The sequence below is a fragment of the Hyperoodon ampullatus genome (assembly GCF_949752795.1).
Source record: "Hyperoodon ampullatus genome assembly, chromosome: 18".
In the NCBI taxonomy this organism is placed as follows: domain Eukaryota; kingdom Metazoa; phylum Chordata; class Mammalia; order Artiodactyla; family Ziphiidae; genus Hyperoodon; species Hyperoodon ampullatus.
Window position 1 is genome coordinate 51,852,354 of NC_136931.1, and position 70,385 is coordinate 51,922,738.

The following is a 70,385-nucleotide window of genomic DNA, read 5'->3' on the forward strand; positions in this document are numbered from 1 at the left end:
TAAGGGTTCTCTTCAGGAGGTCAGTTGCATGGCTGGCCTCCCTCCCACCTGCACAAATCAGTGTTGAGGTTTATTTGCATGTATATTCTGGTTATCTATCGCTACTTAACAAATCACTCTCACCCGTAGTGGCTTAAAACAACAACAATCATTTTACTAACTCTTACAGTTTCTCTAGGCTGGGAATTCAGGAAAAGTTCAGCTGGACAGTTCTGGGTCTCTCATATAGTTACAGTCAGAGGGTTGCTGGAGCTAGAACTGCAGGGCTGAGGGCAACTAGGGGCTTGATGAGCATCTCATACATGTAGAATCCAGGCTTTTCCATGTGTTCTCTCCACATTGGTTAGATTGGGCTTCCTCACAGCATGGCTGCCTTGGGTTTTTTTTGGTATGGTGGCGGAGACTCCAATACACTGAATAATGCAGAAACAAGGCAGCAACTTGGGCTAGTTGGCCCCCTTCTCTCTCCATGTAATCTCCAAGCTTCTCTGTGTGATTTCTCCTCGTTGGTCAAATTGGGCTTCCTCACATCATGGCTGCCACCATCTTTCCATGGCAGCTGAAGAATTCAAGAGCAAGTATTCCAACAAACAAGGTGGCAGCTGCATGGTCTTTAATGACCTAGCCTTGGAAATCACACCTTGTCACTTCTGTCATGCTTTATTGGTTGAAATGGTCACAAAAGTCCATCTGATTTCATGGAGAGGAGGTATAGACCCTCACCTCTTGGTCTTAAAGAATTTGCAGATGTATTTTTAAATCATCACTATTTCTTGCAGATCGTTGGAGCAGAGGCTTTTTGAACAAAAGGCTTCGAATAGAACCAAACTGATCAGAGAATAGACTAACTATGAAGGCAGCAAAGTGAAAGAGAGAAGTGGCCTGGGCTTCTGTTCCTGGCAGTCTAGCCTGGCAGACTAGATTCTCGGAAGGGTTTTCCTTCTGCAAACAGTGGCATGCTGGAAAGGTGGAGGTGGGAGGAGCAAAAATGGGGGGAGTGGCCCACTCCAGTGGAGAGAGGTATTTTATCACCACCAGTGTTTAGAAATGCGGGAATATGGTGATAATAAAAAGCAGATTGACTTTCAGTTCATTTTATTGCTGTTTTTAACTGCTCTGCAGACAATACACCCTCTTATAGCCTACTTCCAGGATGGATTGCTCCCACCACCATCCCCCTTGGTACCGTTTACAGATGAACTAGATGCTGTCAAAAAAGTTTTTCCATGATTTTGGGGGCCTATGGAAAGTTAGGGAAATTTCCAAGGGTCCCCAAATAAAACTAAAATGTGAGCAGAAATCAGAAGGAGATCAGTGAGTGAAAATGAAAGGCACAGTGGCCCTGAGAGCGGATGCTGGGAACAGCCTGGTTTAAGTGACTAGGTCTTGGGTCCACAGCATGGTTGGGCAGCTGACTCTTTAATCCCCACATAAGCCAGGGACCATGGAAGGAGGCTGAAATGATCCCAAGTTGGTAGCACCTCTGGCTCTCAGTATAAGCAAAGGCAAATTGTCTCCAGGGAAAAGCCCCCAGGACTCCCACAGATTGACATCAACCAAATGTGAGCTCACAATCCAGAGCCCATGAAATGCACAAGGAAACAAGCCACCATGAGTGATAGCAGAAGAAACAAACAGCAGATAGAGGTCCACAGGGAACTCAGCTATTATAATTAGCAGCTACAGAACACAGCACAGCTATATGTGACATACATGAAGGAATAAAGTTAGAACCCTCCAAATGAGCAGGCAACAAGCGGTTGTAAGAAATGACCAGATAGATTTGAAAATGAATCATAAAGAACAATCAAGTGAGCTGGGAACTTTCAGACAGAGAAAGACAGACATCAAGTTGGGAAGGCTCAAGCTCTGAGTCTCCCCCTCAAGCTTCCCCCTGTTTCTGCAGGGGGCCCCCAAATCCTGAAGGGCTGTGCTACACCAGAGGTCTGCCACCTGCAAGCGAACACCACCCTGGGCCCGGAAGCGTCTGGATTTCATCTCATCACCAAGCCTGAATGCAACTACGTGTCTCCTACCACCCACTCAGGTGCTTTGAACCCTGACTTCCTGACACCCTACCCTTTCTGCCCTCTCTGGATCCCAAATGCCCTTCCCGATCCTATGTGTTCCCAGGGTATCCCCTCCCCCTACCATCATGCTCCCAGGGAGTGCAATTAACCATAGGCGTGTGCACGCGCGCACACACACACACACGTACAGACTCATACCACCTGACACCTGGAAGCAGAAAATCCCATTGGCATATATCCACACCTCCACAGACATCTACACTTACATCCCAGCACCCAAAACACACCTACAGAAGAGCATGTACTTCAAAACACGAACATCCTGTTGTGTAAGTGAGATTAGACATCTAAACTCGATTTAGATAAGAAATCTAGCGGTCTTTCCCTTTTCTTCACTTCCTTGCTTGTGAAAGAAGCCAGATTTGCCAATAGTCTTCTTTCAGCTTAACAAAGAACACTGACAATAATTTTTGTCTTCCAGAAAAGAGAGATGTTAATTGAGATAGTATTTACCAGGGCAACAGCTTTTTTTTTTTTTTTTTTTTGCGGTACGTGGGCCTCTCACTGCTGTGGCCTCTCCCGTTGCGGAGCACAGGCTCCAGACGCGCAGACTCAGCGGCCATGGCTCACGGGCCCAGCTGCTCCGCGGCACGTGGGATCCTCCCGGACTGGGGCACGAACCTGTGTCCCCTAGCATCGGCAGGCGGACTCTCAACCACTGCGCCACCAGGGAAGCGCCTGCAACAGCTTTTTAAGTGAGACAACTGACCAGAATTACAGACATTTCAGACCAGCAGAGAAAAATTTCAAACCTGGACAGAGCAGTATCCCCTCAGCTCCGGGGATGTAGAAGATGCTCTTCTTAGAAACCCGCACAGCAAGGACAGTTCTGTGATGAAGGGGATCTGTTTGCTGAATCTGCAGGCAAAGCAGGAACATTCTCACCTTCACTTTCTCGGATTACCAGCTGCTAGGCGGTTTACTTTTCAAAACTGAGCAGAGGATTAAATGAATGATCATGATGAAGAAAAAAAAAAAAAAGGAAGACTTGGGAGCTAAAATTTACAACGTGGAAAGGGAAAAAGGGCAAAATAGGATTACTAAGCACTGGAAGATGGGACTTGGAATTTTTGTGTATACAGTCCCTGCGGGTATATAACATATCTGTGCAGGGACACATCAGTTGTCAGATCCAGACACGTGGACAGGGAAAGAGACAGTTACAAACACACAAACATACAAAAGTATAAAATATACACAGACATACTGAAACACTTTACTAACATCCATATCTGTGCGCCAACATATATATCCAAGCACTCCAAACCTTGCTGGAAACACGGACCCCCCCCAAACAGCCTCCTACATATACACGTAAACACAGACATGCTCATAGATACCTATACACACAGGGGCCCATGGAAGCGGACACACAAACATCCCCAGTCCTCCTCAGGCAATTCCAGAACACACAGAGTGCAATGTATGCACGCACAACCACGTGACCACATGTGCACACAGAGAAACAGACCTGCATGATCCTACACACAAACTGCATCATCGCAGTAGTGCATCCACGCAGCACAGTCACAGGCATATAGCTGTGTGCCCAGAAATGTACACACACACACACACACACACACACACACACGTTGTCCTCCAGCCAGTTCATCTTCCTCTCTCCCCAGGTCCCCATGTACCTGCGACCCATACCAAGGCTAAGGTCACCGTCTGTTTCACCTGCTCAGGCCTCCACCACTGCACCCCTCTCCCCTGCACGGAAGATAGGAACCACTGCCTTCAGACAACAGGCATCACAGGTGGGTGCCCCTGTGGACAGGATTGGGCAGGAGGGGAAGAAATGGGACCCGAGACACCCAAGACCTCTCCTGGCCCTCCTGTGTTTGCTGCCTTGACTCCAGTCATGGTAGCCCTTTCCTGGCCATGGAGGACAGAAGCTGGCTGCAGTGGAGGATGTGAGCTTAAAATCCGATGTCACGCTTGTCATAGTTATTCCTGAGTAACCAAGCAGCTCAAGATGTAGAGGCTTAACCAGGCACAAAGGATAAATAGTGTATAATTCCATTTACCGGAAGTAGCTACAGTAGCCAAAATCATGGAAAAAGAAAGCAGAACGGTGGTAGTTTCAGTTTTGCATAATGAAAAATTTCTAGTGATCTATCATACCACAATGTGAATATCGTTAACAGTACTGAACTGTACACTTAAAAGTGGTTAAGAAAGTAAATGTTATATTATGTGTTTTTTACTACAATGATAAGAAAAAACTTTGTGACTTAAAACAATGATGATTTTGGGAATTCCCTGGCAGTCCAGTGGTTAGGACTTGGCGCTTTCACTGCCATGACTTGGGTTCAATCCCTGGGTGGGGAACTAAGAGACCACAAGCCACACGGCAAGGCCAAAAAAACCCAAACCCAAACCAAAAACAATGATTTATTATTTCTCACCACCCAGTGGGTTGACCAGGCTCAGCTGGGCTGTTCTTCTGCTCCAGGGGTGAAGGCTGAGGTCCAAGGGGTGTGGCTGCACTCAGCTGGGAACTCAACTGAGGCTGCAATGTTCAACACAGCCGCTCACCTTCCGAGGCCTCTCTCCATGTGGTCTCTCATAGTCTGTAGCCTAGTTGAGCTTCCTTACAGTATGGTGGCTGGCTTCTGAGCAGAGAAAAGTGGAAACCACTGGCTTCTTAAGAGATAAGCCCAGAACTGGCACACTGTCACTTCTGCCACAGTCTATTGATCAGAGCAAGTCACAAGGCCAGTTCAGATTTAAGAGGTGAAGAAATTGATTCCACCTCTTGATGGGGGAGTGGTAAAGTCATGTTGCAAAAAAGCATGTGGGATGGGAGAAACAGTTGCAGCCATCTCGGCATCTACTGCAACATTCTGGGCAGGGAGCCCCCAAAGTTCCCTGTCGATCTGCATCATAAAGGGAAAAACTGGACTCTTCTGTAAATGGGAAGAGGAATTAAATTAGAAACCAGCTCTTCTCTGGGATGAATTCCAAGATGCACATGAATAGCTGAAATAGGAATTCCAGCAATATAATTAGGAATAGTAAGGATAATGTACCAGACCAAGTGCTGGGCGTTTCTGGGGTCCTAGAGAAGCTTCTGGCTAAGCCTACGTGAGACTCAGGGACAGGTTGGGGAGACATTGCAGGTACAGAGTCACCTTGTTCATTGAAACCCTAAGGGGAGAAGGCAGGGGTCTATGCATCTTTTTTCTTTTTTAAACATCTTTATTGGAGTGTAATTGCTTTACAATGTTGTGTTAGTTGCTGCTGTATAACAAAGTGAATCAGCTATATGTATACATATATCCCCATATCCCCTCCCTCTTGAGCTTCCCTCCCACCTTCCCTATCCCACCCCTCTAGTTGGTCACAGAGCACCGAGCTGATCTCTCTGTGCTATGCAGCTGCTTCCCACTAGCTAACTATATTACATTTGGAAGTGTATATATGTCAGTGCTACTCTCTCACTCCGTCTCTGTTTTCCCCCCGAACCGTGTCCTCAAGAGGATTATATGTCTTGAGGCTCAATGACATCAAGTCCATGAGGGGGAATCTCAGACAGAGTGCATGCCAACAATGGCACCCAGAGGGATCTGGGGGGCTCAGTTGGGTGGTGGCTGGTAATTGCTTCTCCTCATGAGCCTGCTCTCCATATCTTTCCAGTCTTAGGTGCAAATAACTCTGTTTCCTGGAGAAATGGTTCCTGTGTGGCCCCCAAGGACTGCACATTTGACAACTCCATCTTTGCCTTGACCTACAATATTGGTTTTGGCTTCTGGATCAACACCACCTGTTGCCAAGGCAACTGCCAAGAGCCCACTCTCCTCGGTACGCTGCCACCAGAAAGCAGTCAGATGGGTGGCCGAGGAGGTGGTGGGGTGACTTTGGAGGAGAGTTTGTCCTGCGTTGAAGAGGGCATGCACTCAACACTCATTCTCCAGCCAGGCTATCCTAAGGCACCCTGACCCCAGTTCAGTGGGAAAGCCCATTAATGTCATTCCCTTGTAGTACAGCCTATGAGCGCACGAAGGGCCCTGGGAGGTCCTGAGAGTCCTCCCGGCTGACTGTCACTCTCCCCTACATAGCCACCCTGCCGGCCTCAGGCACCTTGAGCAAGTTCTTGTGTCCTACATGTCCTGGGGGTCACTCAGGGCCCTGCAACCACTTATTCTACATGCAGTGTCCCAGTGGGGAGACAGAGTGTGTCCAGATGAACCTGGTGTCTGAAGAAGGTAAGGTGTGTGTATGTGTGTGTGCACGTGTGCACAAGTGAGCCTGGGTGCACTGGTTTTGGATACAGGCATGCCTGGGTTTGGGGGTCCATCTCCATCATTGACTCTGTGTGACCCAAGCCACGTCATCTCTTTGAGCCTCAGTTTTCCCCTATGATAAATGGGGATGCTGGAAGAACACCTCACAGGGTTTTGTGAGTATGAAATTAGTTCATGAGAGAGGTGATGGAGTGGAGGGCATAAAGCAGGACTCTGGGGCCAGGCTGCCTGGGTTCAAATCCTAGCTCTTATGAGCTGGGTGACCTCGAGCAGGGGACTTTCTTTCTCTGTACCTCAATTTCCCCATCTGAGAAAGGGGATAATTATAGTCTCTTATCCACAAGACTGCTGTGAAAATTAAATAAGATAATCCATGAAGCTTCTAGGTGAGTGCTGTCCAAAAGAAATACAATGTTCACATGTGTAAATTAAAAATTTCCACTAGCCTTATGTAAAAGGTAACAGGTGAAATTAATTTAATAATATATTTTATTTAACCCAATATACCCAACAGTTATCATTTCAACATGCAAATGATATAAGACCTCATAAATGAGATATCTTACGTTCATTTTTTCCTACTAAGTCTTCGAAATCTGGTGTGGCTTTTATACTCACAGCCCATTCTAGTTCAAACCAGCCACATGGCAAGTGCTCAAGAGCCACATACAGCTACTGGCTACTGTATTGAACAGCTTAATTCTTGAACATAGTTAGGACTGTGTATGGCATTTCAGCAAATCTAAGATGTTACCGATGGGAAGACAGGAAGACAGCTCTATTCAGGAATGTTAAAATGTGTGTGTGTGTTGGGGGATGTGAATGTGAGTCTTGGAATTGATGACTTTCAGTGTTAGTGGTCATCATTGCTATGTGTGTATAAGGCTTATGTGGACTGGACAGACCTTCAATCAATCACTGTCCAGGGAACGGATGTGCTGGGGAACTTGTGTTTGTGCGCACAATGGGTGTATGTGTGTGTGTTTCTGGGGGAGGGGTGATATGACAGTGGGCAGGGAGGCTGGGCATGTTGGTGTGGATTGTGTTCTGGTCTCTGGGGCATCATGGGAGCTGTTTGTGATTGAGATGTGTGTGTGCATGCATATGTGTGTGTGTACATGTGTGGGTAGGTGTGCATGATAGTGGGTGTGGGACCAAGACTCACAAACATGGCTCTTTGAGGAAGGATACTCCAGCATACTCCAGGTCAAGATGAGACAAATACAGACAGTGCTGTGAGGCTTACATTTCTTTTTAACTTTTGTGTTATGGAAAAATTCAAAGATAAATAAAAGAGCGAACAGTTTAATAAGCCCCATGTACCCTTCACCCAATTCCGAGAATTATCCACTCATGGCCGATCGTGTTTCATCTCCACCTTGGCCCCATATTATTTTGAATACACACAGGTATCATATCACTTGACAATAAGTATTTCCACATATGGCTAAAACTTAAGGACCTGAAAATAACCAAGAGTTGTGGTGAGGTGTTTTTCTGTTGGTAAAATAACACTATTTCATTTTAGCATTTCCCATCAAGTCCTCAACAAACTGGTTACATTGGTATATTTACATTTATATATAAATATATCACATCCTATCATATTATATCGTATATGGATGGTTCCGAGGACGCATAGGAAATAGTTGGGAAAGGAGGTTCCCTCCGAGGTTGGCTGGCTCCCATGTTCTCTTTCCCATGTGTCGAAGTCTTTTAGGAAGGCGACCCCGCGGGGCTGGAGGGAGTTTCAGGGCAATCTGCTCGATTGGAGGAACCCCCGGAATCTGGGGACAGCGACGCAGGGCTGGTGCCAGTGGTGGCGTGCGTGTGCCAGGAGCGCGCGTGCAGGGGGACACCTGCCAGCGCGCATCCTCACGTCCCCGTCCTCACCCGCGTCTCCGCAGGCGGCCGGAACCTGAGCGTGCGCGGCTGCGGCACCCGCGACCTGTGCCAGATCCAGGGGCTCCCGACGCTCCCCGGCCACCGGCTGGCCCGCTGGCCGGTCTGCAGCACTACCCAACGCGCCGTCCTGGACTCCGAATGCCACTCGGGCACAGCGCCTGGCCCCCGCCTTGCTCTGTCTGTGCTGATGGTCGCCCTGGGCACCGCGGCCCGCTCCTGAGCCATCCGACCGGGACCCCCGACCCCCTCCCCGGAGCCCGCCTGCTTGTCCCGCTAGATGGCGCCCTGGCTCCCCTCTGCTAGGGCATCTCTAGGGGGCCCTGGAAGGTCCTAGTGAGAAAGTCAAAAAACAGGGGTGGGCCTCCTCCCTCAGACTAAGAGCTTACCCAAGGCTAGTCCTCTTTCTTCACGCCAGGACCCCAAAGGCTGTACCTCCTCCCTCAGGCGAGGCTGTTTTTCTTCCTCAGATAAGAAAAGCCACCATGGTTACACATTCTCCTTCAGATTGGGGGCCCCAAAGACTAAGCATCCTTCCTCAAACTAGCGGTCCCCATCACCAGGCTACTCCCTCAGACTAAGGCTGTATCTCTTCTCAGGAACATTGGGCAACAACTCCTCTTTCTCTCTCCCTCTTCAGGGTCTAGCAAAGTCCTGGGCAGTCAACCTGGGGCTTGAGGACCAAATACCGCCTCCCCCACCAGGCTTTTAGAGCAGCGCATTCCACGCCCGCATGGGCCCTCTTCTGTCTGGCTCAGTCTCCCAGCTGCAACCAAATCTGAATGAAACGCCTTGCACAATGCCGAGAAGCTTCTTGAGTTTCCTTTTTCTGACATTGCAGCCTCAAGTGGGGCCTGGATGTGGTCTACTCTCACCTCTGGGGCTTCTGGGACCTGAGGGCACCTGCAGAGGACAATGTCTGGGAGCCAGAGTGGGCATAAGATCAAATGCTCAGTCTGGAGTGAGCGTCATTTTAGAGCAAGTACTGGATCCAAAGGACTGAGCAGAGAGGTAAAATCGAGGAACCGGACTTCCCTGGTGGCGCAGTGGTTGCGAGTCCGCCTGCCGATGCAGGGGACGCGAGTTCGTGCCCCGGTCCGGGAGGATCCCACATGCCGCGGAGCGGTTAGGCCCGTGAGCCATGGCCGCTGAGTCTGCGCATCCGGAGCCTGTGCTCCGCAACGGGAGAGGCCACAACAGTGAGAGGCCCGCGTACCGCAAAAAAAAAAAAAAAAAAAAAAAAAAAATCGAGGAACCCACAGGAGGCAGAATGCCAGGAACATTTGCCTGCAGCTGAAAGAGTAATAGAAAGTCCAAGGAGGAGAACTGAAGCAATTCACTCAGCATTCATTTAACAAGCATGTATCGATCACAATGCTATGCATCAAGCATAATTCTAGACACCAGGGATACAGAGTAAACAAAATCCCCTGCTTTCAGGAAGGTTATGTTTTCGTGGGGGAGATCATAAACCTCTCATATGATATTCCAGATAGTAATGAGTACTCTGGAGAAAACAGGGCAGGGAAGAGAAGTGGGGATACTTCCAAAGGGGTGCACTTTTATGCAGGGTGGGTTAAGAGTGACATCTGAGTAAAGACCTGAGGGGCTGAGGGAGAAGGCAGTGCAGATGTCTGAGGAGTGAGTGGGGGGCATGCCAGGTGGAGGGAATGGCAAACACAAAGGCTTTGGGGTAGGAGCATTAAGGAATACCTCATATTATACAGCATGACAGAAAGAATGGAGATGGACATACCCATGGGTCATTAATTCAGCCGTTCCAAGGAGTCATCGAGAACGTACTTTGCTGTCCTGCTGTCCTCAGCATGTTGGTGTTTGCACGATGACGGCCAGAGCTCCAGCATCAAGCCCTCTTACAACCATATCCAAAGCTGGAAGAGGTGGCTTCCCATATTTGTCTTGTCAGAAACCCCATCACCTAGCAGACATCTCTTACGTCCCACTGGCCAACCCCTGGCACGGTGATAGATTATTCTGAATGACCTTGCCTAATTAAGAGTCAGTCCCTGGGGTGAGCGTCCCCAGAGAGAGAGAGAGAGAGAGAGAGAGAGAGAGGGAGAGAAGCCATACTGCCTGTTATGACCTAGTCTATGAAGACAGGCAGGATCACTTCTGCCATATTCTCTTCATCCAGGCTCAAGGAAAGGGGAGCTGGACTCCACTCTTGATGGGGAGTGAGGGGTGACAAGGCTCTAAAAGAGCATGTAGGATCAGAAATACTTTTGGAAAAATACAATCTGCCATAGGGAGTATTCCACTGATTAGCAACTGCAGGTAGCAGGTCCCACCCCTCACGCCAGGCAAACCAAAGGGAGGAGGTGGTGTTAGCACACCTAAGAGCCCCTTGCTGCTGTACTGCAGGGCAACTTGTGCTGGAACCATGGGTGGGGGGCTGTGTGGCAAGGTCTGGGGCCACAGAGGAGGCACCACATACAGCCACGGTTCCATAGATAATGCTATAGGCAAGGGCGGGGGAGGCTCTTTTTACCCTCTGACCTGGAGTGCTTCCTCTTTGCAGGAGTCAGGTGGCAAGGGATCCTGGGAAATGTAGTTTTCAAAATCCCCCAGCTCCAGCATTGCATTGCAGAGAAGGGTAGATATGGAACTGAGGGACCATAGGTAAATAACAATGACATTAAACAGGTCCCTTCCTGCTCAGTTTCTTCATCTGTAAAAGGGGAGTAGTAACTGTTCCTGAAAAGGTGAATGAATATAGAGTGCTTAGTAGTTAATAAGCATTCATTAGATGGCAGTTGTTAGAAGGCTACTTGTCTTAGTTGGCTCAGGTGGCCATAGCAAAGTACCACAGACTGGAGAACTCATAGACTGGTGATCCAGTGGTTAGGACTCTGCAATCTCACTGCTGAGGGCCTGTGTTCAATCCCTGGTCAGGGAACTAAGATCCCATAAGCCACAAAGTGCAGCCAAAAAAAAGAAAAAAGAAAAAAAAACCCAAAACAAAAAACCATAGACTGGCTGGCTTAGCCAACAGAAATTTATTTTCTCACAGTTCTGGAAGCTGGGAGTCTGAGATCAGAGTGCCAACACAATTGGGTTCTGGTGAGGACCCTCTTCCTGGCTTAAAGGCAGCTGTTTTCTCATCGTGTCCTCACATGGCAGAGAGAGCAAGCTCTGGTCTCTCTTCCTCTTCTTATAAGGACACTAATCCTATCATGGGAGTCCCACCCTCATGGCCTCACTAAACCTAATTATCTCCCAGAGGACTTGCTTCCAAATATCATCATATTGGAGGGTTAGAGCTTCAATATATTAATTCTGAGGGGACACAAACATTTAGTCCCTAACATTACTTAAAGGAAAGAGGGAAGGAGGTAATATTTCTGATTAGCACTGTGTGGGTGTTAAACAGAATTAATCTTATTTAATGCCCTATGAGTTAGGCATTATAGACCCTCATTTTGCAAATGAGAGATGAGTCCTTGAGTCTCCATCTCAAGGTCAACCATCAAGTAGCTGGACTCATCTATGATTACTGATTCATGTGGGTTGAAGTGTCATCAGGCCTCGTTTGAAAGAATGGGGATGTCCTTGCAGGGCCTCTGAAATGTGGGCAGAAGCAACAGGAGTCCATTCTGGACAGAAGTTTTAAGAGCCTTAAGAGTGGTTTGCTGTATCCCTGCTCTCTCTACCTGGATGACCACAAGGCAGAGTCCATCAGGCTGACCACCATGGACATGTGATGTGAGTGAGAAATAAACTCTTGTTGTAAGCCACCAAAGCGTTGTGGGGCTGTTTGTTACTGTAGCTTCACCTGGCCTATCCTGACTAGTACAAAGGTCACAAGGTAATTAAAGGCAGAGTTGGAGTAGAACCAAATATCTCACACTGTTGCCTTGGGTAGGGTAGTGGTTAAGATCTCCGGACCTGGGAGACCTGGGGTCCTGACCCGGGTTTGTAGTGCAGATTCACAGATTATCTGTTGGACAAGGCTCATAACCTCTCTAGGCTCTGTGTTCCCATTTGTAATTGGGAGATATTTAGAGTTTGACCTCCCATTATTGTAAGGCATGTAAAGCTTAAGGACTGGCACAGTCTAAGCTTTCCACAGATGGAAATACTCATCTCCTGTGGTTGCTAATCATCATGATAACTGTACTATGATTTATCTGCTTTGTGAAGAAGACAAAACTGAGACTCAGGCAGGATAAAGGACTGCTAATGAGTGTCAGCAATGGGATTTGAACCCACATCTGTCTGACTCCAGAAGATAAAGTTTTTTCTACCTTAAACATTAAGGAAATGTCAACATAGACAAAAGTGGAGAAAATACCTTTGTGAAAATGTGTTAGGGAAACCTAACTCAAAACTGGAGCTGGGAAGCCACAAAGGGAGGGCTCTCACGCACGTCACGTGTTGCCGCTTGCATAGTCCGGCAGGAAGAAAGAAGATTTCCTCTCTTGGTTGGCAACAGCGAGCTGCAGGTGCCTGACAACAGCAAGCCGTCCTTGTCTGCAGTCAGTGAGAAGCCACCACCACCTCAAACTCTCATTTTCCTTCAATGAACTTTTGCTCAAAACAACCCCTCCCCAACTTCCTCTTTTCTTCTGTAAAAGAATACTTTCCTCCTTTGTTTTCTGAATTTGCATATGGTTCTCCATGGTTTGCTTGTTCTGAATTGCACTTCCTCAGCTATTCCTGAATAACCTCACTTTTTGCTTAAATAAAATTGCCCTTTGTCTGATTAAGGTTGACATTTCATGGTGTTGATGCCGAAAGCTCAGCTTCTCTGTACATGGCGCCAAATCGAATCTCCGAGACAGAGTTTTGGGTGAAGTAGAAAAGGATAGCTTTATTACATTGCCAGGCAAAGGGGGACACAGCAGCCTCCTGCCTCGAAAAACTATGGGTCCCCACTTGGAGAGGATAGTGAAAAGTTTTATAGTGATTGTTCAAAGAGAGCGTGATTGGGCTTCCCTGGTGGCGCAGTGGTTGAGAGTCTGCCTGCCGATGAAGGGGACACGGGTTCGTGCCCCAGTCCAGGAAGATCCCACATGCCCTGGAGCGGCTGGGCCCTGAGCCATGGCCGCTGAGCCTGCGCGTCCGGAGCCTGTGCTCCGCAACGGGAGAGGCCACAACAGTGAGAGGCCCGCGTACAGAAAAAAAAAAAGAGAGCGTGATCAGCTCGTGGACATTCTTCTGGTGGGTTGGTGGTGAGGTAAGTGGGAGTCGGCATCATCAACCTCAGGTTCCAACTAGTGTGGTGTCTACGTGCTTGTGGGCAGCATACCATCATTAATTGCTAACTTCTCCCACCTGGAGGGGGTTTCAGTATCTGCAAAACAGCTCAAAGATATTGTTGTGTGTATCCATTGGTGGGGAACCAGGACCTTGCCCCAAGGCTGCACTATTGTTTCTCTCGACTGTTTGTTTCTCCCTTGTCTCGCATCCCCTCCCTTCCCTAATGAACAGCTGCTTGAATCTGCCCGTTGGAACTCAGGGTCATGGAGGCTGAATGCAGGCTATTTCCTGTGATCAAAGAAATGCGGGACACAGAAAGGCTTTGTGCCCAGGAGCCCCACAGGGCCCTGCTAGGTATAAGTGTCATAATTGGGATCCGAAGGAAACAAACTCCTGAGGAACTAACAACCCCCAGAACCATGTGCGGTACCCATTTAAGCCCCTTGTGCTCTCTGCTTCTGTGAATCATCTTCTTCCTTTTGGTTTGGTAAGTCTTCTCTTGGATCAGCGCTCCCTCCTTTTTTTTTTTTTGCGGTAAGCGGGCCTCTCACTTTTGTGGCCTCTCCCGTTGTGGAGCACAGGCTCCGGACGCGCAGGCTCAGCGGCCATGGCTCACGGGCCCAGCCACTCCGCGGCATGTGGGATCTTCCCGGACCGGGGCACGAACCCGTGTCCCCTGCATCGGCAGGCAGACTCTCAACCACTGCACCACCAGGGAAGCCCACGCGCTCCCTCCTTTTGACTGAGCTCTCTAACTTTATTCAGGATCTTTTTTCTCAAAGCCATCGTCTTTTTGGTGAGTATTTATGTGTTTTCTGAACCTCTGATTTTGAAGTATGGGATCCCAATCCTCTAAATTATCTCAGGAGGGTCCTCCTTCTGGGATCCTGGCCAGCTTTATATTTAAAAACTATGGTCCTTCGTCATGCGCATTTTATAGCTTTTTTTTTTTTTTTTTTTTTTGGCTGTATGTGGGCCTCTCACTGTTGTGGCCTCTCCCGTTGCAGAGCACAGGCTCTGGACGCGCAGGCTCAGCGGCCATGGCTCACGGGCCCAGCCGCTCCGAGGCATGTGGGATCTTCCCGGACTGGGGCACGAACCCATGTCCCCTGCATCGGCAGGCGGACTCTCAACCACTGCACCACCAGGGAAGCCCCGTCATGCGCATTTTAACTCTATGGATTAACCTAACCAAAGATAATTTAGAACTTCAATGACCACTACGGCGCATTTTTTGATCTCCCCAAACTTGTTTTTCTCAAAACTAAATTTGAAGACTGTGGATCTAAAATAAAACAAATGGAATGGGATGCCTATCTCTTTACAAAATACTATTCTAAATTGAGGTAAGTAAACAATTGAAAGAAAATAAAAAGGCATCTTCACCCCCTTTACCCCCACTGCACTAACTTCCTCTTTGGCTACTGTACCTGCCCCATGTCCTTTGTACCCTCCACTTCCCCATTCTAATCCTCTCCCTGAGCTTCCCCTTTTCTCTGAACCTCTGGCTGTCACTTCCTCTCTTGACCTATAGGTTCTCCTAAAGTTGATGAGACTCCAAGAGATTTCCTGGTAAACTGCTACATGATTCCCTTAAACCACTAAGGGAAAACTAAAATTAAAAATTAATAAGAAAACCTTGCCAAATTCTGGTAAACATTGGAGCTACACTATCCACTTTAAACCCCACTTAGAACCTGTAGATGCAATCCTTAAAAAAATCTGGCAGAAGCCAACAAAAGGTGAAAATTCTTACCAAGATCAGCTCTCCCAAATCTCCATCTGTAGTGGCCAGTTGAGATAGGAAAATAAAATTTCACGTTGTCCCTTTTTTCCAGGTCCAGACCCATTCGTGATCCATCCTTTCTCTCCTAGAGATAGCTACTGCCTCCTTGCTTGTCTTGTTTTGCATCTGAAGACCTTGGCTTGGCTTTCTACCTGCCTGGGACAAGCAGCTCTTGGTTCCTCCTTTTGGTTATCTTTAGGAGTGACTCTGGATCTCGGGAAGGTAATAACCTTTGCACCTTCTTTGAGGACACCTCTTGGGTCCATGGAGTTATTTAATACTTCCAGAAATATTTACTGTTTGTCCCAGCTAAAACCTGACAGGATATTTGAAAGGATTTAGTAACTTTATAATCAGAAATTTGGCCAATCTGGAAGCTAATATTCAGATCCTGATACGAATTTTCTTTTAAGCTAAAATATACCTGGGTGGTGGAGGAGAGCTTTAGCCATCTGAGAAGATAAACTTAACTTGTTCCAACTGTCCTTTTATAGCTAGTGTGCTTTGTATTATTGTACCTGATTCATGGCATAAATTTTAAAATGAAACTGTAAGGTCTCTGTTTGCATCTGTCTCTGTGCTTATGTGTGTCAATAAATGTGTTGTAGATGTGTGGGATTTTCTCCCTTTGGATGGTATCACAAAAATTAATGTGTAGGGACTTCCATGGTGGCACAGTGGTTAAGAATCCACCTGCCAATGCAGGGGACACAGGTTCGATCCCTGGTCCAGGAAGATCCCACATGCTGTGCAGCAACTAAGCCTGTGTGCCACAGCTCTTGAGCCTGCAATCTAGAGCCCATGAGCTACAGCTACTGAGCCCACGTGACACAACTACTGAAGCCCGTGCTCCTAGAGCCCGTGCCCTGCAACAAGAGAAGCCACCACAATGAGAAGCCCGCGCACCGCAACGAAGAGTAGCCCCCCATTCGCCGCAACTAGAGAAAGCCCACATGCAGCAACAAAGACCCAATGCAGCCAAAAATAAAAATAAATAAATCAATAAAATTAATGTGTAAAAGAGTTCGATTTAATTGGCTTAAAGAAAATAAAGTGCTTGTATGAATTAAGTATTCATAAAATTTCAAGAAATATAGTAGAACTTCACCAAAATGCTTTTCAGGTTCATGTGATATGGGAAAGTATTGTTCAGTTAAAATAATTTGATTAAAATGGACATGTCTTAGAGTTATAAACATGGAATGTAATGCAAACATACAACTTTTATTCTACCTGGGCTTATTAGTCAAATAAGTTCATATTGCAAAATTTGTCAGCAAGAAAAGTAACTTGGTATGATGAAATTTTCATAAGTAATCTAAACATTGTTGTTAAAAATGAGTAAATTAAATAGATGTAAGTAGGATAAAAAGTCTTTAGGTGAATTTAAAAAATAGTTTCCCCAAATCTTTTGTAAACTGGAACCTTAGTTTTGCTAAGTTCAGTTAAATAATGAGTTAAGTTGAATTCATTGAATATCCAAATCATCTCCAAATAGATAAAACACTGAAACATTTAATATATTTTTAAAAGATTTATTTATTATTTATTTAATTTATTTTGGGCTCCGTCAGGTCTTAGTTGCGGCACGCAGGATCTTTGTTGAGGCATGCGGGATCTTTCGTTGTGGCGTGCAGGCTTCTCTCTAGTTGTGGCGCTCAGGCTCCAGAGCGCGTGGGCTCTGTAGTTTGCGGCACAGGGTCTCTCTAGTTGAGGCGCGTGAGCTCAGTAGTTGTGGTGCACGGGCTTAGTTGCCCCGCAGCATGTGGGATCCTAGTTCCCTGACCAGGGATCGAACCCGCGTCCCCTGCCTTGTAAGGCGATTCTTTACCACTGTACCACCAGGGAAGTCTGTGAAACATTAAATATTGAACATAGGTTTATCCATTTTGGGCTTCCTTTAGACATTTGGGTTTATTAGTAAACATGTTTTATGCCACACTGAGAAAATTTTCTATGAGAAAGTTTGTTTCTAGAAATTATAAAAAGTATTTGTAAATTTGCCAAGCCACAGAATGCTGATTAGAAGAAACAGTTCATAATTGTTTACTCTTTTATTTTCACTAAAAATTAAGGTTTCTAAGGGTTAAGAATTCTAATTAATATATGCAATTAAAGCTACTGGAAATAATAAGAGAAATAACTCAGTATGCAAGAAAACTAGGATATGGGTTTTTTTTAATTGTTGTTATTGTTTTAGAAAGGGTGTGAAGTATGGAGATGCATTTTTGTTGAGGAAGATGAAAGTGATTTTATCCTAAAGTAAAGCTGGTTATTTTGGAAAGGGAAAGAAACTGAAATGAACATAGATATTTGTAGAAGATTCATGGAAAAGGAATCTTGGGAAAGGAATTTTATGGTGTGATCAAGCTGGATAAGATTGAAAAAATTTGCTATAAAGGTTTTTTTAAAAAAAATAAGCTTTAATATCAATAGTGTACTTATGAATAAAACTGGAACTTAACTTACTTTCATCTGCTAAAATGACAAAGTTTGCTTCTACTATTGGTCTGCTTCTGAGAGGAGCTTGTAAAAGGTTTTTCCTTACTTTTTAAGCAATATGCCTAGAAAGGAAAGATTTTGTGTGTTTTTGTTAATTAATTAATTAATTAATTTGGCTGCATCAGGTCTTAGTTGTGGCACGTGGGATCTAGTTCCCTGACCAGGGATAAAACCCAGGCCCTTGCACTGGGAGCATAGTCTTAATCACTGGATCACCAGGGAAGTCCCTGTTTTTTCATATTTAAGGAAACCTTTTGTCTTTTTAAAAATATTTTTATTTATTTATTTATTTATTTGTCTGCACTGGGTCTTTTGTTTTTTTTAATTGTATTTTTTTGGCTGTGTTGGGTCTTTGTTGCCGCGCATGGGCTTTTCTCTAGTTATGGAGAGCAGGGGCTACTCTTTGTTGTGGTGTGCGGGCTTCTCATTGCAGTGGCTTCTCTTGTTGCAGAGCATGGGCTCTAAGCACGTGGGCTTCAATAGTTGTGGCACACAGGCTCAGTAGTTGTGGCTCGCGGGCTCTAGAGCGCAGGCTCAGTAGTTGTGGTGCACGGGCTTAGTTGCTCCGTGGCATGTGGGATCCACCCGGACCAGGGATCGAACTCATATCCCCTGCATTAGCAGTCTGATTCTTAACAACTGCACCACCAGGGGAGTGCACCGGGTCTTAATTGCGGCACATGGGATCTTTTAGTTGCCATGAGAACTCTTATTTGCAGCATGTGGGACCTTATTCCCTAACCAGGGATCGAACCTGGGCCCCCTGCATTGGGAGCACAGAGTCTTAGCCACTGAACCACCAGGGAAGTCTGAAACCTTTTGTCTTATCTATGACTTATAGCAATTTGGCAAAGTATACCCTTGTAAACAAAAATGAAACATGTACTTTCTCTTCCTACCTGATCCCTCCAAAATTTGGAAATTCTTGCATATTATTTTCATTGCAATATAGTTACTTATTTACATAAGTTCAATAAAAATCTGTTCTGCTTGTAACAGGACAATTAGAAACACTGGCTCTATTACCAAGGTGTTGACTGGAATATTATATTCAAGAGAGATATGCATAGAGTCAAATATGACCAAACAGCTTTAAGGAACTGCCTTAACTTTGGCTTGACTTCCTGGACTCAAGGGGTTTTTAGCATTTAATGTGAGATTCCTTATAAAAAGTTCCAACAAAGTAGTCTTAAAAAGAGATTATATGGTCAATCACTGTTCTTGCTGCATTTATAATCAGGGCAAATTTAATGCAAATAAATTTAGTTTTACTGTGTATCTTTGATTAAAATGGCGGCAGTTGTAGAGAGAGAAATCTGTCCATATTTCAATCCTGCTAATAGTCTCTGAGATTTTGTTATGTAAACCTGACTGGATCCTGAATTTGTCTAGTATCCTCAAATATCTGGCTATGAATCTCCAAACTAATGTTTCAGTCAGTAAGAACAAAGACTGCCCTTGGGTCTCCTTGGAAGAGACTAACCATATCTTCCTCATTACCTGGATGGCAGCCAAACTTCAGGGACTTGAAACTTGGATATACATCTCACAGCTGAAAAAGGCTCTGCCTGGCATCCAATCCTGTACAAATGCCAGAGACCTCCATATCAAATTGACTAGGAAGAGATGTAGCTGACATTGAGGTAGACTGCTTCCTCCCAAGATGCCAGATAAAGACTTCTTACTTTAGCTAAATATAAAACACTTCCATTCTTCTTCCCTTTCTTTCCTTTACTCTGGCATTGGTCTGGAAAGATAATGCCATTATCCGTTTCTCTCAGGCCATTGTTAAGGGAGATAACTTTTCAGACTGCTGGATTTGTCATCAAAAACTCTGATCTGTCCGTGATTCTAGAGACCGCCCTGGTCCATTTCCCTTTCTCTTGTTAAACCCAAACATGGGTAAATTTTTGTCCAGGCTCTGTGTAAAGAAATGGACATAAGGAAAGAATAACAAGAATAAAACTCCCTGTTTGGTCTAGAGACCATTAAAATTTTACTGGTCTCCGTGGCTGTCACCTTTCCAGTCCTGAGCCACAGATTCAGGCGTGAACAACTTGGAGACATACATGTCTCTGGGGTTGCCTCCATAGGGAGAGCCTTTCTCCCTTGAGTTGGACTTAGTGCCAATAAACGTATGATCAGAAATCTCTCCCTAACATTAGGAAAACTGGCCAATTCCACAGCCAAAGCAATAGCAGCCCAACAACCATTACTTGATTTGTTAACTAAAATAGTTTTGGACAATCACATAGCCCTTGATTACCTACCTGCTGAAGAAAGAGGCATCTATGCAATAGCAAGTACCTTTTTCACATGGATAAATGTCTCTGGAGAAGTAGAAACTCAATTACACAAGATCAGGGAACAAGCGCATTGGTTACAACAAATTTCATCTGACTGTCCATGGTCCTTTAACTTGTTCAGTTGACTACCCTCAGGTCTGGGTTCATGGTTCAGGATGATTATACAAACTGGATTTGTCATACTACTTTAAATTCTGCTTTGCATAATTATTTTAAAACTTTATATCTCTTGCCTGTCAAACCTCTGCAGAAACAATGCACTAAATAAAATAATGTTGGCTCAGTGCTTTGCAGTGAATTCGGTACCTTCCTGGTACCGAAGGACAAAAATCATTCTAATAAGGAACAGAAGACCCAACTTTTGATCAGCTGTGCTTTCAGAGAAAGATCTTGATCAAAAGGAGGAAATGTGAAAATGTGTTAAGGAAACCTAACTCAAAATTGGAGTCAAGAAGCTGTGAAGAGGGATTCCCTGGTGGCACAGAGGTTAAGAATCTGCCTGCCAATGCAGGGGACATGAGTTCGAGCCCTGGTCTGGGAAGATCCCATATGCCACGGAGCAACTAAGCCCATGCACCACAACTACTGAGCCTGCGCTCTAGAGCTTGCAAGCCACGTGCCACAACTACTGAAGCCCGTGCGCCTAGAACCCGTGCTCTGCAACAAGAGAAACCACCGCAATGAGAAGCCCGTGCACCGCAATGAAGAGTAGCCCCTGCTTGCTGCAATGAGAGAAAGCCTGTGCGCAGCAATGAAGACCCAACACAGCCAAAAATAAATAAATAAATTTATGAAAAATTAATAAATTAAAAAAAATATTGCAGTAAAAATATCATTTATCTTGATAACTGAGTTTTTGGCACCCTCTTAAATTTTGCACCCAATGCCAGCTTATTGACCCCAGTCCTGACTAGTTCTGACCAAACTGCGTCACTGAGTGCAGAAGGATCCCCCACCTCATTTCTGGCCCCCTCTTGACATCCCCCCAAAAGCCTTGGATTCCCCCACAGGTAAAAGGTATATAAATCCTCACTGCCTAGCATGAGATCTGGGCCCTGATCACCTCTCAGACCTCATGTTCTAGAACTCCCTCCCTTGTCACTCTGCTCCAGCCACACCAGCCACCATGATTCTCCCCAGACACATCAGGCTCACTTCTGCCTCAGGACCTTTGCACGTCCATGCCCTTTGCCTGGAATGCTCTTCCTCCTAATGTCCACATGGCTTGTTTCCTTACTTTATTAAGGTAGAAGAATGTTACCTTTTTAGACGGGACTTCCCAGACCACTCTATCAAAAATAGCACACTCCCTCTGCCAAATCATTTGGCTATTTAGTGGCGTAAAACAATGATTTAATATTTCTCACAAGTCTGAGGGTTGGCTGGGCTCAGCTGGATGGTTCTTTTACTTCCACATGGTATCGGCTAGGGTCACTCCTGTGGGTCACTTCTGTGCATTCAGCTGGAGCTCAGCTGGGGCTGGAACATCCTAGATGGCTTCAGGCTCATCTCCATGGGGTCTCTGTTTCTCCATGGGGTCTCTACAGCAGGGTAGCAGGACCTCTATATGGTAGCTCAGGGCTCTGAGAAGGAGAAAGCAGAAGCTTCCCTCTTAAAGCCTGGACCTAGAAATCCCAGAATGTCATTTCTGCTACATTCTGTTGATCAAAGCAAGTCATAAGGCCAGCTCAGATCCTGGAAAGGACAGAGACTCCCCCTCTTGATGGGAAGAGTGGCATGTGTCCAAGGAGATGGGAGAAATTGTTGGCAGCCATAGTTACAGGTGATCTACCAGCCCTCCACCCCATCCTGTACCCTTGCTATCTTGTTCTTCTTTTTTCTTATCACTATCGGACACTACCTTATTTTTGTTTATTACCTATATCTTTCCAAAAATATAAGGTCCATGAGGGCAAAGGCCATCTGTGTCTTGTTCACCATTGTGTCAGTGCCCAGAACTGTGTCCAGATCCAGAAGGCAGCCAATACGTATTTGAATGAATGCATGAATGAATCCCTGGGGACACGCTTCAGGTTTCCCCAGGATGATGGCAAATGGCAGGAAGGTGAAGGTCATAATGTGTAGATATTTCTAAGGCGGTGCTTTAGGATTTTTCAGAGACACACAGAGGAAGGACAAAGAGGAAAGGAGGATGAGAAGCGGGAAGGAGAAATGGGAGGAGGAAGAGGAGGCAGAGGACCGGGAGCTTCCGGAAGGAAGCACCAGGGACCGTCTTAGTCCTGGGTGTATCTCCAGCCTTGACCAGCACAGGGCCTGGCACACAGCAGGTGTTCAGAAAACGTGTGCTGAGTGAGTAACTTTCTCCAAAAACCCTTTGCTGACTTGGCACCTCAACACACTGCTGGGTCAGGCACCCCCTGGCTCTCGCAGCCCTCTGGGCCATTCCATCCCCACCTCACCCACTGTGGGTTGTCACGGTCAGGGGGTGGGTCTGTGTTCCCCACGGGACTCTGAGTCGTGTGGGGACAGGACTGGGGCTGTCTTGGCCACTGCTGGGTCCCGAACATCAACCAATGGGCCTTGGCCCATAGTAAACGTATATCGCACAAACTTCCTCCCTGTGGGAAATACCGTCTGCGTCATTGCTGTGTTCCCGGACTGGCAGATGCAGCATGAACACTCAGGAAACACCTTCATCGATTCTAAGATGCACCCCTTTCATCCCCCCTGCATTTTAGCAATTCTGAAATCAGGAAGAGTCACAGTCGATGGCGCTTTACAGCCAGGAAGCCATTGTGATGTGGCTGGTACTGCCTGGGTGTGATCATGGAGCTGCCTTTTCTTTTTTTTTGTTTTTGATGGTTAGCAGTTTTTAGCAGTAAAGTTTTTTTGTTCATTTTTGTTTTTTAAAAAAATTTTAATTGAAGTATAGTTGATTTACAATGTTGCATTAATTTCTGCTGTATAGCCAAGTGGCTCAGTTATACATACATGTATATATTCTTTTTTTTTTCAGGTGGGAGAACAGAATTCTAGACCAGGTTAAATGAGTTACTCCATCTGACAGGCTTCACACACACCTGGCACATCATAAATGCCAGTAAGTGAACACTCAGCCTTAGTGTGTGAGCAAGTCAGCACACCTACCAGCCCGGGAGGTGTGTAGGAGCAGGGGTGAGTGTGAGTCACATCTCTGGACCAGCACAGGGACTGGTCAGGTCTAAACAAATGTTTGTGGAATGGCCAAATAACTGAGTGAATTACTGGGCAAATGAGAGCTCCCTCTCAGCTTAGCGTCTTTGCATAGGCTGGTTCCTTAGCCTGGATGCAACTCCCTAGCAGGCGATCTGGCTCCTTCTTACTCATCCTTCAGGTCTCAGCTCAGATGCCTGTTCCTCCAGGAAGCCCTCCTTGAATCCTGAGCTGGGTCAGGTGGCCCCTTGGTACTCCCACAGTCCTCTGGGGTCCCCCATCCCAGTCTGGCCCCATGTGGGCCATCACTCTCTGGGGATGGATCTGACTCCGCCACTGGACTATGAGTCCTGTGGGGACAGAGCCTGGGGCTGTCTTGATCATTGCTGCGTTCCCAGCACCTAGCCCAGGACGGGGCCTGGAGAGGTGCTGAATGTTTGATGAATGAAGAGAGAAGAGGAGACTTGGCAGACAGGCATGGGTTCAGCCTCTCTCTGGCTGGCGCTCTCGGGAGCTTGGAGAAGCGCCCCTGGCAGCGTGCCAGCCTGCAGTGGATGCATTTGTGCAGGTGCCTGGCAGCTGTCTTGGCCCACAGTCACCTGGGGCTGCTACCATCCCCCTTTCCTCCAACCTGGAGCCTCCAAGGGCCAAGCCTAGCCTCATGTACTTCTGGGGCCCCGGATCACGGCTGGCCACACGGATTAGGAGCTGGAGCAGAATGAATGGATGTGGTGGGTTTCAGGGGATTTCATCTGTGTACATTGTCTGCGTGTGTAACTGTGTCTCTTCCAGTCGGCAAGTTTGCGTGTGCCTGAATGTGTGTTGCTTGCGTGGCTGTTATATCTGTACGTTTGCCTGCGTTTGGCTTTTCGGTAATGACTCTGTATTTGAGGGTCTATGTCTTTCCTTTCCCTTTCGGGCCAGGGTTGCGTGGCTGTGGATTCTGGGGAGGAAACTTAGTCTGTGTGTTTGCTGTCTGGGAATTTCTGAGAATATTTTTTCATCTCTTGGTCTCTGGGTTTGTGTGGTGGAGTGGTGGCCCCATGAGCAGCTGGGGGGTGGGGTCCTGGGCCCACCATGGGACCCCACCCTCTGACATCACCCTCACATTATTGTACCAGGGCTGGCTGACCACTAAGCTGCGGTTTGCTATTATAATGGGTCCTAGCAATGGGCCCTGACCTTGTGCTAACGGCTGGGGGGAAAGCCCCACCAGCGGGGAGAGTGAGAGGGGAGAGAGAGCCTACAGGGCAGGTGAGTGCCCCAAGGGCAGGGCTCTCCAGCTGGGCCCTGTCCAATCCCAGTCCCAGCTCCCTCAACCCTAAGCCCACCCCAGGGGCCACTGGCCTGTCCGCCCCTTGCATTGGGACCTGTCCCAGGATCCCCCTCTCCTCTACCCAGGCCATGCCCTGGGATGGGTTAAGGGGACAGGGCACAGGAGGGACTGGGTATAGCCTGGGGGAAATGCCCCGACCTGGGCTGGGGGATCAGACCTGGAGGGAACAGTGGAATAAGGACGGTCTTCTGTAGGAGGTTGGGTGCGGCTAGGGACGGGGGCAGCCGAGGAGAGAAGGGGGAGGCAAAGACGTGTGGTTGAAGGAAGAGCAGCTCTTCAGAGGGACCTGGGTTTGAGTCCCGGCTGTGCCTCTGAGCGGGGACACCCCTTGTCTAGTCTGAGCCTCAGTCCGTCTCCGTCCAGTGGGGACAGTGATCCCTGACCTGAGCGTCTCTCCCAGGGTTCTCTGAAGAGTCTTAGTCAATGAGGAAGTGTATTTTAGAGGTGATGGACAAGAAGAGCACGTGACTGGGAAGAGGGAGGCCAGGGAAGCTCCAAGGTGAGGAGGATGGGATCACAGGAGAGACCATCATGACGGGCTCTGGGAGGTGGGAGGGGACTTGGCCTAGCAAGGCCTGCCAAACAGGGCTGGGTGTTTAATGAGACGCCCGGTGTGGGGGGCGCCACCCCCCATGCCTGGCTGCACCCAAGAATGTCTTCAAAGATGGCCTAGAGAAAGATAGATGATGGGGCTCACGATGGTCACAGCAGCCCTGTGACGTGGCCAAGGTTATCTTCCATGGTGCAGATGGTGCAGGCGAGGCTCAGAGAGGGCAGGGACGTCACACAGCTCCGAATATTAATAATGATCAGAACAATGACGATGATGCCGATAACGCAGACCACCTGCTCTGGGTCGGGCACTATTTTATTTGATTATTATTTTATTTTATTTTTGGCCACACCTCAAGGCTTTTGGAATCTCAGTTCCCCGAACAGGGATCGAATCCTGGCCCCCTGCAGTGGACGCTCGTAGTCCTAACCACTGGACCACCAGGGGATTCCCCGGGCACTATTTTAAGTGCTTTATGTGTATGAACTCATTTCATTTTCAACAGCCCTAGGAGGTGGTTCGCTATTATGATCGTCATGATCCTCATGTGTAAGATGAGGAACATGAGGCACAGCTAAGGAACTTGCCCCAGATCTCTCAGCCAGTATGTGGTAGGGCCCGGATTGGATCCCAGGCAGTGTGGCTCCAGGGTCTGGGTCCCCTTGGCCATCACTTCACGCTGCTTCCGATCACAGCAGAAGCAGAAGAGCAGGGCTCTCTGCCTGGTCGGCAGGAGCTGGGCTGAAGCCCCTTCCGGTGCAGGTCTGGCTAAGTACATTTCGGGGCCCAGTGCAAAATGAAAATGCAGGGCTCCTGCTTCAAATAGTTACAATTTTCGTCAGTGTCATCAGAGTATTAAGCAAAGAGCTGGGCCTTTTAAGCGTGGGGCCCCGTGTGACTGCATGGGTCTCAAGCTGCCCATAAAACGGTCCGAGTTCCTAGGTTATCCCAAAGACTCTTCAGCCCCTCAGTAGGCAGGTCAGTCATTACACCCATGAAGCGGAGAAGCAAACAGGCTCAGAGAGGTGCCTCGTTTTGCCCCAGGCCACACAGCAAGTTAGTGGCAGAGATGGGATGGGAACCTGGGCCTACCAAACTCCAAAGCCCCCTACCTCGTGTCCAAAACGTACCCCGGGTTTTTGAGAAGGAGAGGGTTGCGGGGCTCCAGAGGGACTCCCCTTATATCCTCGGCTTGTCTGTCTCCCTGCCCCACGCCAAGGCCCGGGAGGCGTGAACAGCTCCCTTCTCCCCGCTCCCCCGCAGACGCTGAGGATCACGCGTCCGTCAGTGGCTCTCCCCCAGCCCCCGCGCCCTCTGAACCGCCGGTCAGCATGGCTACTTCGAAGTTGCCAGCGGTGCCCGGGGAGGAGGAGAACACCATCCTCACGGCCAAGGAAGAGCTGGAGGCCCTGCGCATCGCCTTCGAGTCAGGCGACATCCCCCAGGCCGCCTCCTGCCTCCGGGAGTTGCACCCGGCTGGAGGTGGGCGTCACAGGCGAGTCCGGGGAGGCAAGTCGTCCCTCATTAACGCCCTCCGCGGTCTGGGCGCCGAGGACCCCGGCGCGGCCCTCACTGGCGTTGTAGAGACCACGAGGCAGCCCTCGCCCTACGTGCACCCGCAGTTTCCAGACGTGACCCTACGGGACCTGCCGGGGGCCAGCTCTCCAGGCTGCCCGGCCGACAAGTCCACCTGAAGCAGGTGGACTTCGGCCACTATGATGTCTTCCTGCTGGTCTCCCCCCGCCGCTGCGGCGCCGTGGAGACCCGCCTGGCCTCCGAGATCCTGCACCAGGGCAAACTAGTTCTACTTCGTGCGCACCAAGGTAGACGAGGACCTGGCGGCCACGCGCACCCAGCGACCCTCGGGCTTCAGCGAGGCGGCGGCCCTGCAGGAGCTCCGCGAGCACCGCGCCGAGCGGCTGCGTGGGGCCGGCGTGACGACCCGCACGTCTTCCTCGTGTCCAACCTCTCGCCCGCGCGCTACGACTTCCGCTGCTCGTGTCCACCCGGGAGCACGATCTGCCCGCGCGCCGTCGGCAGGCCGGCCTGCTGTCGCTGCCCGACATCTCGCTGGAGGCCCTGCGGAAGAAGAAGGACATGCTCCAGGAGCAGGTGCTCAAGACGGCCCTGGTGTTGGGCGTCATCCAGGCTCTGCCCGGGCCCGGCCGGCGGCCGCCTACGACGATGCACACTGCTCCTCCGCTCGCTGCACGGCTACCACCGCAGCTTCGGCCTGGACGACGACTCGGCAGCCAAGCCGGCCGAGCAGGTGGGCAAACAGGCAGGCGACCTGCGCTCGGTCATCCTCGCCCGAGACTGTCCTGCGGCTCTACTCCCAGTCGTCCGACGGTGCCATGCGGGTGGCCCGGGCCTTTGAGAAGGGCATCCCCCTGTTCGGAATGCTGGCGGCCGGGGGGCATCAGCTTCGGCACCGTCTACGCCATGCTCCGGGGCTGCCTCAACGAGATGGCCGAGGATGCCCAGCAGGTCCGCATCAAGGCCTTGGAGGAGGAGGGGTCCCAGCCTGAGGTCAGCCTGCAGGCGGCTGGTGACAACGGCGTGGAAAAGCGGGGATCCGGGGAGGGGAGCGGCGAGGAAGACCCGCTCTCGACCTGCCAGAAGCTCGGCCTCCTCCTCAAGTACGTTCTCGACAGCTGGAAGAAGCGAGATTTGTTGGAAGACAAATGAAAGGGCAGCCCCCAACCCCCTGCCTCACCCACAAACCAAGCCTTATCGAAACGAACCAAACAGACAAAAGAGGCTGATGTGGTGAAAATGAGAGCTGCAGTTGCTGAGGGGCGGGGTGTGGAGGGCTGAGGGTGGCAGGTGGGCCCAAGTCCAAGTCCCGAACCTGGGATAGGAACTGATCTTGGGAGGGAGAGGTTTAAGGTATGGACGGCAGGGGGGCGGGGGTGGTCAGGGCTCTTTAATAGTCTCTCTCTCCCTGGTCCCCAAGTGACCATGAGGGATTTGGGGGCAACAGGACAGCCCGGCCTGGATCCAAGACAGGAGCCCACTGTCAACTTGGGTGGGTGGCTGAGTGGGCACTGGGGCCCGCAATCTCATGTCCCTTTCTGAGAACCCCCGAGTCCCAAAGGCCTGCTCTGGTGGGAGAGGGGCGGCCAATGCGTGCCCGGGCTTGGCACGATGGTGCCTAGCAACTGGGTTAAACAGAGGAGGGGGAGATGGGACATCCTGGGCCAGCCCTGCTGCCTGTGAGTGATGGTGGGGGTGGGTGGCAGGGAGAGGGGAGGCCAGGTGGCCACGGGGAACCGTGGGGAAACTGGGGGAACAGAATGAGAGCGGAGGTGGTGAGAGGGCAGGTGGGCAATTCTGTGAGCACGCAAGGAGGGAAGAGGCAGGGGCGCAACCGGCCACCTAGAACGAGTCTCGTTTCAGAAAGATGGTGAGTGGGTCCGCGTGTGGATGTGTGTGGCGGCGAGCTTGCTGGTGTATCTGTGATTGGGAGGAATCTTGGTACATCTCTGTGATTTGGATGCTGTGGTCTAAGACCGTGAATAGTTGGCTGAGACTGGGGTTCCGGGTCTGTGTGTGTGTAGCTGCGTGGCTGGGCGCAGATGTTGGGGATGGTGCTGAAAGGCCACGGGTCTGCCAGTGAGGGTGCCTGTTGGGATTTCTGCGTGAGGCTTTGAATGACAGAGGGTGTGTAACACACTGAGTGACAGTATTAGCCTGGCCCAGGAGACCCTGGGAACCCAACTGGTTGGCACATCCTCTGGCTCTGTGCTTGGCTCTTTGGCTGGATGCAGAAGTGAATCTGACACCCTTATCTGCTCAAGCCCAAACTCACATGCTGAGTCAACAGTCATGCATGTTTAAAAATGAACCACCAGACTGGGGGGCTTAGACAGGACAGGGGTTGCCCCAAGAGCATCTGTGGCCTTGGATGAGGGTCAGGGAAAGGTGGGATTTAGGTGCAGAGAAGGGTGAGTTTCCAGGAATTCAGAAGGCAGCTCTGGTGCTGTGAAGTTGGCCTCACTAATACGCCCTGAGGGTGCCCCAGGACGTGGTGATGGTTCTAGCCTCATCTGGGGGCCTCACATTACCCCTGACTCTGGGAAACAGACTAACAGGGTCAATATTTACCTGGAGGATTAATGGCGGTGCCAGTTTTCTTTGCTGAAGAGCTCTGTGCTTTGCAAAAGATTCCCCTCTTCCCAGAAGGCCTCCCATTGGCTCTGCAAGGACTACTTGGGGTTCATGTGGACCTTTTGGCACCAAAGGAGGTGTGAGGGACCATGGTAGGGATATCCCAGACCCCTTAGATGCACAAGAAAGAAGGTCCCTTCCAAATCCATTCTCAAAAACACAGCCCACATCCCTATACCTGTGGACCCTCAGACATCATCCTAAGCACAGGACTCGCCGACCCCAAGTGGCTGAGATGGAAAGGTCAGGCCTGCTCTCACCACACTGGGCCTAAGCCTGGGTGACTTTTCTTTCTTTTTTTTTTTTTTTGCGGTACGCAGGCCTCTCACTGCTGTGGCCTCTCCCGTTGCGGAGCACAGGCTCCGGACGCGCAGGCCCAGCGGCCATGGCTCACGGGCCCAGCCGCTCCGCGGCATGTGGGATCTTCCCGGACCAGGGCACGAACCCGTGTCCCCTGCATCGGCAGGCGGACTCTCAAACACTGCGCCACCAGGGAAGCCCACCTGGGTGACTTTTGTCTCCTGCTTCCAACTGGTGGCCTCGTCCTGTCCCTTCTGCCTCCATCTCTCCCTTTCCCACCTCCCATCTCAACCCCCAGCCCCTGTTCCAGCTGAGGCCTCCCCCTCCCCACCTAGGTCCTGCCCCAGCCCCTTACCTTGTCTCCCAGGCCCCAGTCTCATGCACCGTAAGGCCACGGAGGGCTCGTTTTAAAATTATTTTTATTATTTATTTATTTATGGGCCACGCCACATGGCTTGCAGGATCTTAGTTTCCCAATCAGGGATCGAACCCAGGCCCTCGGCAGTGAAAGCGCAGAGTCCTAACCACTGGACCGTCAGGGTATTCCCAGGAGGGCTCTTTCTAATGTCCACCTCGGACCCCTCCCTTCCCTCTCAGAACCCTTCCATGGCTACCCACAGATAAAGATCCAGCTCAGCCCGATGTTCCAAGCCCGTCTCTTCCTGAACCTCGCCAGCATTAAGACCCCGGGTCTTCCTAAAACAGCAGAGCTGGGAGGGCTCGGAGGAGTCATCTCTCCACTCCACAGGTGAGGAAACTGACACCACCCCCCCTCACAGAGGGGAAAATAAAGGCTCCAGAGGGGATATGTCTTGCTCCACGTCACCCCGCAAGTCCCTGGCACGGCTGGGATTAGATGCCGTCACGCAATCCCAGGATGTAAACGTGGCTGCCCGTCCATCACACTGGTGAGGCCTCGGAGGCCTAGAGGCAGGACGGGGCTTGCCTAGGTGTGCCCTGTGGTTCCCGAGCACATGCACGTACTCAGGAGCCAGGCAGCGAGGATGAGTAATGTTTCCACAAATGCACTAGACCCGTCTCTTTGCTAGTGCTGGAAATGCAGCACCCAAAGAGGTCTTGGCACGTAGTGGGGGCTTAGCTGTGCAAAGATTTGGGGGGGGGGTTGTATGGCAAAAGGATCAGAGGGAGCTGGCCCATATCCTGGTTCTGGTGCAGGCTGTAAGACATTTAGCAAGGGACCTTTATCTCCCTGAGCCTCAGTTTTCTGCTCTGTAGAATGGGCACTTGATGAAATCATGTATATGGTTAGAACAGTGGCTGGCCCAGAGTAAACATCAAATAAACCTGATCTGTGATTACCAGCAATGATGAAGATTCCAGCTCTTAATCACTGCCCTTTATGGTTGATCCCAGTGCCTGGTGCATGGTAAATGCCCCCCCCCCCAACTTTAAGACTTTGAATTCCAGGACCAAAAGACCTCAGCCCCATTCCCAATATACCCAGGAGTTAGCTGGAGGCCTTGGGCAAGTGATCTATCGTCTCAATGCCAAATATGGATAGGAAGGGAGGGAATCTTTTCTGGCTGTTTTGAGGATTTCATGAGATACTCCGGGAGGAGAAGCTGGTGGTGATGAATAAATGCGAACTTAAATAAAGCACTTAGCACCGGGCCTGGCATCCTGTAACACTCTCAGTGCTATTACTGGTGATGCCGCAAATACTTCAGGCAAGCTGAGGGATGTAGAGAAGAGAGGGCAACTCAGAGTGAAAATACTCCCTTACCTGTCCTGTCATCAAGTCCTGAAGACGGGGAGCTGGGGGTCAGGCAGCCCATGGCAAGCAAAGTCTTCCAATCATGCCTCAGCCAGTCCAAGATACTGGAGCTCTCGAAGGACACCAGGGCTCTGAAGGAGGCCTTTGAGGCGGGGGACCTGCCAGCAGTAGCCGCCAAGTTACAATCTACGCTTCATCCTCTGGAGAACGTCGGGCTGGACATTGGTGTTACCGGGGGGAAACGGGCTCAGGCAAGTCGACCTTTGTCAACGCCATCCAGGGGCTGGGGGGGTGAGGACCCCACCTCGGCCTGCACGGGTGTGGTGGAAATGACCATGGGCCCCACGCCATACCCGCACCCCAAGTACCCCAACATCGTCATCTGGGACCTGCTGGGCATAGGCGCACACGCCTTCTGGGCTGACAAATACCTCCAGCGGGTGCTGCCGGGCTGGTACGACTTCTTCCTCATCATTAACATTGGAGAGCTTCGCTGCCAAACATGCCCAGCTGGCCCTTGAGATCCGGGGCGGCGGGGCAAGCGCTTCTACTGCATCCACTCCAAGGCGGATGTGGGCATCGCCGCCTCGTGCAGCCACCACCCCAGCTCCTTCTCGGAGGAGAGGGTGCTCATCCAGATCCGGGACGACTGTGTGCAGAGGCTGGAGGGTGCGGGGCAGGCTCTGGAGGGCTGAATTCTCTTTTTTTTTTTGGCCGAGCATCTTGCGGGATCTTAATTCCCCAACCAGGGATTGAACCCGGGCCCTTGGCAGTGAAAGCACAGAGTCCTAACCGCAGGACTGCCAGGCAATTCCTATCTATTTCCTTATTTATTTATTATTTTTATTATTATTTTTTGCGGTACGCGGGCCTCTCACTGTTGTGGCCTCTCCCGTTGCGGAGCACAGGCTCCGGACGCGCAGGCTCAGCGGCCATGGCGCACGGGCTTAGTTGCTCCGTGGCATGTGGGATCCTCCCGGACCGGGGCACGAACCCGTGTCCCCTGCATCGGCAGGCAGACTCTCAACCACTGTGCCACCAGGGAAGCCCATGGAGTAGGTTTTTTAACTAGTCTAGAAGATGACTTACAGTAGATGGAAGGATGTGCGTAGGTTACATGCAAATACTATGCTGTTTAATATACGGGACTTGAGCATCTAAGGATTTTGGTATCTATGGGGGGTCCTGGAACCAATCCCTTGTGGATACCGAATGACAGTATACTGTGTTGACTAATTGTACTTAACTAGGGACGTGTTCTATTTTTTAACGAATTGAGTTAGGCATTGCATTTAACTAGGCATTTCACCAAAGGGAAGGCACCGTCTTCAAGTGAGCAGAAAACGAGGGCCCTGTACCTTCCTCTCCATGGCACACAGAGATGGGAGGCTTGATATCACCCCAGGAAATAGAATACCCCTTTCTAGAGGCTTCCTCCGTAGCAAAGACTGGTCTTTAACCACCCCTGACAACTCTCTGACCCACAGTGGATGTGCCCACGGGAAGTTCATTCAGGCTCCAATGCGAGGCCATGGCTAACCTGCCCCCAAGGGCTGGGACCCAAAACTGGGGGGATTCCCAGGACAGCACGCTGGGAGGGGGAAGAAGATGAGCGCCAGAACAGGCTTGCATGACTGTTTTTATTCCAGCCACCAGATCTGCCCCAATAAAGAGCTCCCAGACCCTGCCTCACCTTCCAGGCAGGGGCCCGGAGTCAGGGCAGAGGGACCTGCTGCTCCTGTCCCTGCAGAGGGAGGCTGACACGGAGCCTGAGCTTCCTGGTGACCACTCCGGCTCCTCCTGCCGCCTGTCCCTGTGGGGGCTGATGATGGGCTACCTCGTCCAGGCTGGGGGCGGGATCTCAAAGTCACCCCCTGAACAACACTCCCTTGAGGATGGGGGACTGGCCCTGGACACCTCGTGTCTCTGGGTGAGGAAGTCACGGTCCCTTGTCCATCAGGCCTGCTGCCACTCTCCGCCCCGCGGGGAGAGGACGTGGGTGCCCCTCGCCATCCACTGGGGGCCCGGAAGGGGGTTCTCTGCGAGACATTCCTCCCCTTGGCCTCAGGCCAGCAGGCGGCTGTACTCTGCCAGGGCGGAGGACTTTTTCACCCCGTCCCAGATCCGGGCGGCGTAGTGGAACCTGTGAGGGGAGGTCAACAGTCAGAGCTGCCCTGGCTGTGGCCCCCGCATGACCGTAACGCCTGGGATACAGGGAAGATGCCAACGCCAATGCTAGGTGGCCTGATCTCCTCACCTCCCCCAGGGGAAAGGAAGCTGAAGTCCTCAAGCGCCCACCTCTGGGCCCAAACTGCTTCCCGCTCCACTCAGTGCTGGCCTTTGTGGGTAGGGGTCTATCTCTACATCCCTCCAGAGTCTTGTGATGATCAGAAATGTCTAGCAGCTGCATAAGCCTCGCACCTCCCAAATTCTCCCCTCCCCGCTGGGCCCTGGTTTAGACCAAAGAGAGAAGCCGAGCTCCTGAGTGGCTTCCTGCTGTGTCTGCACTCCCTGCCCCTTCTGCCCACAGCCGACTGCAGACAGACCCAGGGGAGCCAAGCTGCAGCTACTTCTCAAGTTTCTGTTTCTCTGGGAAATGAGATGAGGTAGCCCCGGGTCTGTGGCAGCACTGCTGTGGGCTCTGGGCATAGAGAGCCACGAAGACTCGGGGCTGGGGAGGCAGCGCAGGGCTTTGTGAAGGAAGGTAGAGAAAGCCGGGGGCAGAGGCTCCCAGTGGAGGGGGCTAGTGGGGGGCGGGGGGGGCCTGGAGAAGGCGGCTCCTGTGGTTCCCGACCGCTTTCCGCTTTCCTCTCCGGTGCAGCTATGCTCTCTGCACTCTGGGCCTCAGAATAAATCTTTAAACTTGACTGGGCTCACTGGCCCTCCTCCTTGCAGTCAAGAGACAGCCAACCACCGTGCACGACCTGCTACGTGACACTTCCTTCTCTGAGCCTGAACCTCCCCACCAGTAAAACCGGTGACAAGATCTACACCCTCCCGGCTGAGTGGGGTTCAAAATCACGTGGAACGGCAACAAGATGGTAGCACTCATCAGTGCTCCAGGAAGGGAAGCTGAGGCGTGGAGAGATCTCCGAGACCCTCAACCCGGTCGAGGTGGGGCCGTCACGCTGACCTCCTCTGCCGAGCGCTCTTACCAGTTCTTCTCGGTGAGGATCGTGTGTGACAGCTGCGGCCGGGCCATGGACATCACTTGGCTCCGGAGCTTGCTCACCAAGGACTGGAAGCTGGGGTGGCCTCGGTACCCAGGGAGCAGGGAGAAGAGCGGGCTGGAACTGGGTCCTGGAAAGTCAGAAGTTCGGAGGGGAGGGGAAGGGGCACAGCCCGCCGAGAGAGGCCCTTCCTCCCCGTCGACAGCATCCTGGCCTGCCGGGAGCGCCTCTGAGTTCAGCCCCGGCCCAGGTCCCCCCGTCCTTCCGTGACTCGGAAACATGCTCCTACGGAAGGGTCTGAGTGCCTTAGGGACAGGCTTGAGTCTCCCCTCAGACCAGGGCGGGTCCCTGTCGCCCCCAGACCGGGGCAGCCTGTGTCTCCCTCTAACCAGGTGGGCCGTGTCTCCCTACGGACCAGATCCCCTCAAGGCGGAACCGCACCTGCTCTTGGGGGGGTTTCACTCTCTGCCTCGCTGTCCATGAAGGGCACCAGGAACAGATTGACCTCGGAGTCCAGGAAGTCGGGTGGGAGCCCAGGGAAGACGTTGCACTGTAACATGGACAGCGTACCTGGCGGAGGGAACCCGTGAGGCTGCAGGCCCAGTGCTGCAGGGCCGGGGGAGGTATGCGCAGGGTGGTCAAGCTGGGGTCAGGGGACCGGTCTGGGGGCCGGGGCTATGGGACTGGATTGGGAGCCAGGAGGCCACTGGCCAGCTTGGGGGGTGGCTGGGGGACCCTCACCCTTGTACCGCAGGTGGGAGTGGGCCATGAGCTGGTCGATCATCAGGTGCATCTGCCGCAGCTTCCGAGGGCAGAAGTCCTCCCGGCGAGCTTTGTTCTGCAGGAAGACTGCGGGTGGGAGGAGACGGTCTGAGCTCGAGTGGTGCTCACGCTCGCCACTGCCGCTCAGACTCCCCTTCTCACACCAAAGACCGGCCCTGCCCCTGAGTTCAGATCACTTGTATTCACATAATAAGTAACTTTCCTTTAGTACCAGGCCCTGTGCTGGGCAGTGCTGGGGACCCAGAGAAATGAGTCAGAGCTGGTTTCTGCCCTCAGGAAGCCCCCAGTCTGATGGAAAAGGCAGAAGAGGAAGATGGCCACGTGATCAGGAGCCTGGCAGAAAGACCAGGGGCTGGGCCAGGTGGAGGAAGCAGGGAAGACCCTGCCTGGGGTGTCATAAATGAGCCGGAGCTTTGCAGAAGAGCAGTGCGTCAGAGAGCAGGGCAAGGACAGAGAGGACCAAGGATGCGCGTGTAGGGGCCCAAGCAGGGTGACCAGGGTGCATGGCGCCACTGGGGCTGACGCCACACTCACTCCCTGAGCCCCGTGCCGTGGACCCAGAAACAGTCAGACTAGAGTCCTGCCCCCAAGGGGCTCCCATTCTGATCGAGGGGCCAGAGCTGGACTCGGGGGTCACGCCCTGATGGCCAGGGGGACCCTCAGAGGAGGTGGCAGCTAATCCTTTTTGACTCTCCTCACAACCCCCACGGGTGCTCCTCCCAGCGCCCCCTCCCCAGAGCACCGGTGTCTGCCCCCCACTCGCCCCTGCCCACCACTGCCGCCCCCGGAACGCCTCTCACCCAGGTGGGGGTAGTACTCAGTGCCTTCATCGGAGCCTGACGAGCTGCTGGACTCATGGCTGGGGGACGGGGTGGAGGGCTTCACCATCTCTGCTGTCTGGAGGAACCTTGGGGTTTGGGGTGACAGGTTGCTGCTCTGCCGCCGGCCCCCCCCATATCCCACAGCCTGGGGAAGGAGGGGGCTCCCTTCACGGATCTGATTAAAGCTACAGCCACACTCAGAAAAATGCCACATACACACCATATTTCTCACACAGTTTTAGGGAACCCAGAGACAAGCCTCTCAGACACTGATCCATGGACGCATGTCAACACGTATGTATTTTTTAACGAGTTTATGCCATCAAGAAAAATACTTGGTTTTTTAGAGGAGTTTTAAGTTCATAGCGAAACTGAGTGGAAAGCAAAGGGAATTCCCATGGACCGCCCACCCGCCCCAAACACACAGCCTTCCCACTTGGCAACATCCTGATGATCCTCCACTGACACATCGCTACCACCCGAAGTCCACGGTTTACATTAGGGTTCTCTCCTGGTGGTGTATGTTCTATGGGTTTTGACAAAAACCACATAAATCCACCACTTGTATCACACGAGTAGTTTCAGGGCCCTAAAAATCCTCTCTGCTCCACCTGTTCACCCCTCCCTCCCTCCCCCAACCCTGGCAGCCACTGATATTTTTACTGGTCTCCATAGTTTTGCCTTTTCCAGAACATCACAGAGTTGGAATCATACAGTATGAGGCCTTTTCAAATTGGCTTCGCTTAATAATATCCATTTGAGGTTCCTCCATTGTCTTCCACGGCATGACAGTGCATCTCTTTTTAACACTGAATATTCCATCGTGTGGATGTACCACAACTTATTTATCCGTTTATCTACCAAAGGACATCTTGGCTGCCCCCGGTTTTGGCAATTATGAATAAAGCTGTGCAGGTTTTTGTATGCATATAAGTTTTCAGTTTATGCTATTTTAAAGTAATTCTTCCAAATATATAAAAGTATATATAAAAGTAAATTAAAAAAACCTGAAGTAAGGGCTAATGGGATCTGATAAACTATGGCCCTTCTCCTCGTACGGACATGCACACAAAGCAATCTGGAGTGACTGAGGGGGGCAGGAAGGGACAACAGAGTTGAAGGGTCCCTCAGACCAGACTGGGGTCCCTGATCTCAGGACTCAGCTGAGGGGGCCACAGGGCAAAAGGGCCTCTGAGCCTATAAGCACCTACTATGTGCCAAGATTGCGCTGGCACCTCCCTTCCAGGCCGTCCCTAAATTGGGCCACGAATACAGTATCCACAATCTCCAGGGATTCACCTGCTCTGGGGAGCCCACCTGTAGACTCTGGCTTAAAACCGAGGCTCTGCACGGGCCAGCCTGAGGCCACACCCCACCACAATGTGAACTCCACAGGGCAGCCTGTGTCACCTGTTTGTTCATACCTGTATCCCCAGAGCCCAGGACAGAGACCAGCCTATGTAAATGTCCAATATATTTGTCCTTTGAATGAATTCCAACGGACGATGGTGGGAGGAGGGGGTGTTTGAGAACTAAGTCACTTAGCCCTGGTCACGACAGCCGGCTCCCCCAGCAGGTTGTTTTTTTTACTGCTGGCCAGACCCTCCGCTCCCGCCCACCCCAGAGTTCCGAACACAAACCTTAGGCTCCCACTTAACCTACTGCTTCCTACGCACCAGGTACTGTGCTGAATGCTTTACATTCTTTAACTCACTTCATCTGCTCCAGGACACCGTCTGCCTATGAGGAAGTGTGGAAAACGCAACCACTTGCCTAACAAGGACTGGGATTCAAACCCAGGGCTGCCTGACTCCGGAGACATCTGCTTCCTTCAGCTCGGCTCTCCCCTCCCCATGAGCTCCCGTTCCTTCCATCTGTCTGTCTGGGCCCTGTGCCCAGGGCTGCTGGCCTCCCCACAGCTACCTCCTGGGGCCTGAGGCCAAGAGGATCAGAGCCAGTCCTATCTGGGGGCATTTCTGGAACCTCCGGCTGCTTCAGGCAGGACTCCTGCCAGATCCCGACTCCCTCCCTCCCCTGCCCACCAGGGTCCCCCGGGAACGGCACCTACGCCTGGAGGAGGTGGACCGCGAGGCTCTAAGGACCAGTTCCTCAGTATGCTATTCATTCAACAAACTTGTGTTAAATATCCACCTGGTGCCAGGCACTGTGTGAGCCACTGGGGCTGACATTCTAATGAGGGAGACAAGACCACAGAAAGGGAGACCATCCTGTCAGGGAGTGATACGTGCAACGAAGGAGAGCACAGCAGGGCAAGAGCGGGAGAGTCACAGGAGAGGCGGTGTTAGCAGGTCGGGGAGGCCTCAGGGGGACGTGAAGGACATGAGGGAGGGGGCCTGGCAGCCGCAGGGAGTGTTTCCAGCCGAGAGATGAGGCGTGCAGAGGTCCTGAGCACCACGAGGGACAGCGTGGGGCCACCACACCTCCGATGAAGGAGTGAGGGGAGTGCTGGGAGAGGTCAGGGCGGTGACTGGGACCACATCACGTAGGATCTCGTTAGCCATGCGTGGGGAGGACTTGGAATTTTACTCTTGAGTGATGTGCACGGTCCGTGGAGGGTTGTAAGTGTGTGTGTGTGCTGAGAGAGGATTAGGTGGCAGTGATCCTCTCCAACTCACGTTTTCAAAGGATCCCCGTGGCTGCCGTGTGGAAGTGGTGAGAGGTGGGCAAGTGGCTGAGTCTCGGGGCCCCCGTCCCCGGCCTAGCTCCGCTCCCGACATCGCCTCACCTGTACAGACTGAGGTCCGTGAACCAGTCCTGGACGACAATCACCACGTGGCAGACCGTGAAGAGGAAGGCAGCGATCTGGAGTGACTGGGCGGGGGCAGGAAGGGACAACAGAGTTGAAGGTCCCCTCAGCCCAGACTGAGGTCCCTGATCTCAGGACTCAGCTGAGGGGGCCACAGGGCAAAAGTGCCTCTGAGCCTATAAGCACCTACTGCACGCCCAGATTGCACTGGCACTTCCCTTCCAGGCCATCCCTAAAATGGGCCAGGTGGCAATGATCAGCCCCTGTTTACACAGGCGGATACGGAGGCTTGAAGGGGGGATGATTTTGCCGAGAGGCTGAGCCAGGTCTGACTCTTGGTGCTGTCCTCCCCCGCCAGCTCTGGGGTACCCAGGGCTCTTATGAAGCAGAAACTAGTCTAACCTGTATCCACTACCGCTCCATCCTGGACCACCAGGCCTGGCTCGGCCCCCTCACCTGCATCTCCACGTAGGTGTGGGGCAGGCTGTACTCCGGAGGCAGCTTGCGGTCGTTGTTGATGAGGTGGTCCAAGATGGAGGGGCTCAGGATGGGCTGGAGCAGGAAGACAGCAAGGTGTCAGGGAAGGGCTGCGGGTCAGGATCCCAGGGGACATGGCCACCCAAGTTCCACCCGATGACGGCAGATACATCACCTCTCAGGACCAAATAATGTCAGACACACGGGCAGTTTCTAATCAGGGAAGAACTATTCAGTGAGAGGAGGTGACAGAAAAAGAGTTTCAAAGCCTCCACACTTTCCCCAGCCCTCCCCCAAGTCCCCACCGCTCCCAAGTGCTGCGCGCCCCAGAAGAGCACTCCTACTGCCAGTAAATCTAACATCCACTTGAATGAGTCATGTCCCTGCAACACCCTTATTTTGTTGTTTCAAACGCTTTCAAAACTTCACTAGGATAACCACTCAGGTCAAATAACAATGATTAATGTGAAGACTAGTGAGGATTTAAAAGGCTGCATCAGGGCTTCCCTGGTGGCACAGTGGTTAAGAATCCGCCTGCCAGTGCAGGGGACACGGGTTCGAGCCCTGGTCCGGGAAGATCCCACATGCCGCGGAGCAACTAAGCCCGTGAGTCACAACTACTGAGCCCCAGTGCTGTAACTACTGAAGCCTGCACGCCTAGAGCCCGTGCTCCACAACGAGAAGCCACCGCAATGAGAAGCCCGTGCACCGCAACGAAGAGTAGTCCCTGCTCGCTGCAACTAGAGAAACCCAGCACGAAACAACTAAGACCCAACACAGCCAAAACAAACAAACAAAGAACTGCATCAGTGGGTGTAAAAGAGTCATCGGTGAGCTCATCACCTTTTCTTAAAGGAGCATCCCACTAAAAATACAAGAGGCTAAATTAGTGGATGATCTATCCACTTCTTCCTGCCCTGGGTGGGATTAACTTTAAGAAAGAAGTTTTCCCAAGGGCTGACTTTCTAAAACCCCAAACACTGCAGTGTTCCATTCTGTCTTTTTTCATTCATTCATTCATTCATTCATTTATTGCTTGCTTGCTGCATTGGGTCTTCATTGCTGCTCGCGGGCTTGCTCTAGTTGCGGCAAGCGGGGGCTACTCTTCCTTGCGGTGCGCGGGCTTCTCGTTGTGGTGGTTTCCTTGTTGTGAAGCACGGGCTCCAGTAGTTGTGGCTCGCGGGCTCTAGAGCACAGGTTCAGTAGTTGTGGCACGTGGGCTCAGTAGTTGTGGCTCGCGGGCTATAGAGCGCAGGCTCAGTAGTTGTGGCGCACAGGCTTAGTTGCTCCGCTGCACGTGGGATCTTCCTGGACTGGGGCGCGAACCTGTGTCCCCTGCACTGGCAGGCGGATTCTTAACCACTGTGCCACCAGGGAAGTCCTTTCCATTCTGTCTTGTTCTAACTTCTGCTCTGCCCCATGGGGGCCCCGGACCAGCCCGCAGCTGGTTCAGCTCGGCACGAGGTCTCGGTGGTCCTGTCACAGGGCCTGGCACACAGGTCTCACACCACATTTGTAGAAGGTTTTCTACCCATCGATGTGTACGGTGGCCAGAACTTTGTTCCACTAACATTCATTGAGCATCAGCTGTGGGCCAGGCCTCTCCCTGAGGAGCTGCAGACCAGATAGGAGCGGGCACAGAATGCAAGAACCAGATTGTGGTAAGTCACGTGCTGCGCTGGGAAGTGCACATGGGTGTACATGGGCACCGGTGGGCGCTCAGAGGAGGGGGAGGCTTCCAGGAGGAGGCAACGCCCCTGCGGAGTCTTCAGGGAGGAGAAGGCAATAGCCAAGCAACAAAGCAAGGGGAGAGAGAATGTTCTAATGGTGACGAAGCTGACAGCCAAGAGTACTGAGAACCCACTTCATGCCAGGACTTTACCTGTGTTAATTCACTGACACCTCACAGGAACCCCACGAGGGAGGTAATGTTGTTTTTCCCACTTAAGAAAACCGAGGAGTGGAAACGTTAAACAACTTGGCCAAGGTCGCAGAGCTCAGGAGCGAGACTATGGCGAGGCCTGGAGGTGTGTGTGGTGGGGCTGGTGTCTACATCAGAGAGGGGAGTCCAGGGAGTCTGACGGAGGCGAGCCGCACAGGCCCCAGCTGCCTAGCTAAGGAACAGGGATCTTGGAGAAGCTGAGGAAAGCTGCCAAGTAACGCAGGACAGGCCAGCTCTTGTGACAGTGAGGCGCCTGAAGGTTCACCACGCACCATCCCGTGCCCAGCACCCTGCCTGGACTGTTCCACGGACTCCCTGCAACCCTCCTATGAAGCTGAGAAAACTATCACCCGCATTTACAGATGAAAACATGGAGGTGGGGGAGGTTAAAACTTACTCCAAGGCCAGCTCTGGCTGCAGACTGCCTCCAGGGCCCACACTTCCAACTGCTATGCTATACGATTCTTTAGGCTCCTGTGTGCACGATGGATGGGAGGGGAGAGGGGTGAAATCTGACAAGAGGAGACTAAGGGCCGAACAGAGACACAACTTGCCGAGAGGCACCAGCATGTCCGTGGCTTGGCCGGAGCCCCACGGAATCCAAGCAAGGTTCCGGCTTAAACACATTTGGAGATGACGCTGAGTGCTGCACGCAGCAGGGTGGGGTGAGTGGGGGTCAGCACCTGCGTGTCCAGGAAAACGATCCGCTCCTGGGTAATAAAGAAGTCAATGCCACTGGTCTGGTTGCCCCCTCGTTCCTTCATTTCGGCGCTCTGGGCCCGGAAGACATAGGCCCTGTGGAAAGGAGCAGGTGGGGGCATCAGAGGTCAGGTTCTTGGCCTTTGCCGCCTCCAGAGTGCGGCCCTGTGAGTGAGCCCATGAGATGCGATTCCCCGCCTGCCCGCAAAGCCTTCCATTCATGGCCCCTGCTGCCTAGGGGGCTAGGTTTTATATCACATGACTTCATCCCTACCCATAGGTAGACCTGTTTAGTCTTAACAAAATCAGTAGACCGAGGTGTTTAAGAGCAAGGACTTTGCTGCACTGCTGGGACTCAAACCCCAGCTCTGCTTCTTCCTGGCTGTGTGGCTTTGAGTAAGTTCCTTAATCTCTTTCTCCTCGGTTTCCTCATCTGTAAAACGGGGACAACAATAGTCTCAATCTCTCAGAGTGACTGTGAGGTTAATATACATAAAGCCCTTAAAAGAGTGCCTGACACACGGCGATATAAAATTGCTAGCTGTTAATTATCAAGTGTACCTGCCATGTGCCAGGCACGGGACACACAGCACTGAATACTCTCCACCCCACAGTGAGAGGGTGCGGGGCACCCTGGCTCCCAGTTCTTACCCTGACTGGAGCGCTTTCCCTGCTCCCCCTCCTCAGCGTCTGCTTGTTCTCAGATGGCCCCCTGACCAGCTGATTTAAAACAGTAACCTGGCCCCAACGCCACCTCCCTATAACCCCTTCCCGTTTGATTATCATCTTCTAATGTGCTTGCTTACTAGCTCCCCATTAAAAGGCAAGCCCCACGGGGACAGAGATTTTTGCCACTTTTACTGTTGTAGCCCCAGCACCCAGGACAGGGCCTGGCCCATGGTCAACACCCAATAGGTATTTGTTGAACTGAAGCAGGGAGACCAGTTAGGAGGCTCCTGGCCTCCTCCAGGGGAGATGGCCGTGGCCTGGACCAGGAGATGGGCGTGGAGGAGCGGAGCAGATGAATTCTCAAGGTAATTAGGAGGTAAAGCTTATGAGACCTGACGACAAGAGGCGGTACCAGTGTCTGCCCTGTCACAGGCGGACCTGCCTCAGAAGGACACGTTAGGCCGACAGGATTCTAGCTCAAGTATCCGAGCCAACAGCCACAGGGAAGTTTTGCTAGTTGGGGGTGGAAGCTGAGATGGAAAGGATGCCAGCCAAGAGAGCTGCAGCTGTGCCAGAGCGGAGCCCAGTTGAGCTGAAGTCGTGAGTGAGCAGAAAAGAGTGGGGGCCGACCTGGGAGGCGGGGCACCCGCAGCTCTGGGTCTGGTGATGTATGTTCTCACCACAGGGGTCCTTAACCTGTTCCGGGTTTCCCTCAGGCCCCTCTGAGAGCTGGTGGGAACTATGGACACCTTCCCTAGAAGAGAAGCCTGACTGTACATGTGTGTAGAATCCTGCATATACCGTTCGGGGGGTCTTGGACCCCTGAGGCCCATCCATGGTGTCCAGGGTGACATCACCGACTTTATAAAAACCAAACTCCTACGCTTTTAGATAACCCTAAGTGGCCACAACCCCTGCTCACCCCCCATCTTGATTCTTCCCTAATTAGACTGTCTGTGTTCCCTACCTTACACCCTAATCCCTGCCTTTCCCTCTTTCCTTCCCTGCCCTCAGTTTGGGGCTCTAGTTCTCAAGCTCCCTCCTCCCCCAAAGGACTCCATCCTTTACCTTCACAATCATACCCCGTCCTTACTCAGCAAGGCAGGACTGTGGCTGGTCTAGAACCCACGCCCTTCACCCAGGTCTCTCGTCCCAGTGTTTCCCAGGCCACATCAGCCACATCCTGTGAGCACTCGCTCTGTGCCAAGTTCTTGTTAACTTTTGCCTTCCTGATCTTGTCTCATCCTCCAAAAACCCACTTTACAGATAAGAAAGTGAGATACCAGGAGGCGAAGGGACCTGCCCAAGATCAGCCAGCTGGTGAGCGGCAGGGCTGAGACTGAGGTGAACCTAAATCCAAAGACTTAATGAATACGCCATGCCAGTTCCTGGCTGGCCCTGTACCATTTGCGGGAACGAGGAAGGGAGGGAGGGAGGGAGGTACAGGATTGGTGTCCTTGGAGTTACACGAAAGTTTGGTCCAGACGGGTCATCATCCTCGTGTGACAGAGACATTGAGGTCAAGGTAGGGGAAACAACTTCCCAAACACCACTTGCAATATCCAGGCCCACCCTCCCCTGACCTAGGTGGGTGCCACCTCCCCTGCAGACCCAACGGCCCCCTCACCTCTGGTCCTCCTCAGGAGTGTTGGCTGACAACAACGACATAACCATGGACTTGCCTGTCCCCTGGAGGCCCAGGACACCAACCACCAAGACATCAGTCTGATCCAACAGGTACTGCGGGAAGATGCAGGAATGAGACCCTCAAAAATCTGTCGGTTGATGGAATGGGAGTGAGGAAGGGGCCCTAGAGACTTCCATGGCTCGCCCACCTACCTCTCAGATATAAAGAAAAACAGAAACACGTTTGTGCTCCAAATCCCCTCAACTGGGCAAAGGGCGGGGGAAGGGGGGTATATGGAATGTTCTGGGCACAAAGAACAGCATTTGTGAGAGCTCCAAAGCAGAAAAGAGCCTCGCTGGTCAAGAAGGTACTAGGAAGTCAGCGTGGCTGGAACACAGAGGAAAAGGGGCGCCTGACTCTGGGGAGAAGGGGAGAGGCATAGGAACAAAAGGATGGGTGGAAGAAGCCAGGACTGGGTAACTGAGGGCCACTGGATCAGACTCCTGGGAGGCTCTGGGCTTCAGGCAGGCTGGGAAAACATGGGAAAGCATGAGAAAGGCAGCAGTAAGCAGGAAGGGGAGCCCAGCCCGTCCTGGCTCTGTCTGTGGGATTTAAGAGTCCTACAGAATCCTGAGACCTTCACCTCTGGGCTGCCAGCTCTGCTGATTTTCACCACCAGGGGGCATAAGAGACACTCCTCAAGGAAAACAGTCATGTCCTCAACGTGGCTGCTGCACCTTAGAATCATCTGGAGAGCTCTAAAAAAACCCCCTCTAATCCTGGGCTGAACCCTAGACCCACTAAAGCAGAATATCGAGGGCTAGCCCAGTTCAATATGGTAGACACTGACCACATGTGGCTACTTAAATTTAAATTAATTAAAATTAAACAAAACTACAAATCAGTTCCTCAGTTATACGAGCCACGTTGGGGGATTTGTGGGTAAGCGCTCTATAGCAGGGCCTGGACAGCCGCTCTTTTTTTTTTTTTTAAAGCTCCCCAGTTGATATCAACATGAGAGTGGTGACAGATGGGGCCGGTATGTTGTTAGTAAATCCAAGCTGTTGGAGAAGGAGAGGGAGCATACCTGAGAGAATCTGAGTAATGTGACAAGCCTGGGAGGAAAAAACAGGATGGGGGGAAAGGAAGACTGGGACACTGGAAGTAGATATGATGGTCCAGGAGTGTGAGGAGTGGACTACAGTGAGGGCTGTTGGGATGGAGGCGGAACCTCCGGGGGCTAACATTCAAACCAGTTCACACTGGTACTGCATGGGTCTCGAGCAATCAGGAGGAGGACTGGAGCAGGTCCAGGAGGCTGCCCTGCTGCGTGCGAGAGGGGGCAGGAGATCCCAGGGCCTCTGCGGTGGTAATGGGTCCCTTTCTGCCAACCAGTATCAAAGTATTTCAGCATTTTAACAACCAGCACAGCTGAGCTAGTGTAAGCCACTGAAATTCGGCCCAGCTAGGTGAGAACTTTCTGATCCATTCTCTCACTGCTGCCATTGCCCGCAAGCTGTCTAGTCTGGTGTGTTGCCTGCCAAGAAGGTGGGGGGCGGGGAGGAGGTGAGGGTGTGGGACCCGGAGAAGGTCGAGCAGGGAGAGAGCCCTGACCCCCCAGTACCTCAATGGCACTGTCGCACCAATTCATCTGGTCATCCACCAACTTGATGCTGTGCTTCATGCGCTCTGGGGGCAGCAGTTTGGCCTGGCCCACGACAGCTGCAGACAAGGACGTGCTGAGGGTCTGTGCGAGGGGGTTCCGGCTCCCAACCAGATCCCGCCCGGCCCCAACTCACGGTCCATGGCTGCCGGCGCGGCAGTCCCCATGCCCCGGTTCTGGATCTGGTACACAGGCTGTGTGGGTCTCTGCCCCTCCTTCTCCCCCTTGGGTGGCGCAGGGGCTGCAGGGGGTGGTGGGGCAGTGCCCTCGGGGGTGGAGGCACTCGCTGTGGCCGCAGGCCCTTTCCCCTCCTCCCGTGGCTTCATGAGGACAATGGGCTTCTCAAGAGGGGCTGGGGCAGGCGGGGCGGCAGGGGCCGTTGGAGTCGGTGGCTGCTTTGACTACGGGCGTGAGAAGGTTCCGGTCAGTGGAGAGATCCTTGCCCTAACCGCTCCCAGCCTCCCCTTCCAAAGCGTCTTCCCCGCTCACCCGCTCTGCTGGAGGTTTTGAGAGGATGATGGGGGTTTTCTGCATGACCGCCGCGCTCGTCTCTTCGCTGCCTTCCTGTGGCGAGGGAGGGCAGTTACTCAGGAGGGGCTCCCCTAGCTCCCCGGACACCCCTCGAAGTGGCAAGTACCATTCTAAACGCCTTCAGACATAAGCTCCTCCAATCCTACCAACAGCCCTGTGACAGATACCTTTATCCCCATTTCTCAAATGAAGAAACTGAGATCCAGAGAGGTTAACTGGCTTGCCCAAGGCCACACAGCCAATTAAGCAGTGGAGCCAGGCCTTGAAGCCAGACAGCCGGGTTCCAGAACCACGCTGCCAGCCGCTCCCCTCAGCTGCCTTTGCTAGACAAGCCCAGGCAGAAGGCGCTGGGGCTCTGGAGCGAGAGACATCTGCATTCGAACTTGGCCTTGGCTTTTGTTGGTTGTGTGAACACGGATAAGGAACCACCCTTACTTAGGCCTGTTTGCTCATCTGGCGAATGGGGATAGGAATTCCTTCCTCACAGGACTGTTAAGAGGATGAAAGTAGACAGGACTCACAAACCGTGTGCATAACACTGGGCACGTGGCAGGTGCGCAATATCTAGAGCTGCTATCCTGACAGCCCTGCCGTCCCAGCCTCCGCTGCCCAGCCCCACCCAGGCTAGCCAAGTCAGCGGACTGATTCCCATGCCTTACCCTCTTCACGCCTCTTCTGTCTCACCCCCATCTGCCTAAGAAAGGGGAGAGACCTGAGTTTGAATCCTGTTCCTTCTGTGGTACCCTGAGTAACCCTGGGAGAGTCTTGACCCTTCACTAGGTCTGTTTCTTCACCCACATATTGAGGATACTTATTTAAATCCTGTCACTCACTGGCCTATGACGAAGGACAAACCAAAGGATATGAACGTGCTTTGCAAAGAACAGGTGAGGGTGAAGAGATGATGATGGGTAGGAGATACAGTCAGGAGGCACCATGTACAGCACTGGCGCCCGACGGGCATGGGGGGGTGACCAGGATGAGACCTGATGGGCCGTCACTAGTAGCGGGAGGAAGAGAATTGGCAGGAAGACGCTGAGGTCACCAGGAGACATGGAGGATGTGAGGAGTCCACTGGCCAGTTAGGAGGCTGCCAGGGCTCAGCAGCAAAGTCAGAGTCAAAGACAAGAGATCTGGGAGTTGCTTGTTCAGGGACTGAAGCTGAAGGTGCAGGAAGATGGTAACATTCTCCAGAAAGATGTGTGTGGAAGGAGGAGAGACCGTGTGTTGTCACTTATGCTGTGACCCAAGGGAAGGAGTAAGAGCCAAACTCACTGTGAATCAATTTCCTTCATGTTTTTTGCAGTTTTATGGCTCAGAAACTGTCCCAACCATTATCTTCTTCCACTACCCGCCCCCGCCCCCCCGCAAATAAACAGCCCTTAGAGGCGGGCAGGGCCCTGGAGAAAGAACCCGGGGGGCAGGCTCTGGCAGTGAGTCACCTACACACATGAGAGGAGGAAGGCAGGACTGGGCCCACAATGAAGCTCCCGATTCCCGGTCCAGGACACTCTACAGCAGACACACTGGTGCTGCGCCTGAGCCTCACGTGGATTCGGGTTCAAGTCCTGGCCCCAAAGCTTATTGACTTGTGACTTTGGGTAAGTCCCTTCCCCTCTAAGACTCATTTCCTCATTAGTGAGAACTGGGTCTATCATAGGCTCTACTTCATGGGACAGCTGCAGGAGCTCAGGAAGACCCAAAGGACGGAGAGCACTCTGCAGAGCACCAGCACACTGCACGCTGCTCGGTAAACAAAAGAGGCTATTATTCCACAACCCTGGGAAACAGGAGCTTCTGGCGCCTCTCAGCTCAAACCCCAATGCCAACTCCAGTCAGTGAAATCCAAAGTCCTTTCCAAGGCCTATCAGGTCCCACATGATCTGGCCCCCGTTTCCTCTCTGATCTCATCTTCTATCACTTCCCCTTCTTCATCCACTGCAGCCACACTGGCCTCCTGGCTACTCCTTGAACACACCAGATAAAGACCTCAGGGCCTTCGCATTTGCTGTTCTTTCTGTTTTGAATGCTCTTCACTCAGATTCTGTCAGGACTTGTCCCCTTGCCTCCTTCAGGTCTCTGCTCAAAAGTCAGCTCTTCAGAGAAGCCTTCCTGACTGCTTCATCTAAGACAGCCCCTTTATCACTCTGAGGGCAGTCCGTTTTGTCCACAGATATATCCCCAGCATCTAGATGAGGGCCCGGTGCCTAGCAGGTGCTCAATAAACATTGGTGGAATGAGTAGACACATGAATGCTGCCCTTGGGCCCAGACACTCACCCGTCTCTCTCTGTCCCAAGGTGCAGTGTAGTCCCTCTCCCGACCGCCAGGCCCGGAGAGATTCTGGGGGCCGCCAGGGCCTGGCTCCTTCCACCGCCGCCGCCTGTCTATCCCATAGAGCCCAGGCTGACTGTGCCCAGACTCAGACATGGTCACCTATGGGTAGAAAGAGATTGATTCCAGGATGAAGAAAGTCTCTCCCCACTCTATCTGGCTTACCCTGGACTATAAGAAGGGACTTCCTTTCAAGAGAGCTCTGTGGCTGTGGCAGTAACTGCCAGCAGGATCTCAATAGCCATTCTTCACTTCTTCCAAAGAAATAAAACCCTCAGTTCTGAGCTGGATACATGGCTATCCAGAATACACTCCTCAGCCTAGTCTGCAGTTAGCTGTGGCCATATGACTAAGCTCTTTCTGGCCAACGGTATGACACCAGAAGTGTGTTTTGGCAGCGTTCAAAAACTTTTCTTCACAGACACTGGCACCTGCCTTTTGTCCCTTCCTCCTACTAGCTGAAAGGAATGCGGGTGTGGAGGCTGGAGCTTAAGCAGCCATCGAGGTCTGTGAGGCAGCTTAACGGAAGGAAGGCATAAGAGACAAAACACAAGGTTCGGGGACTCCCTATTAACCTTAAATTGCCTATCTCTGGATGCAGTGACAAACAAATCCCCTTCTATCTCTTGTAGCCAAGACTATTCCCAACTGTTAATCATTTTGCTCAACATAAATACTAACACATGGGGGAAAGTCACATAAAAATGGGACATACTCTTTCCCAAAGTGCAGCAAAGCATTTCCATACAAATCTGTAACATGACCCCCAGTCCGACAACTACCCTTTTGATTACCCAATACTGGCACATGTGGGGGTCGGGCACGTGTATTCAAGGACCTATTTTCACCGGGTGTCCCTCTACTTTCAGTGTGTTCACCTTCCATAACTGATGGTCTGCCATCCCTCACACTCCAAGGTCTCACCAGGGACATTATATGTCCCTCACCAGGGTCATTATATGTCTCACATCTAAGACATTATAAAATGTATGGTTGCCTATATAACCCACTCTCTATCATTTAACTAGCTGCTCCTGGGCCCCTAGGGAGTTTCCCCAGCTGTTTACACTTCATTCCAGGGAAGTCTCTTGAGTATGTCTGTTTGCAGGACTCCGAGGCCAACTGCTATAGCTCACGGGTCCATATCTGGTCTGCCTTCTGTTTTTGGAAATAAAGTTTTATTGGAATACAGCCACATCCATCAATTTACAAGTTGTCTATGGCTGCCTTCTTGATTCAATGGCAGAGGTGAGTAGCTGAGACAGAGATACTATGGGCTGCAGAGTCTAAAGAAATTATTCTCTGGACCTTTACAGAAAGTTTGCTGACCTTTGCTTAGCTCTGAAATGCCTTCAAATCATTCTATGAATCCCTCCACCTCCCACCCCAGTACAGTGACATTAAGAGGTCCTTGTGTAAGACTCTTTCCCCAGAACGGAAGCATCTGTTTACAGGATGCAGGAGTAATTTTGCTAGCCAGGTAGGGGCTTGTCTAGCTCCTCTGCCACTGCTCTACGTGACCTCTCCCCTAGCCACAAACTAGGTGGAAGACCGCCTTCTGAGACAAAGGAGGGCAAGGCCAGTTTACAGATGCTTATGCAAACTGATTCAGCACTTAAATGACTGTTTACAGTCTCCGGAAGGACAGTCTCCTCAGAAATTGAGACTCTTCCCCCCCTTGCAATTAAGGTTCTATTTACACTTTATCCTGGAGGCCTCCCCTGAACTTAATTGTCTGTTTTCTTGCCTCAATAGGGATTCTGCTCCAACACCGAAGTGTCTGTTTACATAACCCATGAGGACCTTCTTCCCATGCATGTTATTCTGGGAACTTCCACAGTATCTGAGTTTACTCTACAGCCCCCATGGCAAGCTCCCCAGAATTTAAGAGTTCACCTACAAGCATTTTGGGGACTCTCAATATTGTTTCCAGGCTCCTCTGGGGATTCCCCCCCCCCCCGACAAAAGTATAAAACCAGTCTATTTGTGTTTATTTACAGGGACTCTTAAGGTGACCTCCCAGAACTACAAATTACAAATTCCCCTATTACAAATTATTTGGGGGGCTTCCTCAGTACTTAAGCATCCCTTAACACGCTCCTTTTGGGGGACCACCCAGAATCTATTTGCAAGTTATTTGGGGAGACTCCCAATTCCTAACTCCGTATTTATGGTCTAATGAAGCACTCCCACCCCAGAACTTGAGTCTATTCACACTATTTTTCTACAAGACTCTCCAGCAATTACATGTATATGTACAGCCTCTTATATGGGGTCTCCCCTGGAACTTGAGTCTGTGTTTTATTTAGGGGACTTCAGCATAATTAGGCACCTGTTTACAGGCCTCCCATAGGGAACGCCAGAACTTAAATTTCTATTTACACTGTATTTAGAGGAATTTGGAGGACCTCCCCACTGTTTAAAAATCCGTTTGCAGGCCCTCTACGAGTGTCCCCAGGGCTCTGCACGTTATTGGAGGGATTTCGCAGTACTTTACCGCCAGTTTACAGGCCCTCACTATAAATGGTCTCCCAGAACTGAAAAATTTCCTATATACACATTATCTGTCTCCTGCCCACCCCACTCCCGCCAACGCGCTTTTTAACGGGTTGCTTTGACTCCGAACTCAGTTACGCACAACCGCCAGGAGTCCGAGCGACCAGTTAGCGCTCAAGGAGGAGCTGGGCCCCGAAACACGCCCCGTGTCCCGCCCCCCGCCGAGGCGCCAGCCTCGCGCAGGTACGCGGGCCCCTTACCTAAGGCGGCTGCTGATTGGTTCCTGGGGCTTAAGGGGGCGCGCGCTCTCCGAGATGGGGCTAGGGTGGGGAAGGGGAGGTTCCACCGCAAGCCACCGGCCTGAAAATGGAGTCTGGGGACCCGGGAGCGTGGCGGGAGAGAACGGGTACCGGTCAACCCAGAACCGGTGGGGGCATCCCGGAAGCGGCACCGAAGGAAGGCCGGTCCGAGGGAGGAAGAAGTCGAGAAGATCTCGCGGGGCCGAACCGAGATCAGGTCTCGCGGGCTGCCGGCCCTGCGCATGCGCCGCAGGCTGGGCGCGCGAGAATCGAGCGTGAGCGCCGGGCTGAGCATGCGTTGATGTAGGTGGTTGGCTTCAGCAAGCCGGCGGGTTGCAGAGGGCAGCTGGGCGTGCGCGGCGACTCCGCTTCAGTGCGCGTGCGCATCGCAGGGGGCGTACGTGGGCTTGCAGAGAAGCTGGGGAAGTGGGGTGGGGCGGGGACGCCGGAGGCTTTGGGTTCGAGTACCGCTTCAGCTGTGGTGTTGGCAGGACGCGGTGGGGTGGGACGGCAGGAAAGAATTTAAGTGTCCCGGGCTGAGTGAGTGCTGAGTGAGTGCTGAGAACACAGGCATGAATCAGAACTGGCGTAGGCCCTGGAAGGGATCCCGGTCTGTGGAGGGAAACGGCTAGGGAATCAAATCACTTAGGAAAGGGTGCGGGTACGATTGGACCTTGAAGGGCAGGCAAGGACACTCCAGGCGAGGGAACCCTGGGAGAAAGGTCCAGACTGGCTTGGACTCATGGAGTTCCACTGGGGTGGGAGGTGAAGCAGCAGACATGGGCAGGTCAGATCCTGAAGAGATGTGAGACATGGACTGGTGGGAAGAAGAGCACGAATAAACCCTTCGGGGGCTGCGGTGGAGGAGGGATACAGTGCTAAGAGTCGACGATTCAAACACCTGCGGTGGGAACCCTGTGCGCGCCCAAGAGGAATAGCAGGCGGAGAGTGAGGCCCGTGGAGGCCGCATGCGTAGTTAGCCCAAAGGGCTCCGCGACTTAGCTGAAGCCGGTGGTTACCAATGGGAACGATAGATGCTTCAAGAGAAGAGAGAAGGGTGTATATACATATACATATATGCATAGATATGTAGGTGAGTGGGGAATCTACCATTTTTCATTTAAAATTATATTTGGGTACCTCCCCGGAGGTCCAGTGATTAAGACTCTGGGCTTCCATTGCTTGGGGACACAGGTGGTCCCTGGTCGGGGAACTAAGCTCCCACATGCCGGTGGCGCGGCCAAACAACAACAAAATTATATTTGGACAGGGAATACATGTACATTCTGACAAAAGTCGAGCAGTCCATGGGGTAGACAAGAAAAGTCCATCTCCTCTCTGGTTCCCATATGCCATTCCTAGAGCACCGCTTCTCAGTTTCCTTCTGGAGCTACTGTTACAGCAAAGCATTGGGGTTGAGAGCTTGAGCCTGGCCAAGTTCCTTAACCTCTCTGCGTCTGTGTCCTGTTTCTACAATGGAGATGAGGGCACTGAATGATGATACTGGCAGAGTTAAATGGGTGACAGTGCCTAGAATAGTGCCTGGTGCATAGTAACACTGTGTGTTGTCATTATTTTGTGGTTTACGCTGACAGTGATAGTGACTGAGTCTGAACTGCCCCCCTCCCGTCCAGGCCTCATCCCTGCTGCCGTTTTCTCAGCACAGGTGGCAGGTGGAACCATTTCTCCAGGCTGTCACAGGCTGGGTGAAAACAACCATCACATAGACTGAGTTGAGAGTCCTGTTGTTTATGGATTCTCCAGAAGATTGTGGGTGTCTGGCAGAGATACACATGACAGGCCATCTTTGTGTTATGTCTGACATTATCCCCTTTAGCATCTTCATCTGTTAGGTCGAAGCTGTTTTTCTTACCTGAATTTCTCAACCCCAGAGCAGCCTCATAAATGCCAGTTTCACCTCTGGGCAACCCTCAGAGGTGGAGATTTGACTTAAGGGAAAAGAAGGGGCTTGGCATTGGACCATGGGCCCACTGTATACCGGGTTCTGCTTTATATACATCACTGTAACCTTCTCCCCTCCTCATTTAACAGATGCAGAAAATGAGTCTGAGAGAGAAGAAGGGACTTACTGAAGTACCCAGGGCCAGGAGGCATCAGGGCCTGGATTAAAACCCAACCCTGTCTCGCTCTAGGGCGAGCCCACATTTTTTCCTGGCATTGGGCAGCCTGCCTAGCGGTGAGTCAGTGGTGCAATCAGGCACCCAGAAAGCTGCCTTTTATATAAGTGGGATGGTGTGCTGTTGTGTGGATGTATCATACTTAACCATTACCCTATTGATAAACATTTAGGTTGTTTCTGAACTTCTGCTCTTACAAACATTTGCCACAATGAATATCCTGTACGTCTGACTGCATGTAGATGATATTATTATCAATAGAATATCTTGTTTGAAGTAGAATTGCTGGGTCAAAGCATACATGCACCGGGAATTTTAAGAGCCCTTTGCCAAACGATCTATTCATTTCTCAAGTCACTTCTCTGTTCATTTCATTCATTCGTTTGTACCTATTGAACGAATTATGGAAATCTAGTCATCTGCCAGGACAGCACCTGCCCTCCAGGAATGGATCTTCTAGTAGGGGCAGCTGATGTCAGGTAAAAGATGCTTGGAAAAATCAGGGTAAGGGAATTGGGAGTGACAGAGGTCACAGAGAGTGACAGGTGGTCAGGGAAGGCTGCTCTGAGGTGACATTTGAGCGGAAGCCTGAAAGATGGTAAGGGAATGAACCATAGGAAGATGCTGAAAAACAGTAAGTGGAAAGACCTCAAAGTGAGAATGGACCTGGGTGTTCAAGGATTATCAAGATGACCAGGGTGACCAGAGCAGAGTGGAAAAGGGGTAGAATTATTTAGGGGTATAGCTGTAGAGAGGTCCAGGTTACATGGGGTCTTGTGGGCCATGGTAAGAGCTTTTGAATTTACTTCCAAGTGTAACAGGAAGCCTTTGGAGGGCCGTGAGCAAGGACCAGCATGCTGTGAGGTATGTTTTATAAAGATTTCTCTAGTGTTGTTCTCAAAAAGTAGTAACAGTGGTTCCCTGTGGGGGTGAAGGTTATAGGTAGATGTGGAGGAAAACATCTTAAGACTTTCATGTTTTTGAACTATGTGACTCTTATCTATGCACAAAAAAGTTAAAGCAGCGCTGGCCGCCATGAGGAGAATGGGCTGTAGCTGGGCAGCAGTGGAAGCAGGAGATGAGGAAGCTGCTGTCTCTTCCCTGGGCAAGAGATGATGATGACTCAGGAAGAGGGTTATGTGAGAGGAAGCATGAATCAGGAATGACTTAAAAGTTATCCTGAAGGTTTGGGCCTGACCCACTGGGTGAAGAGTGATGCTTTTTACCAAGATGGGGAGGAGTAGACTTGACGGGAAATCGACAAGCTTTGAACTGCTTAACTTTGAGATGCACATTGGACATCTTAAGTGGTCCAAGTAAGTGGTCGCACTAGGGCAAAGCCAGGGTTTGTAGATAAAGAATTTTTACTGACTTTTCATTATGAAATTTTAAAAACACGCACAAAAGTTTTCTGGTATAAAGAACTCCCACATACCCACCACCCAGTGTGGAGAGTCATCACATTTTACTTATTTTATTTCTTCTATTTTCTTCTCCCACATATAAGCACACTTTTTCCTGGAGTTTCTGTATTATTTTTTAAGCTTTTAAGCAAACCTCAGATGTTCTGTCATTTTATCAATAACTATACAGGTGTGCTAAATTTTGGAGCTGTTAATATATAGATGACATTTAAAGCCCCGGAGTTTGCTGAAACCATCCAGCCTGAGGGGAGTAGGTTGAGCAGAGACTAGGCCCTGGGCCTCCCACATTTAGGAATCAGGGAAAGGACCAGCATCCTACAGATGGAGCAGGAACATCAGGAGAGGTGATCAACTGGGGCCGAGAAAACAAAGAGTTCCAAAAAGATGGTGATCGACTAGGGAGCGGGGATACAGAGCAGTAGCTGGAGGTGGACGTGGGGTCCACCGTGAAGAAAACATGGCTGTCTTATCCCCCAGTCTTGTTGCAGGAGAATGGGGTGCAAGAGGATGGTCATGTCCCAGACGAGTCCCAGGGACGGGCCACCAAGTGAGGGTCCTTGGTTTCACTCAGGAAAATTCAAGAGCGAGCCATAGTAAAGTGAAAGTAAGTTTATTTAGAGAGATACACATTCCATAGGCAGAATGCAGACCATCTCGGAAGGCAAGAGCGGCACTGGGGTGCGGGCGTGGTTAGTTTTTATGGGCTGGATAATTTCATAGGCTCACAAGTGAGAAGATTATTCCAAATATTTTGGGGAGGAGGCGGGGATTTCCAGGAATTGGGCCACCACCCACTCTTTGGTCTTTTACCATCAGCCTCAGAACTGTTACGGTGCCTGTGGGTGTGTCACTTAGCATATGCTGATGTATTGCAACAAATGTATAATGAGGCTCAAGGTCTAGGGAAGTCAAATCTTCTGCCATCTTGGGCCTAGTAGGTTCTAAACAGTTTTAGTCGTATCCTCGAGGGGCTGTGTCATTCTTTTTTTGTTTGTTTTTTAAAAAATATTTATTTATTTATTTGGCTGCACTGGGTCTTTAGTTGTGGCATGCATGCAGGATCTAGTTCCCTGACCAGGGATCAAACCCAGGACCCCTGCACTGGGAGCACGGAGTCTTAACCACTGGACCACCAGGGAAGTCCTGTGTCATTCTTTTAAAGGTTGTGTCCTGCCCCCTTCCCTCCTGTCTCAGTCTCCCTATGTCATGGAAACTTCTCAATATCGTAATGTAGAACCTATAAGGAAAAGTTTACAGGTACTTACTTTTCTTTGTCTTTTTTGTTGTTGAGGTGTAACTTAAACGTGGCGAAGTGCAGAAAAGACACAGATTTTAAGAGTATTGGTCAATGAATTTTTACAAATATATATACTCGTGTAACCACTAACCAGGTCAAGGTAGAGAACATTTCCAACACCCCAGAAATTTCTCTTGGACCCTTTCCCTGTCAGCTCCCCCACTCCAGAAGCAGCCACTGATCTAATTCTGGTTACTCTACGTGAGTTGTGTCTGCTCTTGAACTTGATATAAATGAAATCTTACAGCAGGTCTTCTGTGTTGTCTTCCTTCTTTAGCTCTTTGGTCTGTGAGAGTCTTTGCTCTGTTGAATGTATCAGGAGTTTGTTCTATAAGAACTTACTTTTAAAGGATTTCCACATACAGGTTATTTTACAATATGTAAAATAAAGACTGAATTTGAATTCCGGATGTTTTGCAATTTGGTGAACACATAGTGGAGGATGTAAAGTGCTTAAAGATCCTGTGGGCCGTTTTTGAGATGGGAGGAATGACAGCATAAACTTTGTATGCTGCTGGGAGTGATAGGGAAACCATGCAACTCAAATTGGAACTTGAACCCACGTGCCAGGACTTGAACCTGGCCAAACCCAGACTGGGAATTGAACCCACGTCCTTTTATTTATTTTTTATATTTTTGAATTTTATTTTCTTTATTTTTTATACAGCAGGTTCTTATTAGTAATCTATTTAATACATATTAGTGTATATATGGCAATCCCAATCTCCCAATTCATCCCACCACCACCAACCCCGTTGGTGTCCATACGTTTGTTCTCTACATCTGTGTCTCTATTCCTGCCCTGCAAGCCGGTTCATCTGTACCATTTTTCTAGTTTCCACATATATGCGTTAATATACAATATTTGTTTTTCTTTTTCTAACTTACTTCACTCTGTGTAACAGTCTCTAGGTCCATGCACATCTCTACAAATGACCCAATTTTGTTCCTTTTTATGGCTGAGTAATATTCCATTGTATATATGTACCACATCTTCTTTATCCATTCATCTGTCAGTGGGCATTTAGGTTGCTTCCATGTCCTGGCTATTGTAAATAATGTTGCAGTGAACATTGGGGTGCATGTGTCTTTTTGAATTATGGTTTTCTCTGGGTATATGCCCAGTAGTGGGATTGCTGGGTCATATGGTAATTCTATTTTTAGTTTTTTAAGGAACCTCCATACTGTTCTCCATAGTGGCTGTATCAATTTACATTCCCACCAACAGTGCAAGAGGGTTCCCTTTTCTCCACACCCTCTCCAACATTTGTTTGTAGATTTTCTGATGATGCCCATTCTAACTGGTGTGACACCTCATTGTAGTTTTGATTGGCATTTCTCTAATAATTAGTGACGTTGAGCAGCTTTTCATGTGCTTCTTGGCCATCTGTATGTCTTCTTTGGAGAAATGTCTATTTAGGTCTTCTGCCCATTTTTGGATTGGGTTGTTTGTTTTTTTAATGTTGAGCTGCATGAGCTGTTGATTTGTCTGTTGATTTGTTTGAAAATATTTTCTCCATTCTGAGGGTTCTCTTTTCATCTTGATTGTAGTTTCCTTTGCTTTGCAAAAGCTTTTAAGTTTCATTAGGTCCCATTTGTTTACTTTTGTTTTTATTTCCATTACTCTAGGAGGTGGATCAAAAAAGATATTGCTGTGATTTATGTAAAAAAGTGTTCTTCCTATGTTTTCCTTTAAGAGTTTTATAGTGTCCAGTCTTACATTTAGGTCTCTAATGCATTTTGAGTTTATTTTTGTGTATGGTGTTAGGGAGTATTCTATTTCATTCTTTTACATGTAGCTGTCCAGTTTTCCCAGCACCACTTATTGAAGAGACTGTCTTTTCTCCATTGTGTATCCTTGCCTCCTTTGTCATAGATTAATTGACCATGGGTGCGTGAATTTATCTCTGGGCTTTCTATCCTGTCCCATTGATCTATATTTCTGTTTTTGTGCCAGTACCATATTGTCTTGATTCCTGTAGCTTTGTAATATAGTCTGAAGTCCGGGAGCCTGATTCCTCCAGCTCGGTTTTTTTCCCTCAGGACTGCTTTGGCTATTTGGGGTCTTTTGTGTCTCCATACAAATTTTAAGATTTTTTGTTCTAGTTCTGTAAAAAATGCCTCTGGTAATTTGATAGGGATTGCATTAAATCTGTAGATTGCTTTGGGTAGTATAGTCATTTTCACAATATTGATTCTTCCAATCCAAGAACATGGTATATCTCTCCCTTTGTTTGTATCATCTTTGATTTCTTTCATCAGTGTCTTATAGTTTTCTGAGTACAGGTCTTTCACCTCCTTAGGTAGGTTTATTCCTAGGTATTTTATTCTTTTTATTGCAAGGGTGAATGGGATTGTTTCCTTAATTTCTCTTTCTGATCTTTTGTTGTTAGTGTATAGGAATGCAAGAGATTTCTGTGCGTTAATTTTGTATCCTGCAACTTTACCAAATTCATTGATTAGCTCTAGTAGTTTTCTGGTGGCATATTTAGGATTCTCTATGTATAGTATCATGTCATCTGCAAACAGTGACAGTTTTACTTCTTGTTTTCCAATTTGTATTCCTTTTATTTCTTTTTCTTCTCTGATTGCCACGGCTAGGACTTCCAAAACTATGTTGAATAATAGTGGCAAGAGTGGACATCCTTGTCTTGTGCCTGATCTTAGAGGAAATGCTTTCAGTTTTTCACCATTGAGAATGTTTGCTGTGGGTTTGTCATATATGGCCTTTATTATGTTGAGGTAGGTTCCCTCTGTGCCCACTTTCTGGAGAGTTTTTATCATAAATGGGTGATGAATTTTGTGTAAAGCTTTTTCTGCATCTATTGAGATGATTATATGGTTTTTATTCTTCAATTTGTTAATATGGTGTATCGCATTGATTGATTTGTGTATATTTAAGAATCCTTGCATCCCTGGGATAAATCCCACTTGGTCATGGTGTATAATCCTTTTAATGTGTTGTTGGATTCTGTTTGCTACTATTTTGTTGAGGATTTTTGCATCTATATTCATCAGTGATATTGGTCTGTAATTTAATTTTTTTGTAGTATCTTTGTCTGGTTTTGGTAACAGGGTGATGGTGGCCTCATGGTATGAATTTGGGAGTGTTCCTTCCTCTGCAATTTTTTGGAAGAGTTTGAGAAGGATGGGTGTTAGCTCTTCTCTAAATGTTTGATGGAATTCACCTGTGAAGCCATGTGGTCTTGGACTTTTTGTTTGTTGGAAGATTTTTAATCACAGTTTCAATTTCATTACTTGTGATTGGTCTATTCATATTTTTTAGTTCTTCCTGGTTCAGTCTTGGAAGGTTATACCTTTCTAAGAATTTGTCCATTTCTTCCAGGTTGTCCATTTTTTTGGCATAGAGTTGCTTGTAGTAGTCTCTTATGATGCTTTGTATTTCTGCGGTGTCTGTTGTAACTTCTCCTTTTTCATTTCTCATTTTATTGATTTGAGCCCTCTCCCTCTTTTTCTTGATGCGTCTGGCTAAAGGTTTATCAGTTTTGTTTATCTTCTCAAAGAACCAGCTTTTAGTTTTATTGATCTTTGCTATTATTTTCTTTGTTTCTATTTTTCATTTATTTGTGCTCTGATCTTTATGATATCTTTCCTTCTACTAACTTTGGGTTTTGCTTGTTCTTCTTTCTCTAGTTCCTTTAGGTGTAAGGTTAGATTGTTTATTTGAGATTTTTCTTGTTTCTTGAGGTAGGCTTGTATTGCTATAAACTTCCCTCTTAGAAATGCTTTTGCTGCATCCCATAGGTTTTGGATCGTCATGTTTTCATTGTAATTTGTCTCTAGGTATTTTTTGATTTCCTCTTTGATTTCTTCAGTGATATCTTGGTTATTTAGTAACGTATTGTTTAGCCTCCATGTGTTTATGTTTTTAATGTTTTTTTCCCTGTAATTGATTTCTAATCTCATAGTGTTGTGGTCGGAAAAGATGCTTGATATGATTTCAATTTTCTTAAATTTACCGAGGCTTTATTTGCTACCCAAGATGTGATCTATCCTGGAGAATGTTCCATATGCACTTGCGAAGAAAGTGTAATCTGCTGTTTTTGGATGGAATGTCCTATAAATATCAATTAAATCTATCTGGTCTATTGTGTCATTTACAGCCTGTGTTTCCTTATTAATTTTCTGTCTGGATGATCTGTCCATTGGTGTAAGTGAGATATTAAAGTCCCCCACTATTATTGTGTTACTGTCAATTTCCTCGTTTATAGCTGTTAGCAGTTGCCTTATGTATTGAGTGCTCCTATGTTGGGTGCATATATATTTATAATTGTCATATCTTCTTCTTGGATTGACCCCTTGATCATTATTTAGTGTCCTTCCTTGTCTCTGGTAACATCATTTATTTTAAAGTCTATTTTATCTGATATGAGTATTGCTACTGCAGCTTTCTTTTGATTTCCATTTGTATGGAATATCTTTTTCCATCACCTCACTTTTAGTCTGTATGTGTCCCTAGGCGGGTCTTCAGAGTGGGTCTCTTGTAGACAGCATATATATGGGTCTTGTTTTTGTTTTTTGGGTTTTTTTGTGTTTTTTTTTGCAGTACGCGGGCCTCTCACTGTTGTGGCCTCTCCCATTGCGGAGCACAGGCTCCAGATGCGCAGGCTCAGTGGCCATGGCTCACGGGCCTAGCCGCTCCGCGGCATGTTGGATCTTCCCGGACCAGGGCACGAACCCGTGTCCCCTGCATGACTCTCAACCACTGCGCCACCAGGGAAGCCCCAGGTCTTGTTTTTGTATACATTCAGTGAGCCTGTGTCTTTTGGTTGGAGCATTTAATCCATTGATGTTTAAGGTAATTATTGATATGTATGTTCCTGTTACCGTTTTCTTAATTGTTATGGGTTTGTTTTTGTACATCCCTTTCTTCTCTTGTGTTTCCCACTTAGAGAAGTTCCTTTAGCGTTTGTTGTAGAGCTGGTTTGGTGGTGCTGAATTCTCTTAGCTTTTGATTGTAAAGCTTTTGATTTCTCCATCAAATCTGAATGAGATCCTTGCTGGGTAGAGTGATCTTGGTTGTAAGTTCTTCCCTTTCATCACTTTAAATATATTGTGCCACTCCCTTCTGGCGAGTAGAGTTTCTGCTGGGAAATCAGATGTTAACCTTATGGGAGTTCCCTTCTATGTTATTTGTTGTTTTTCCTTTGCTGCTTTCAATAATTTTTCTTTGTCTTTAATTTTTGTCAGTTTGATTACTATGTGTCTTGGCGTATTTCTCATTGGGTTTATCCTGCCTGGGACTCTGCGCTTCCTGGACTTGGGTAGCTATTTCCTTTCCCATGTTAGGGAAGTTTTTGCCTATAATCTCTTCAAATATTTTCTCGGGTCCTTCCTCTCTCTCTTCTCCTTCTGGGACTGCTATAATGCGAATGTTGGTATGTTTAATGTTGTCCCAGAGGTCTCTTAGGCTGTCTTCATTTCTTTTCATTCTTTTTTCTTTATTCTGTTCTGTGGCAGGGAATTCCACCATTCTGTCTTCCAGGTCACTTATCCGTTCTTCTGCTTCAGTTATTCTGCTTTTGATGCCTTCTAGTGTATTTTTCACTTCAGTTATTTTATTGTTCATCTCTGTTTGTTTGTTCTTTCATTCTTCTAGGTCTTTGTTATACATTTCTTGCATCTTCTCGATCTTTGCCTCCATTCTTTTTCCCAGGTCCTGGATCATCTTCACTATCATTATTCTGAATTCTTTTTCTGGAAGGTTGCCTATCTCCACTTCATTTAGTTGTTTTTCTGGGGTTTTATCTTGTTCCTTCATCTGGTACAAAGTCCTCTGCCTTTTCATCTTGTCTGCCTTTCTGTGAATGTGGTTTTCCTTCCACAGGCTGCAGAATTGTAGTTCTTCTTGCTTCTGCTGTCTGCCCTCTGGTAGATGAGGCTCTCAAAGAGGCTTGTGAAAGCTTCTTGATGGGAGTGACTGGCGGTGGGTAGAGCTGGGTGTTGCTCTGGTGGGCCTAGCTCAGTAAAACTTTAATTGGCTTGTCTGATGATGGGTGGGAGTGGGTTCCCTCCCTGTTGGTTGTTTGGCCTGAGGTGACCCAGCACTGGAGCCTACCCAGCTCTTTGGTGGGGATAATGGCGGACTCTGGGAGGGCTCACGCCAAGGAGTACTTCTGAGAACTTCTGCTGCCAGTGTCCTTGTCCCCATGGTGAGCCACAGCCACCCCCCACCTCTGCAGGAGACCCTCCAACACCAGCAGGTAGGTTTGGTTCAGTCTCCTACAGGGTCACTGCTCCTTCCCCTGGATCCTGATGCACACACTACTTTGTGTGTGCCCTCCAAGAGTGGAGTCTCTGTTTCCCCCAGTCCTGTCAAAGTCCTGCAGTCAAATCCCACTAGGCTTCAAAGTCTGATTCTCTAGGAATTCCTCCTCCCGTTGCCGGACCCCCAGGTTGGGAAGTCTGACGTGGGGCTCAGAACCTTCACTCCAGTGAGTGTACTTCTGTGGTATAAGTGTTCTCCAGTTTGTGAGTCGCCCACCCAGCGGTTATGGGATTTGATTTTATTGTGATTGCGCCCCTCGTACCATCTCATTGCGGCTTCTCCTTTGTCTTTGGATGTGGGGTATCTTTTTTGGTGAGTTCCAGTGTCTTCCTGTCTATGATTGTTCAGCAGTTAGTTGTGATTCTGGTGCTCTCACAACAGGGAGTGAGCTCACATCCTTCTACTCCGCCATCTTCCCCATGGCCTTTTAATTGAGATCACACACCTGGTCTCAAGACTTAATGAAGCTCAGGTTCTTGATGTCTCCTTGCAGAAAGAATTCAGTGAGAGACAAAGTGATATGTAAGAAGTGGATATATTTAGAGAGAAACACACTCCACAGACAGAGTGTGGGCCATCTCAGAAGGCAAGAGGCCCTTAAATATGGGGTGGTTAATTTTTTTTTTTTTTTTTTTTTTTGCGGTACGTGGGCCTCTCACTGTTGTGGCCTCTCCCATTGTGGAGCACAGGCTCCAGACCCGCAGCCCCAGCGGCCATGGCTCACAGGCCCAGCCGCTCCGTGGCACGTGGGATCTTCCCGGACCGGGGCACGAACCCGTGTCCCCTGCATTGGCAGGCGGACTCCCAACCACTGCACCACCAGGGAAGCCCCGGGGTGGTTAATTTTTATGGACTGGGTAATTTCATAGGCTAATGAGTGGAAGGATTATCCCATCTATTTCAGGGGAATGGGCGTGGATTTCCAGGGACTGCACCACAGCCCACTTTTTGACCTTTTATGCTTGACCTCAGAACTGTCATGGCGCTGGTGGGTGTGTCATTTAACTAATGTATTACAATGAGCATGTAATGAGGCTCAAGTTCCACTGGAAGTTGAATCTTCCGCCATCTTGGACTTAGCTGGTTCTAACCAGTTTTTGTCATGTCCTGTGTCTGTGTCATTCTTTTGAAGGTTGTGCCCTGCCCCTTCCCTCCTGTTTCAATAGCAGGGAAAATGGATGAGGCAGGAGACTTAGGACCCAGGCCCTCAAGGAGGCGAGAGAGGGTGCAGCCTGGTTACAAGTGGAGACAGGGCTTGGACTTGAAGACGGGCCAGCTCATGCTGGTAGAAGAAAGGAAAGTGTTACCATTTGACATTGCCTCCAAATTGTAAGAAGCACTCTCCTAGTTTTTATATGTTAGCAGTAATCCCACACAGCAGAAAAGCTCAAAACAGGTCTTTGGACTGCAGTCTGGTGTTGATGTAGATGATACAGCTTCCTTTACCAACCATCGTAAAGAACTGGACAAATACTGGCGATGTTTGTTCTACATGGATGGGGCAAAAGGGCCAGGAGAGTGGCGGGCAATTACGACAGAAAATCTTTGGGAGGGAAGAGCCCAGTGGCTGGAGCAGCTGTGATACTGTGATTTATAATAAATATGTATTTGGTCTTTGTCCCCTGAGTCTGGAACAGAGCTCCTAAAACCTTTCAATGGAGTAATAAGGGTGTCTTTTGTTATGTTAATGAGGTGGCTTTGGAAAGCACCTAGGTAACCTAAGGATAGGGGCTGGGTGCCAAGGGACCCAACTGGATGATTAGAGGGTCAGAACTTCCAGGTCTCCAGGGAGGGGAGAGGGGTTGGAGGTTGAATTAGTCATGGAAGTTCAATGATTTAATCAGTCATGACTGTGTAATGAAGCTTCCATAGAAAACCTCAAAGGACAGGGTTTGGAGAGCTTCCAGGTTGGTGAACACATGGAGATTTGGGGAGAGTGGTGCCCAGAGAGGTCATGGAAGCTCCCTGCCCCTTCCCCATACCTTGCCCTATGCATCTCTTCCATGTGGCTGTTCCTGAGTTATATCCTTTTATTGTAAGAAACCAGTAATCTAGTAAATCAAGCGTGTCTCTGAGTTCTGTGAGCCACTCATCGAACCCAAGGAAGGGGGTTGTTGGATCTGTAGCCAGTTGGTCAGAAGCACGGGTGACAACCTGGACTTGAAATTGGCATCTGAAGGGGTGAGGGTAGGGGGCAGTCTTGTAGGACCGAACCCTTAACCTGTGGAATCTGACGCTGTCTCCAGGTAGACAATGTCAGGATTGAGTCGACTGTGGTGTCTGAGAATTGCTTGGTATGGGGGAAAAAAACCCTCACACACTGGAATTGGGTGCAGAATCATTAGCAGCCATGACAGGGAGGGGATGGGGAGGCTGGAGGCAGGGGCAGGGGGGCGCAGAGCCTGAAGACCCCCCCCAGGTGAGGCCTGTGCGCGTAGTAACACCATTCTGTAGTAAAAACGAATGTGCACCTGGCTGGTACCAAGAAGCAGGTACACACCAGGGTGTGCAGCAGGGTTCCTTTCAGAGTTCAAAATTGGGCAAAAGGAATCAAGATGGGAGGGGCGTGAGAGTTTTTAGGGGCCCAGAAACTTCAAGCTTGAGCTGAGTGGTAGTTGCTCAGGTAAATGCTTTTGTAAAAAATCTATTGAGGCCACATTTAAAATTTGTGTTGTTTATGTAAAATAAATCTCAATGAAAGAAAAAAATGAGTGGGCACTTCCTTGGCAGTCCAGTGGTTAAGACTCTGCGCTTCCATTGCAGGGGGTGTGGGTTCAATCCCTGGTCAGGGAGCTAAGATCCTGCAAGAAGAGAAAAAATGAGCTAGGACTAGGAGCCAGACTTTGAGAGAAGGGCAGGTGGGAACCATGGAAAGGTTTTGAGCAGAGGAAGGGCCAGGTAATGTCTGGGGCATGGTTGGGGTGGGGGGTGGGGTGACCCCAGCTCCTGACTGGCTCTCTAACCCTGGTAAGCCCTCCAGCCCTCTCTGGACCCACTTTCCCCACCCAGTCCTCTTGTGGGCATGGAGGCAAAACAGAAGTAGGAGGGGGAAGTTGCCAAAATCACCATGAGACTGAGCCCCTGGGGGCAGAGCCCTCTGACTTATGCCTGCAGCCCTGCCCCTGGTGCAGGGCCTTCAGGAAGTGCTGATTGTGTAAGGGGGAGAGCAGAGACTGCTGGAGGGAGAGGTCAGGACCTGAGCTCCACAGTGGAGAGTGGGGGCAGGGCGGCGGGGGCAGATCTGAGATAACTCAGAACAGGAGCGCTGTCACGTGTGCTCTTAGTTTCTTAGTCAAAAGCCCCTTATAACCAGTTCGTCCCTTGTCCCAGAAGAAACCAACATATGGTAGAGGGTGAGAAGCTTCCAGCCACCCCAGGTAGTAAGTGTGTTCATTCAGTGATATTCTCTGAGGCCTGGTATATATGCCAGGCCCTTGACATTGAAGACGCAACAGAGCAAAAATAAAAATAGGGTGTAGGGATCTCTGAGCGAATGAATGGGCTGGTTGGCTAAGTGCTGGGGCTCCAGAGCCCGGCCACCTGGGTCAAATCCCAGCTCCCCCATCTCTTTGCTGTGGCTTTGGGCAGGGTTCTTAATCTCTGTGCCTTAGTTTCCTCATCTGTAAAATTGGACCAGTAATACCACTTTGTCTCCTTTTGTAGAGATTTTGTGAGATCATTTATATAGAGGACTTAACGTGGGGCTTTGCCCAATAAATATTATTGTTGTAATAGAGACAGGTTTGTGGGGCTATGGGAGCTTCAGAGAGGGCTTCCTGGAGGAGGGGGCATCTAAGCGGGGGCCCAAAGGAGGCGTAGGAAGGAGTTTGCCCGCTGAAGGCAAGTACAACTAGGAAAGGGTGGTCCTGGAGGAATGAGTTTGGCAGGGTATCTGGCATCACTGAGGAGGGCTTACTGCAGGGGTAGGGTGTTGGAAATGTTCCTGTTTCCTCTTCCCCCCAGATGGGCTGGCGTCCAGAGGAAGGGCTGTCTGCGGCAGTGGGTGGTGCAAGCCCCAGTTTAGCTCTTGGGGCTGAGGGGGAGGCTGGCTGTGGACTTGCAGGGAAATCCAAAGATAGCTCAGCAGAGAAGGATGACTCGCAGCCTGGGCTTCCCCTCAAATCAAGGGAAGTGAGGATGAATCAGCCTCTCCAAGTGGAAGGAAGCGGCTGTGGGAAGTGAGACCTAGGTTTAAGGTCCAAGGCTGCTCTGTCTTTGACTCACCTCAAGCAGGGCAGAGAGGGAGGGCTCTGCAGTGGGATGAGCTGGGTGTGAATTCAGGCCCTCTAGGCCCTGCTCCTCTTGAAACCTCAGTTTCTGTATCTGTACAATGGGGTGGAGTGGGGCGGGCAGTGGTGGTGGTGACTTAACAAAACAGGAGCGCAGAGCTGGGCGTACAGGAGGACCTCTGTAAGTGCCAGCCCCCTTTCCTTTTTCTGTCTTAGTCCTAGCAGGTACGAAACCAGTACGTAGGATGGTTTGGAATTCCTGTTAGTCTCCTGATAGGTGAGTTTTCGTCTAGGTTCTGGTGGCATATGAGTAGAGAGGGTTAAAGGGCAGTAGAAAAAAGAAAAAGGGCCACCACGTATTCATTGTGTCTGAAAATCAGTAGCACTAATAAAAATGATTAAGTTCTCTCATGTGTTTGTTCTTACTAAATGCCTGACCCTCTGTGCCCTCCCAGTTTTAATCTTCACAGCTGACCCATGGGAAGGTGGCCCTATCTTACAGGTGAAGTGAAATGTTCAGAGGTGAAGCCACTTGCCCAAAGTCACACAGCCAGTGGATGGCAGAGCCAGGATTTGGACCCCGATCCAAATCTGAGGGAGGAGGGCTGGGGGCCTGGACTCCTGGGTCTGAGGAGGAGGGGCTGGGGGGCTGGGCTCCTGGGCCTGAATTTAGAGCCCTTGCTCTTCGCCGCAGATCTGGGCTGGGGCCAGGCGGGAGTTGAGGACTCTCCAGCCTACAGACCTGGGAGGATACTTCTTGGAGGCCTCTGTTTTATAGATGGGGAAACAGGTTCAGACAGGGCAAGGGCGTTCCACTGGCTGACCTGCCTGTTTGGAGTGTGGATATGTTTCGAAAGAAACACCAACTTCTTCTGACTTTGTTTAACATTTATTACGAAGTATAAGAGCAGAGACTGGTGAGCTTCACCCTTCCCCCCAGCTCCCACCTTCTCCCCCACCAGATAATTCTCTGCAGCTCTGGAGAGTTGGGGTCCTCCTCGATCTCCCGCCAGGGGGCTCTGCCTTCTGCCTCGGGCCTCGTTCCTTCATCTGTGCTGGTCGGCGGGTAACTGATGCAGCCCAGGATCTTGGACTCTGGGCCCCCACTCCCCTCCTCCTCCTCTGGGACTCAGGAGTCCCAGTCCCCAGGCACAGGGTATGTGGGACAGGGGTGACCATTTTCCCGTTTGGGGCCTCGGTGGGGATGGGCCACGGCCTCCCTCCTTCAGCCGGTGTCCCCGCCAGCAGCCATCAGGGAGTCAACCCACCCCAAGGTGTGGCCCCCCTTGGTCCCTACGCTTAACTGGCTTTATGCATGGGGCTGGGTTAGGAGTAGCAGAGAGAATGTCCTTGACCTCAATCCTGGGGAAAGTAGCCTGGTTCTTCCTGGCTGGGTCCTGGGGAGACAAACAGAGAGATGGATAGACAGGCAGGCCAGACACCAGAGGAAGAGACAGAGACAGAGACCAAGCAAAGAAAGAGGGAGCGGGTACTGAGAGTCTGTGAAGGGGGGATGGAACGTCTGTTTCCTTCGCTGCTGGTCCAGCCCCGAACTTGGAGTCCCTCCCTCCAGAGCCAGAGCCAGAGCGGAAGAGAAAGGGTGGCCTCACCTCCAGGCCACCCATCCCCCACCCCCTTAGCCACATGGAGTGCTGGCCACAGGCACCCTTCCTCCAGGATGTTCTCCTGCCCAAGTCCCAGCTCCCTTACCAGCTACGTGGCCTCCTGGCTTGGTTCTGGAAGCTGCCGTGGACCCAGGGCAGCGCTAAGCAGCTCGGTCAGGGTGTCTAGCCTCCCTGCCAGCGCATCAATCTGCTTCTCCAGGGCCTGGTGTGAGGTGATCAGACCCAGCTGCAGGTCACAGAGGATCATGTGCATCTGGGCAGAGAGAGGTCAGAGGGATCGGGGGCTGGAGGAGACTCTCTCCCTGCCCCGTGGAGTAAGGCAGTAGAACCAGCATTTACTAAGTCCTTACAGGCCTTGGAGGATTATCCTCAATAATATCAGTTACCTTATCAACCACCTGCCACCGCCCAGCAACTTGGCCCGGTGCTCTTTATAGTTTAAAATCCTCCTAAAAGTGTGGGCAGTGGGAATCCTGTTTCCATTTTTAAGAGCTGAGGAAACAGGCCTGGAGCAGTTAAATGACACGCCCAAGGCAGCACCTGGATCAGGGAGGCCCTAGAACGTAGTAGGTGCTCACTTAAATCTTTGTGTAATTGATGACTGCCTGACTTCACAATCCACAGAGCCCTTTCTCTGCCTTCTCAAACTAGGATTCACAGCTTCGTCCTTGAGAGTGTGTGAGCTTTCTATGAGAACTCTTTGACTTCCGTGTTTTGGACCTGGTGGATGATCTTGGAAATCATGACCTGCCAATTCCGGCAGATTTAGGCCACCACCGTGCAGTTTAGGGGCCGGCATCTGTGGCTGTGTTTACCATGGTATTGGGACCAAGGGCCACTGTTTGAATTGTCGTGGACTAATGAGAAAAAAGCAAAGGCTACCGGATAAGCAAGAGGTGCTGTGAGCCAAGCCAGGGGGCGTGATGTCACCTACCCGAGCACTTCAGAATCAAGGGGACCCAGCAGAAGGAGGGCAAGCTGAGTCACCCGTTGGCCAGGCAAGGCTGCCCAGCGCTCCTGGGCCCCCTCTTCACAATAGCAACACAGATTGAGTTTTCCCGAAACATTGTCACCTGTCTGTGTGTCAGTGCTGTTAATTCGCATTTTATTGCTTTGCCCTTTGTGTTTGAACTTGGTTTGAACTTGGTCAATTTGCTTTGGTTTTATTGTTGTATAAGAGTCACAGTTGAAAGGAATTTTATATCCGTCCACATGTAAGTAACTTGATAATGGAGATAATTTCACATCGAACACTGGAGTTCTTTGTACAAGTTATTTAAGTTTCAAAGGAAACTGCACCTTACATGAGAAACGCTATTGCATCATTCACTTATTCATTCATTCGTTCGTTCAGCCACAAACCTTTATTGAGTGCCTGTGTGTGCCAGCGTTCCCTATTCCAGGGCCAGATCTTACCAGCTGCCCCCAACCTCCCTCTTCTCCCAGACCCCCTCTCATGGGGTCCCAGTACCTTGGAGATGTCCACCATGGAGTTCACTTTTTCCCGGAGCTTTCTGTGTTTCAGCCGCACCTGGCGGAACCTGGGGGTAAAAAAAAAATAGGGGGGGTTAGAGTGGCCCTAGCTCAGAGGTGGGATGAGAGGGGGTGGCTGCACCCATGAGCCCGCCTCCCACATAGAGACCCGGGCATCCAGGCCCACAGACACTCCGAGACACGTAAACAAAACCATCACGCAGAGTCACTGTGAAGTCCAGGTGGGCATCTGTTCAGTGAGACCACACATGGGCATCCTGACCTGGGCACGCGTTCATGCTCGGTCACACACACACACGCGTGCGTGTG

The 70,385-nt window shown here is 50.2% G+C and overlaps 2 protein-coding genes and 2 pseudogenes across 5 annotated transcripts in view; 2 read left to right on the forward strand and 2 right to left on the reverse strand.

Moving 5' to 3' along the window:
- The first annotated feature begins 26,429 nt into the window (after positions 1 to 26,429).
- On the forward strand, positions 26,430 to 27,786 carry LOC307066263 (interferon-inducible GTPase 5-like; annotated as a pseudogene). Its single transcript has one exon. The product of its transcript is annotated as an interferon-inducible GTPase 5-like (transcript).
- Positions 27,787 to 31,362: 3,576 nt separating this feature from the next.
- LOC307066877 (interferon-inducible GTPase 5-like) lies at positions 31,363 to 32,254 on the forward strand (annotated as a pseudogene). Its single transcript has one exon. The product of its transcript is annotated as an interferon-inducible GTPase 5-like (transcript).
- A 675-nt stretch (positions 32,255 to 32,929) lies between these two features.
- SMG9 (SMG9 nonsense mediated mRNA decay factor) lies at positions 32,930 to 48,881 on the reverse strand (the record flags this gene model as incomplete). Of its 2 annotated transcripts, none has more annotated exons than XM_079723608.1 (13): positions 32,930 to 33,446; positions 34,459 to 34,603; positions 34,915 to 35,043; positions 35,215 to 35,322; positions 36,057 to 36,163; positions 38,824 to 38,909; positions 39,301 to 39,396; positions 41,947 to 42,058; positions 44,259 to 44,371; positions 45,883 to 45,980; positions 46,058 to 46,313; positions 46,411 to 46,485; positions 48,732 to 48,881. In XM_079723608.1, the coding sequence occupies 13 exons, from the start codon at positions 48,879 to 48,881 to the stop codon at positions 33,368 to 33,370; spliced, it is 1,554 nt and encodes a 517-aa protein (XP_079579734.1). In that variant the 3' UTR covers positions 32,930 to 33,367. The 2 variants fall into 2 exon arrangements, with proteins under 2 accessions (XP_079579734.1, XP_079579733.1); XM_079723607.1 differs by having other exon boundaries at positions 46,058 to 46,322.
- Positions 48,882 to 68,309: 19,428 nt separating this feature from the next.
- Positions 68,310 to 70,385, reverse strand: part of KCNN4 (potassium calcium-activated channel subfamily N member 4) — a gene marked incomplete at its 5' end in the record, with an annotated part of 12,815 nt that continues 10,739 nt past the window's right edge. The window contains 3 exons of the mRNA XM_079723676.1: positions 68,310 to 68,354; positions 68,668 to 68,835; positions 70,054 to 70,123. Of these exons, the coding sequence (XP_079579802.1) occupies positions 68,671 to 68,835; positions 70,054 to 70,123 (235 nt within the window). The 3' untranslated portion in view covers positions 68,310 to 68,354; positions 68,668 to 68,670. The remainder of the gene's footprint in view (positions 68,355 to 68,667; positions 68,836 to 70,053; positions 70,124 to 70,385) is intronic.